This window comes from Prionailurus viverrinus, chromosome D2 (assembly GCF_022837055.1).
Source record: "Prionailurus viverrinus isolate Anna chromosome D2, UM_Priviv_1.0, whole genome shotgun sequence".
Lineage (NCBI taxonomy): Eukaryota > Metazoa > Chordata > Mammalia > Carnivora > Felidae > Prionailurus > Prionailurus viverrinus.
Window position 1 is genome coordinate 20,112,264 of NC_062571.1, and position 63,864 is coordinate 20,176,127.

Below are 63,864 nucleotides of genomic sequence, written 5' to 3' on the forward strand. Positions count from 1 at the left end.
GGTGTGTTTGGCCCCAGGAGCGGTGCTCCCTGGTGAGACAGGGACGCAGGCAGGGAGTGGGGGATGGACGACGGGCTCCAAAGGAGACATGAAGGAGGCCAAAGGCTTAAAAGGCAAAAGCCTACAGCACCCGGTATTCCCAGGCTGTCTCCCATCCAAGTGCTAACCAGGCCCGAGCCTGCTTAGCTTCGCAGATAATATGGGGTCAGGCGCCTTTTGGCTGCTATGGCCATACAAGCCAGTGGTTGCCGCTGGGCGCTCCAAGAGCCTGCTCCACACGTCCCAAGCCAAGCGGGTGCCGCGCTTCACCCATACACGCGCCTGCCTGCTTGCCTGTCTGTCAGCCTGCCTGCTTGCCTGCCTGCCAGCCTGCCTGCTTGCCTACCTGCCAGCCTGCCTGCTTGCCTCCCGCCGCCCTCCGACGCGGGCCAAGGCCCCGGGCCCAGGGCGGGTGGCAGAGGCCCCGCGAAAGGACCCTGGCAACGCGCTGTGGCGCCAGCCTCGGCGTTCTCCAATCCCGGTACTCTTGCAGGCTGCTCCCGGCTTGCCCGCACGCCCGACTCCGCTTCCATCCTGAACCGCACCGCAAGGCACCTCGCAGCCCCGCACCACACCGCGCTGGGCTGCTCACTGGGAAGTGGGTGGAGCGAGCTTGGGGCATCAGGCCTCTCGTGCCTTCCAGGCCCGCCTCGCTGGGTTCTCAGAGCCTCTTCCCCAGCGCTAGGGCGAGCGCCGCCGGCCACCGGGCCGGTCCTTCCCATCCTCCCCACCTGGTGCAAACCCACCCCGGAGCCCCCCGCGCCCCCAGACAACATCACCAGCCCGAGTCCGCTGCCCTAGCTGGGCCTCCTGAACTGCCAGGGGCCCTGGGGATGAGGGCTCGAGGGAGGGAAGAGGTCCGGGACCCAGGGAGCCCAGGCCTGTGGCACATGCGGAGTCTGGGGTCGCGCTGCCCCTCCAGCCCGCTGCTGGGTTCTTGTATCCACCCACACAGCCCCAACCCTCCAGCCCCTAGGCCCCAGCCTAAGGTTCCGCCCACACCGAAACACCCCCCCTCCCCCCCCCCCGCCGTCAGAGCGCATGCGGGTTTGGGTGGTGTGTAAGGAAAGGTGTAAAGCTGGGCTTTGGCTTCCCGTGGCTGCAGTGGGTTTTGGCCTGGTTCTGAGAGTGGGGAGCGTCCCCTTTGAAGTGCCCTGGGGTGTGCGGGGACGGGAGGGTGGGCGAGGCGGGGAGGGCCGACGAGGCATGGCCGCCTTGCTGGCCCAGGAAGGGCTGAGGGGGCAGTGGTTGGGGCGTGTTTGGCCCCAGCAGCGGTGCTCCCTGGGGAGACAGGGACGCAGGCAGGGAAGGGGTGGATAGGCAGCGGGCTCCAAAGGAGACGTGAAGGAGGCCAATGGCTTAAAAGGTAAAAGCCTACAGCACCCGGTATTCCCAGGCTGTCTCCCATCCAAGTGCTAACCAGGCCCGAGCCTGCTTAGCATCCCAGATAATATGGGGTCAGGCGCCTTTTGGCCGGTATGGCCATACAAGCCAGTGGCTGCCGCTGGGCCCTCCAAGAGCCTGCTCCACACGTCCCAAGCCAAGCGGGTGCCGCGCTTCACCCATGCACGAGCCTGCCTGCTTGCCTGCCTGCCAGCCTGCCTGCATGCCTACCTGCCAGCCTGCCTGCTTGCCTGCCGCCGGCCTCCGACGGGGGCCAAGGCCCCGGGCCCCGGGCGGGTGGCAGAGGCCCCGCGAAAGGACCCTGGCAACGCGCTGTGGCACCAGCCCCGGCGTTCTCCAATCCCGGGACTCTTACAGACTGCTCCCTGCTTGGCCGCACGCTCGCTTCCGCTTCCATCCTGAACCGCACCTCAAGGCACCTCGCAGCCCCGCACCACACCGCGCTGGGCTGCTCACTGGGAAGTGGGTGGAGCGAGCTTGGTGCATCCGGCACTCGTGCCCTCCCTGCCCGTCCCGCTGGGTTCTCAGCGCCTCTTCCCAGCGCTAGGGCGAGCGCCGCCAGCCACCGGGCCGGTCCTTCCCATCCTCCCCACCTGGTGCAAACCCACCCCGGAGCCCCCGCGCCCCCAGACAACATCACCAGCCCGAGTCCCCTGCCCTAGCTGGGCCTCCTGAAATGCCAGCGGCCCTGGGGATGAGGGCTCGAGGGAGGGAAGAGGTCCGGGACCCAGGGAGCCCAGGCCTGTGGCACATGCGGAGTCTGGGGTCGCGATGCCCCTCCAGCCCGCTGCTGGGTTCTTGTATCCACCCACACAGCCCCAACCCTCCAGTCCCTAGGCGCCAGCCTAAGGTTCCGCCCGCACCGCACACCCCCCCCCTCCGCCCTCAGAGCGCTTGCAGGTTTGGGTGGTGTGTAAGGAAAGGTGTAAAGCTGGGCTTTGGCTTCCCGTGGCTGTAGTGGGTTTTGTCCTGGTTCGAGAGTGGGGTGCGTCCCCTTTGAAGTGCCTGGGGTGTGCGGGGCCGGGGGGGGGGGGCGGGGTGGGCCGGAAAGGCACGGACGCCTTGCTGGCCCGGGAGGGGCTGATGGGGAAGTGGCTGAGGTGTGTTTGGCCCCAGGAGCGGTGCTCCCTGGGAAGACAGGGACGCAGGCAGGGAGTGGGGGATGGACGACGGGCTCCAAAGGAGACATGAAGGAGGCCAAAGGCTTAAAAGGCAAAAGCCTACAGCACCCGGTATTCCCAGGCTGTCTCCCATCCAAGTGCTAACCAGGCCCGAGCCTGCTTAGCTTCCCAGATAATATGGGGTCAGGCGCCTTTTGGCCGGTATGGCCATACAAGCCAGCAGCTGCCGCTGGGCGCTCCAAGAGCCTGCTCCACACGTCCCAAGCCAAGCGGGTGCCGCGCTTCACCCATGCACGAGCCTGCCTGCTTGCCTGCCTGCCAGGCTGCCTGCATGCCTACCTGCCAGCCTGCCTGCTTGCCTACCTGCCAGCCTGCCTCCTTGCCTCCCGCCGGCCTCCGACGCGGGCCAAGGCCCCGGGCCCCGGGCGGGTGGCAGAGGCCCCGCGAAAGGACCCTGGCAACGCGCTGTGGCGCCAGCCTCGGCGTTCTCCAATCCCGGAACTCTTGCAGGCTGCTCCCGGCTTGGCCGCACGCCCGCCTCCGCTTCCATCCTGAACCGCACCGCAAGGCACCTCGCAGCCCCGCACCAAACCGCGCTGGGCTGCTCACTGGGAAGAGGGTGGAGCGAGCTTGGTGCATCAGGCGCTCTTGCCTTCCTGGCCCGTCCCGCTGGGTTCTCAGCGCCTCTTGCCCAGCGCTAGGGCGATCGCCGCCAGCCACCGGACCGGTCCTTCCCATCCTCCCCACCTGGTGCAAACCCACCCCGGAGCCCCTGCGCCCCCAGACAACATCACCAGCCCGAGTCCCCTGCCCTAGCTGGGCCTCCTGAAATGCCAGCGGCCCTGGGGATGAGGGCTCGAGGGAGGGAAGAGGTCCGGGACCCAGGGAGCCCAGGCCTGTGGCACATGCGGAGTCAGGGGTCGCGCTGCCCCTCCAGCCCGCTGCTGGGTTCTTGTATCCACGCACTCAGCCCCCACCCTCCAGCCCGTAGGCGCCAGCCTAAGATTCCGCCCACACCGCACACCCCCCCTCTCCGCCCTCAGAGCGCTTGCAGGTTTGGGTGGTGTGTAAGGAAAGGTGTAAAGCTGGGCTTTTGCTTCCCGTGGCTGCAGTGGGTTTTGTCCTGGTTCGAGAGTGGGGAGCGTCCCCTTTGAAGTGCCTGGGGTGTGCGGGGACGGGGGGGGGGGGGGGGGGGGCGGGGTGGGCCGGAAAGGCACGGACGCCTTGCTGGCCCGGGAGGGGCTGAGGGGGAAGTGGCTGAGGTGTGTTTGGCCCCAGGAGCGGTGCTCCCTGGGAAGACAGGGACGCAGGCAGGGAGTGGGGGATGGACGACGGGCTCCAAAGGAGACATGAAGGAGGCCAAAGGCTTAAAAGGCAAAAGCCTACAGCACCCGGTATTCCCAGGCTGTTCCCATCCAAGTGCTAACCAGGCCCGAGCCTGCTTAGCTTCGCAGATAATATGGGGTCAGGCGCCTTTTGGCCGGTATGGCCATACAAGCCAGCGGCTGCCGCTGGGCGCTCCAAGAGCCTGCTCCACACGTCCCAAGCCAAGCGGGTGCCGCGCTTCACCCATGCACGAGCCTGCCTGCTTGCCTGCCTGCCAGCCTGCCTGCATGCCTACCTGCCAGCCTGCCTGCTTGCCTACCTGCCAGCCTGCCTCCTTGCCTCCCGCCGCCCTCCGACGCGGGCCAAGGCCCCGGGCCCAGGGCGGGTGGCAGAGGCCCCGCGAAAGGACCCTGGCAACGCGCTGTGGCGCCAGCCTCGGCGTTCTCCAATCCCGGTACTCTTGCAGGCTGCTCCCGGCTTGCCCGCACGCCCGACTCCGCTTCCATCCTGAACCGCACCGCAAGGCACCTCGCAGCCCCGCACCACACCGCGCTGGGCTGCTCACTGGGAAGTGGGTGGAGCGAGCTTGGGGCATCAGGCCTCTCGTGCCTTCCAGGCCCGCCTCGCTGGGTTCTCAGAGCCTCTTCCCCAGCGCTAGGGCGAGCGCCGCCGGCCACCGGGCCGGTCCTTCCCATCCTCCCCACCTGGTGCAAACCCACCCCGGAGCCCCCCGCGCCCCCAGACAACATCACCAGCCCGAGTCCGCTGCCCTAGCTGGGCCTCCTGAACTGCCAGGGGCCCTGGGGATGAGGGCTCGAGGGAGGGAAGAGGTCCGGGACCCAGGGAGCCCAGGCCTGTGGCACATGCGGAGTCTGGGGTCGCGCTGCCCCTCCAGCCCGCTGCTGGGTTCTTGTATCCACCCACACAGCCCCAACCCTCCAGCCCCTAGGCCCCAGCCTAAGGTTCCGCCCACACCGAAACACCCCCCCTCCCCCCCCCCCGCCGTCAGAGCGCATGCGGGTTTGGGTGGTGTGTAAGGAAAGGTGTAAAGCTGGGCTTTGGCTTCCCGTGGCTGCAGTGGGTTTTGGCCTGGTTCTGAGAGTGGGGAGCGTCCCCTTTGAAGTGCCCTGGGATGTGCGGGGACGGGGGGGGGGGGGGGGGTGGGCCAGGAGGGGCGGGCCCCCCAGCAGGGCCGCCTTGCTGGCCCGGGAGGGGCTGAGGGGGCAGTGCCTAGAGTGTGTTTGGCCCCAGCAGCGGCGCTCCCTGGGGAGACAGGGACGCAGGCGGAGAGCGGTGAAGGGCGGCGGGCGCCAAAGGAGAGGTGAAATAGGCCAAAGGCTTAAAAGGCAAAAGCCTACAGCACCCGGTATTCCAAGGCCTTCTCCCATCTAAGTGCTAACCAGGTCCGACCCTGCTTAGGTTCCCAGGAAAGAAGGTGTAGGGCGCGTTTGGCTGCTATGGCCAAACGGGCCAGCGGCTGCCGCTGTTCCCGTCAATAGTCTGCCCCCCACGTTCCAAGCCAAGCGGGTGCCGCGCTTCACCCATGCACGGGCCTGCCTGCCTGCCTGCCTGCCAGCCTGCCTGCTTGTCTGCTTCTCAGCCTGCTTACCTGCCGTCTGCACCTCCGCCGCCTCCGCCCTCCGCCGCGGGCCCCAGGGCGGGTGGTGGACCCGCGCAAGAGGACCCTGGCAACCCGCTGTGGCGCCAGCCCCGGCCTTCTCCAATCCCGGGACTCTTGCCGGCTGCTCCCGGCTTGGCCGCAAGCCTGCTTCCGCTTCCATCCTGAACCGCACCGCAAGTCACCTTGCAGTCCACCCCACACCACCCTGGGCTGCTCAGTGGGAAGTCGATGGAGCCAGCTTGGGGCATCGGGTCGCTAGTGCCTCCCGGGCCCACTTCTCCGGGTTCTCAGAGCCTCCTCCCCAGCACTAGAGCAAGCGCAACCAGCTTCCCGGCCTTTCCCTCCTGTCTGCCCACCTGGTTCAAACCCAACCCGGAGCCCCAACGTCCCCAGAGAACATCACCAGGGATTATGTGGGTGCTGTGTCAGGAAGGTTCAAAGTTGGGGTGTGGATTCTAGTGGGTGCAGTTGAATTTGGCCTGGTCTTGGGAGTTGGGAGCTGGGAGTCGACGCCTTGAGAGGTGCCCCGGTGAGTGCAAGGCTGTCCAGGCAGCTGGGCTGAACTTGGAGGGGCTGAGTGTGCCCTGGCTGGGTTGATTATGGCCCCAGAAGCGCCTCTTTCTGGTCAGGGAGGGAGGGGGTGTGGGCTAGCACCAGGAAGTGTTCAAGGAGGTCAAAGGCAAAATGGAAAAGCCTACATTACCCTGTATTTCCATAAGGACTCCCATCCAAGTACCCACCAGGCCCGACCCTTCATAACTTCCAACACAAGAGGAGATCTGGATTGTTCAGGTTAGTTTATTCCCAAAAGCTACCCGCTGCCGCTGGGCGCCTATGGAGGCTGGTCCTCCCCTCCCAAATCCAGCGCGTGCCTCCTTCAACCATGAACCTGCCTTCCAGCCTGCCTGCCTTCTTGACTGCCTGCCTCCCGCTGCCGTCCTCCAAGGGCCCCGGGTCGGTGGCGAGGGTCGCGCAACAGGCCACTGACACCCCGGAGTGGCGCAAGCCCTGGTGCTCTCTGATCCCGGTACTCTTGCAGGCTGCTCTGGTTTGCTCCCACGCCAACCTCCCCCTCCATCCCACAGGTCTCCGCACCGCACGGCACCTCACTCCGCAGCATCTCTGCACATCACCCCTCACCATCCCTCACCACACCACACCGCACCACACCACATCACACCACACCCCACCAAACCACACCAAAGCACAGCAAACCACACCACGTCCCGCTGCTCACTGAGAAATGGGTGGGAGCGAAAAGCAGCATCTGCCACGCCAGGCCTTAGGGACCCCCTGGATTCTCAGCACCTCCTCCCCACCCTTGGGCAACCCCCCACCTGGCCATTCCCTCCCTTCTGCCTCAACTGACTCAAACGCCAACCGGAGCCCCAGCGTCCCCAGACAACATCACCAGACAAAGCCCGCTCCCCTAGCTGAGTCTTGTGAATTGCCAGGGGCTCAGGGGTTGAGGGCTCTGAGGGAGGGAAGAGGCCCAGCACTCAGGCAGCCCAGGCCTGTGGCATAGACGGAGTGTGGTGTCTCTGTGTCCCTCCTGCCCCATTTTTGTCCTCGTGTCTACGCACCCCAGCCCCCACCCTCCAACCCAGGCCCCAGCCCCCACGCTCCAGCGCCCATCCCCAGGACCCCGCACCCCGGACCCCCAACTCCGGAAACCGGTCCTGCATGCGCTGTGCACTCCGTGCGGGTGTAGGTGGTGTGTCAGGGAAGGTGCAAAGCTGGGGAGTGTTTTCAGGCCCGTGCAGTGGGATTTGGCCTGGTGCGGGGAGTGGGGAAAAGGGAGCGGGCCCCCTGTGACGTGGGGTGGGGTGTGTAAGGCAGGCCAGGCCGCTGAGCTGAACTGGGAGGGGCTGAGGGAGCCCTGGCTGGGTTGAGTTTGGCCCCAGGAGCGCCTTTTTCTGGTCAGGAAGGGAGGGGGGGTGGGCTGGCGCCAATGAAGAGGTCAAGGAGGTCAAAGGCAAAAGGGAAAAGCCTACAGTTACAGGCATACCCAGATGGTCTCCCATCCTAGTACTAACCAGGCCCGACCCTGCATAGCTTCCAACCCAAGAGGAGATGTGGTGTGTTCAGGTTAGTTTGTCCCCAAAGGCTACACGCTGCCTCTGTGTGCCGAAAGAGGCTGGTCCTCGCCTCCCAAGCCCAGCGCGTGCCCCCTTCACCGTGAACAGGCCTGCCAGCCTGCCTGCCTTCTTGACTGCCTGCCTCCCGCTGCCGTCCTCGAAGGGGAGGGCCCCGGATCAGTGGCGAGGGCTGCGCAACAGGCCCCTGGCACCCCGGAGTGCCGCAAGCCCTGGCGCTCTCTGATCCCGGTACTCGTGCAGGCTGCTCCGGCTTGCTCCCACGCCAACCTCCCCCTCCATCCCACAGGTCAACGCACTGCACGGCACGGCACCCCACAGCACCTCTGCACACCACACCACACCACTCCTTATCACACCACACCACACCACACCACACTCCACCAAACCACACCAAAGCACAGCACACCACACCACGTCCCGCTGCTCACTGCGAAATGGGTGGGAGCGAGCAGCAGCATCCGCCAGGCCAGGCCAGGCCTTAGGGGCCCCCTGGATTCTCAGCACCTCTTCCCTACCCTCGGGCAGCCCCCCACCTGGCCATTCCCTCCCATCTGCGCCTATTGGCTCAAACACAATCCATAGCCCACAGCATCCCCCGACAACATCACCAGCCACAGCCTGCTGCCCTAGCTGGGCCTTGTGAATTCCAGGGGCTCTGGGGATGAGGGCTCTGAGGGAGGGAAGAGGCCCAGGACCCAGGCAGCCCAGGCCTGTGGCATAGTCGGAGTGTGGTGTCTGTGTGTCCCTCCCGCCCCTTCTTTGTCCTCGCATCCACGCACCCCAGCCCCCACCCTCCAGCCCCAGGCCCCAGCCCCACTCTCCAGCCCCCAGCCCCCAGCCCCCAGGTCCTAGCCCCCGGACCCCAGACCTCGGAACCAGGTCCCACCTGCCCTCAGTGCATGTGTAGGTGGTATGGCAGGGAGGGTGCAAAGCTGGGGTGTGGCTTCAAGCCCATGCAGTGGGATTTGGCCTGGTGCGGGGAGTGGGGATCGGGGAGCGGGACCCTTGTGACATGCGGTGTGGGGTGTGCAAGGCAGGTCAGGCCACTGGGCTGAACTGGGAGGGGCTGAGGGAACCCTGGCTGGGTTGAGTTTGGCCCCAAGAGTGCCCCTCACTGGTCAGGGAGGGTGGGCGGGTGGGCTGTCGCCAAAGAAAGGGTCAAGGACGTCAAAGGCAAAAAGGAAAAGCCTACAGCACCCGGTATTCCCAGAAGGTCTCCCATCCAAGTACTAACCAGGCCGGACCCTGCATATCTTCCGAGACACGAGGAGGTCCGGTGCGTTCAGGGCAGTATGTCCCTAAAGGCTACCTGCTTCCTTTGGGCGCCTAAAGAGGCTGGTGCTCGCCTCCCAAGCCCAGCATGTGCCCCCCTTCACCCATGAACCTGCCTGCCAGCCTGCCTGCCTGCTGGACTGCCTGCCTCCTGCCGCCGCCATCCTCCGCGGGCTCCGGGTCAGTGGCGGGGGCCAAGCATCCGGCCCCTGGCACCCCGGAGTGCCACAAGCCCTGGCGCCCTCTGATCCCGGTACTCTTACAGGATGCTCCGGCTTGGTCCCACGCCCACCACCGCCTCCATCCCACACCTTCCCACACCGCACATCACAGCATCTCGCAGCACCTCAGCAGACCACACCACCCCACACCACACCATACCACACCACACCGCACACACCGCACCGCACCACACCACACCACACCAAAACACAAAACACCACACCACGTCCCGCTGCTCACTGGGAAATGGGTGGGAGGGAGCAGCAGCGCCCGCGCGGCCAGGCCTTAGGGGCCCCCCAGATTATCAGCACCTCCTCCCCACCCTCGGGCATCCTCCCACCTGGCCTTTCCCTCATTTCTGCCCCATGTGGCTCAAACGCCAACCGGAGCCCCAGCGTCCCCAGACAACATCACCAGACAAAGCCCGCTGTCCTAGCTGGGCCTTGTGAATTGCCAGGGGCTCTGGGGATGAGGGCTCTGAGGGAGGGAAGAGGCCCAGACCCAGGCAGCCCAGGCCTGTGGCATAGTCGGAGTGTGGTGTCTCTGTGTCCCTCCCGCCCCTTCTTTGTCCTCGCATCCATGCACCCCAACCCCCACCCTCCAGCCCCAGGCCCCAGCCCCCACCCACCAGCCCCAGGCCCAAGCCCCCACCCTCCATCCCTAGCTCCCAGCCCCCTGCCCCTGCACCCTGGAACCCAGTCCCGCCTGCACTCTGTGTGGGTGTGGGTGTTGTGTAAGGGAAGGTGCAAAGCTGGGGTGTGGCTTCAAGCCCGTGCAGTGGGATTTGGCCTGGTGCGGGGAGGGAGGAGCGGGGAGCGGGTCCCTTGTGATGTTCGGTGGGCTGTGCAAGGTAGGCCAGGCTGCTGGGCTGACCGGTCAGGGGCTGACAGAACCGTGTCTGGGGTGTGTTCGGCCCCAGTAGCGCTGCTTTCGGGTCAGGGAGGGTGGCGGTGTGGGCAGGTGCCAAAGGAGAGGTCAAGGAGTTAAAGGCAAAAGGCAAAAGCCAACAGCAGCCGGTGTTCCCAGTTGGTCTCCCATCCAAATACTCACTAGGCCCGACCCTGCTTACCTTCGGAGATCAGAATAGATCTGGAGCGTTTAGGGTATTATGTTCGTATACACTACCGGTTGTTGCTGGGCGCCTCAAGAGCCTGGTCCTCACCTCCCAAGCCCAGCTCGTGCCCCACTTCACCCGTGCACCTGCGTGCCCGCCTGCCTGCCTGCTCCCCTGCCTGCCTGCCACCACAGTCCTCCGTGGGGCCCGTATGGGTGGCTGAGGCCGCGCAACAGGCCCCTGGCACCCCAAAGTGGCGCAAGCTGAGGCGCTCTCTGATCCCGGGACTCTGGCAGGCTGCTCCAGGCTCGGTTCCACGCCCACCTCCGCCTCCATCCCACACCTCACCGCACCTCATGGCACGGCGCCTCGCACCACCGCACCACACCACACCACAGCACAGCACGCCAAAGCACAGTACACCACACCATGTCCAGCTGCTCTCTGGGAAATGGGTGGGAGCGAGCAGCAGCGTCCGCCCGGTCAGGCCTTAGGGGCCCGTCGGATTCTCAGCGCCTCTTCCCCCTCTTACGGCACCCCCCCACCTGGCCTTTCCTTCCTGTCTGACCCACCTGGCACAAATGCAAGTCAGAGCCCCGAGCGTCCCCAGAGAACATCACCAGCCCAAGCCCGCTGCCCTAGCTGGGCTTTGTGAATTGCCAGGGGCTCTAGGGATGAGGGCTCCGAGGGAGGGAAGAGGCCCAGACCCAGGCAGCCCTGGCCTGTGGCATAGTTGGAGGGTGGGGTCTCTCTGTCCCTACCGCCCCTTCTTTGTCCTCGTATCCAGGCACTCCAGCCCACACCCTCCACCGCCGCCCCTAGCCACCACTCTCCAGCCCCAAGCTCCCAACCCCCAGCCTCCAGCCCTAGTCCCCAGCCCCCGGTCCCGGCCGCACTTTCCCTCTGTGCAGGTGTGGGTGGAGTGTTTCTGTGACTGACTGATTTCTCTCAGCTTACCACCTTCCTGTTCCATCCACATTGCTGCCAATGACATGATTTCATTCTTTCTCATTGCACATAGGGCCGATTAACTCCCAGTGAGCATACGTGAAGGTTGTTTTCAACCCCCCGAACAACTAATTTCTGATATCAACGAAAACATGTTGTCCTCCTCAAACCGTTGGGCGTTGAAGTCTCTTGTTTGTGCAGTGACTATAACTGTGCTCTTTGCCCCCGCCACAGACTGCCTCAGCATCCTGCTTTCGGAGACTCTCAGGGATATTGCATGCCCAGTCGTTTGGCCAGCAGGTGAACGTCAAAGAAGCGACTCAAAAAAACTAAACAGAATCAGAACCCAGTCCTACACACTTGGGCATCAGCTCGTATTGGGACTCTGCCCTCCAGATCAACAATGTTTTTACCTACGGACAGGAAAAGCTGCAAAGATGGCATGTGCTCCCACCCCCCTACAGTGTGTGTTGACAGATGTAGGGTTTCTTTTGGTACATTCAGGCTCCTAGGTGTAGCTAAAATATGTTCCATTTCTCTATAACCCACGGATTTTCCATAGTCATAGGACCAAGCTTCCCTGGGGAATCGTGCTCCCACTCTCCTCCCACGCTACCTGAAAGCAATCATTTGCTGATTTACAAAAGGATCCATTGACCTCCTGTCACTTATCACTTGGGGCTCAAAAGGCTGCAGTTGGCATGGTGAGAATTTTGACGGGGGAGCATGAGCCAGGCTGAGGGTAAAGTGCAAGTTAGAACCCCCCTTGCCACCCCACAGTGGATCTGAGGGATATCCCCTGGGCACCACAGCTACTCAAGAACAAAGGAAAGGGGCTTAAGCCCTTGCCGTGCTGATGTGGGAAACTAAGGCACAGGAAAAATTAAATTCCCTTAATGCCTATAGGCCATTGACAACTCCTTGAAACCAGCACAATGACCTCCCTCTAAAAGCTCAGCTGCCTAGATGATGGCTCTTTGCTGGGGGCAAAAGAGAACTGTAGCTTAACATTACCCCAACCTCCAGGACCCTGTAAGTCCACTTCCTTTGTCTCAGTTTCGTCAAGATATATGCAGGCAATCATCCTCCAAGCTTATGGCCCCTGATCTACATTTAAAGGATCTCATGCCTCATGTTTTTTTAAGGAGTCATAAATAGTGTTTTCCTAGTAACAGATAGCCCCTGAAGGTGCTGGAAACCTTGCTTCCAAAATTCCTTAGAGACTTATTCCATCCCTGACCTCCTGCCAACCTGAGGGAATATAATGATGAGTTAGTTGTAGGACCCCAGCACAGCTCTTCCAGGCATTAAGAAAACCACCTTTTTGCACCAAAGACGTCTTCCAGAATTCTGTGTTGGTCATCAGCTGTGGACCAGTCCACCATCATCCTCAAACATCATCATTTTGGCGTCCGAATGTGGGGCTTCGAATCTTCTCATCTTGACTCTGTGCTTCAGTGTCAATTTGGTGAGTATGTTTTCTCTTTCATTTACTCTCATTTCAGGGGATTTTTGAGAAGTAGGGTCTTATGGGAACACTTTTCTGAGGATTGCTCTGGCTGCAATCCTCTAGCCTGTGGCGACTCTACGGGGAGGAGAAAGCCTGACTTTTGGTTGGAAGTTAGGACCTTGGCCAGAATGGTAGTGAGATGCAGAAACTTGATGCCCTCTCTTTATTCCTTTCCGTGTCTAAAGGTGTCTGTCTCGGGCAGTGGACAGCCACCTAAGTGACAACCATGTCTGCCAATCTTAAGACTCCCGTGTGTGAGGATTCCTCCTCATTGGTCTAATGTGACCCCCTCCGTATCTCTGGGCTAGCCTCTTGGGCATGCCAGATCTCCACTGAGAGCTGACCAAAACCAGTTCCTGACTGAATTCAAACCCAACAGGGCGCCATTTCCTAGGGAGGTTCGCTGTGAAGACTATGCGGGTTGGAATGTCACTTATATCATGATGGATTTCTCTCTTTTCTGTTTTCCCTCAATGTCCTCTACTAACTACTACTTAAAATTGGGTCATTTCCCCTTGTGAAACTCTTCTAGTATTTTCCATGGGTTGAAAATGGCAGTTTCGGGGCGCCTGGGTGGCGCAGTCGGTTAAGCGTCCGACTTCAGCCAGGTCACGATCTCGCGGTCTGTGAGTTCGAGCCCCGCGTCAGGCTCTGGGCTGATGGCTAAGAGCCTGAAGCCTGTTTCAGATTCTGTGTCTCCCTCTTTCTCTGCCCCTCCCCCGTTCATGCTCTGTCTCTCTCTGTCCCAAAAATAAATAAAAAACGTTGAAAAAAATTAAAAAAAAAAAGAAAATGGCAGTTTCTTCTCTGCCTTCTCAGCAAGGGAGACGCAGGTCTGTAAGTCAGGCACCCATCTGTTGTCTAGAATGCAATGGGGAAGCCGGTGGGGGTGGGGAGGCTAGCATCCCTCCTTCAGGAGCCCTTCGCCACCTGGTTGGCAGTCATAGTGATTTTGTTCAAGGGATGCCTCGGGTCACTTTGACACCTCGGGAACCCCTCACATATCCTGTGTGGGGGATGCTACTGGGGAGTCGGGATGGATTCTAGGGGTAATGGACCTTCTCTCTCTCTCTCTCCTTTTCTCTCTAGGTGGAACGTGGGAGTTCCTCTTTGGTCTGCAAGGATTCTCCCTTAGGATGCCATTCGAACCCACTGGAAACAGTTGGGTTTGCAAAATGTGGAAAGGACTGATCCTGTAACACTGCATGGCCTTACTAAACAGGGCAAATGGACAGCCGTTAGCCTAGGTTCAACCCTTCAGGGCTACCCGGGCCCAGGGGCCTCGTGCAGGATGCGTTTGGTCAGTAACCAGGCCGGTGAGCTCCCCGCGGATATGTTGGATGACAAATGTCTAAACAGGCCTCCTCCTGAGAAAACTCAGTCACTGAAGGAAACACAGGCCATCCCTGAAAAGGGGACGCTGACTCTTCCTCTCTGTTCCTCTGCCTGATAGATGTGATGGCCTCTCCCTCATTCCTTTCGTGGGTTAAGGGCTATAACTGGAGCTAACTGTGCTCAGTCTACCTCAGGATGGAGACTTTAAGGAAAATTCCCAAGCAGCTGCCGAAAGTCCACTTGTTTCGGGGAAATTCCCTGTCTTCTCCGACCTGACCTGAACTGCCTAATTCCACTTTGGTGGGACAAAAGACATGGCGTCTGCTCCTCTGTCCCAGCTGACAAGATTCGACCCGGGAAATTTTCCTTCTCTGCCTTCTGCTGGCACCTCACCTCTTCTGCCTTCCCCTCCCCCTCCACCTGTTTCTGCACCACCTTGGGTGGGGCCTATAGAACCGGTTCCCTTACCACCCTCAGCGGCTCAGGCACCATCGGCCCATCTTCCCACCCTAAATGTCAAGGAACAAAGAGCACCCCCTTGGAGCACCCACTTCAGATTTCTGGGGCCCACTGGCATCTCAGGTAAAAACTGATAATGGTGGAACAAATGGATGTAAGTCTTTTAAGTGCGTGTAGGTGAAACAATTCCGTGTTTAAACTAAATTCATGGCACAAACACAGACACACAGACCAATGGAATAGAATAGAAACCCCAGAACTAGACCCACAAACGTATGGCCAACTCATCTTTGACAAAGCAGGAAAGAACATCCAATGGAAAACAGACAGCCTCTTTAACAAATGGTGCTGGGAGAACTGGACAGCAACATGCAGAAGGTTGAAACTAGACCACTTTCTCACACCATTCACAAAAATAAACTCAAAATGGATAAAGGACCTAAATGTGAGACAGGAAACCATCAAAACCTTAGAGGAGAAAGCAGGAAAAGACCTCTCTGACCTCAGCCGTAGCAATCTCTTACTTGACACATCCCCAAAGGCAAGGGAATTAAAAGCAAAAGTGAATTACTGGGACCTTATGAAGATAAAAAGCTTCTGCACAGCAAAGGAAACAACCAACAGAACTAAAAGGCAACCAACGGAATGGGAAAAGATATTTGCAAATGACATATCGGACAAAGGGCTAGTATCTAAAATCTATAAAGCGCTCACCAAACTCCACACCCGAAAAACAAATAACCCAGTGAAGAAATGGGCAGAAAACATGAATAGACACTTCTCTAAAGAAGACATTCAGATGGCCAACAGGCACATGAAAAGATGTTCAGCGTCGCTCCTTATCAGGGAAATACAAATCAAAACCACACTCAGGTATCACCTCACGCCAGTCAGAGTGGCCAAAATGAACAAATCAGGAGACTATAGATGCTGGAGAGGATGTGGAGAAACGGGAACCCTCTTGCACTGTTGGTGGGAATGCAAATTGGTGCAGCCGCTCTGGAAAGCAGTGTGGAGGTTCCTCAGAAAATTAAAAATACACCTACCCTATGACCCAGCAATAGCACTGCTGGGAATTTATCCAAGGGATACAGGAGTACTGATGCATAGGGGCACTTGTACCCCAATGTTCATAGCAGCACTCTCAACAATAGCCAAATGATGGAAAGAGCCTACATGTCCATCAACTGATGAATGGATAAAGAAATTGTGGTTTATGTACACAATGGAATATTACGTGACAATGAGAAAAAATGAAATATGGCCTTTTGTAGCAACGTGGATGGAACTGGAGAGTGTGATGCTAAGTGAAATAAGCCATACAGAGAAAGACAGATACCATATGGTTTCACTCTTATGTGGATCCTGAGAAACTTAACAGGAATCCATGGGGGAGGGGAAGGAAAAAAAAAAAAAAGAGGTTAGAGTAGGAGAGAGCCAAAGCATAAGAGACTGTTAAAAACTGAGAACAAACTGAAGGTTGATGGGGGGTGGGAGGGAGGGGAGGGTGGGTGATGGGTATTGAGGTGGGCACCTTTTGGGATGAGCACTGGGTGTTGTATGGAAACCAATTGGTCGATAAATTTCATATATATATAAAAAAAATAAACTAAATTCAGTTTGCTTGTTTAATAAAGATAGACGTGTCTTTAGAGTTATCAGCATTCAGTGTGAAACTTTTCTTCTACCAAGTTTATTAAAGGTCAAAAAAGCTCATTTGATCTCAGTTGCAGTTTGTTAGCATAACGAGGACTTGAAATAATGGTTAATTTCGACTGTCTCCAAGTGTTCTTGGGTAATTGTGAAGATAGCTTTCAAAGCCTTTGGAAACCTGAGACTTGAAAGATATGCTTTCAAGTTTGCACCGCGAGTGAGATGACATTCATGGGACCTCTAGGACTTTTCCAAACAGAATGCAGGGCAAAGCTTTGGCTTCTGAGCATAGATGTGTGGTTTTAACTTCTTAATGCAGACAAACTAAGGCTATTTGGGCCTATCGGAAACCCTGCTTGGTGCTTCACTGGTTCATTAATTTGCCATCTAACGAATTCTAGTGTGAACAGTTCGCAACTGGTTACTAAGTTTTCATTGGAGACTAAGGTTCTAAACGTTGAAATTCTGCTAAGTGTACTTAAGATGGATGGAAATAAGGAAAGCAGCTTTGTATGTTGGAAAATAGGAGGTATGTAAGAAAGATACAAAGAACGGAAATATATATTTCGTGGAGGGTAAACTTTGTGCTGTCTTAGATGAGTTGTTTGGAGAGAAATGACTTGGGACCAAATCCGAAGGAAAGGAAAGTTGTAGTAGTTTCACGAAGGGAAATTGCTGGAAAGGAATTTTATGGGTGGTAAGGAGGGACTAAGGTTGCCATGGATGGAGTTTACATCTACAGTGGTATAAGATAATAATCCTGCTTTCCTCTCTTTTGGAAAGACCATGTTTTCTTGGATTGTTGATCTGGTCTTGATAAGATATGTACACAACATTTTGTTCTTTTGTTGGTTTTTTCCTTTCTCTTTTGTCTGCCAGGAAAACCAAAGCTTTAGGTATGGTCTTTGTCAAGACTTTGATGACTTAAAGTGAAAACTTCTCAACGGTAAAGGAGCTAGGTCTTGCTAACAACTATGTAATTTTCCATACTTGCCTTTGGACTCTCTTCTTGCCATCTGGGTTAAATAAGTAATTTAAAGTTTAACATTTGTAATGATCTGGAATCCTATTTACAGTGTGCTCCATCACTTCCTAAAGCTTGAACAAACTTTCCCAAGATTTCCATTGTCAATGAAGTCTTTTGGCCAAGTAGGCCTTTTTATGTGGCATGTATGCTAAGTTACTTGGAGAAGCATTGTCAAGCAATGGTAAACCTTAGATACTGTTGCTTGGGTTAATGCTGTAACTGCTCAAAGGTATATGCAGTTCCTAAAGTTTGAATTTGTTCTGCTCTAAGGTCCTCCCTTGATATTCTTTGTATCAAAGTGTTATGTGCCACAGAAATAACCCAATTCGCTTGTCAATCGTGTCAACCTGAAGTCTCATCAGATCTTTAACAATGTCCATTTCTGAGATTTTATCACTTGGAATTGTTCTGATTCTCTCACAGAACATATTTCATCTTCTAGGAGATTCACAAAAAGGACTTTTAGGACAAATGCATGTATTTGAGATCTTTCAAGTTCCTACTAAAAAAGGTAAGAAGTCAAATACTTGTCAATTAGCTACCGGTTACAAAATATTCAAATTTAATGTTTTGAATGTTTATTTATTTTGGACAGAGAGAGAGAGAGAGAGAGGAGAGAATCAGTCTGGAAGGGGCAGAGAGAAAGGGAGAGAGAATGTGAAGCAGGCGCTAGGCTCTGAGCTTTCAGCACAGAACGCGACATGGGGCTGGAACTCAGGAACCCTGATATGGTGACCTGAGCCAAAGTTGGAAGCTTAACTCACTGAGCCACCCAGGCACCCCAGGAAATTCTATATTATCTGCCATCTCCTTCTCGACTTTGTTCCCCACATCACTATGGAGACGAGGGTGACGTTGGGGCACCAGGAAACTGAGTAGATAAGTTTCTGGAGATTAGGCTGTTGATACATTGCCTTTTCCTTGTAATTTACTAAGATATTGAGTGGGGTAGGATTAGGAAGGTTCAGCCCCCAAAGCGGGGGGGGGGGGGCAAAACCTCCTTAGCCAAAGAACAACGTGCCTGCTGCAAGGAGAAAGGACATTAAAGTAGGAATATATTCAGATTGAGGGGAACCAGGCTCGCTTCTTCTTGGCCCCAAAGAGCCCACGGTCAAAATAAAAGTAGGAGGCCAAACTATGACTTCTATGTGAATTCAGGAGCCACAGTACACCATGAAGCGGCCTTCTGGAATTCAGGACTGCCTTCCCCAGTGTATGGGCTGAGGACAATCCCCCACCCCAGACTTGCCCACAGCCGGGCCCCCGTCATTGTAGCCAGGAAATCAGGCATTCTGGTTGAATGCCAATCACCCTGGCAAACCCCACTCTTGCCAGTCAGGAAGCCGAGAGGAGGGTACTGACGAGTTCAAGTCTTGCATTCGGTGGTCCCTAACCCGTACACACTCCTCAGCCTGATCCCTGTCTCTGCCAGCTGGTTTACCTGCCTAGACTGAAGGGATGCCTTCTTCTGCTGGGGCAGGTCAGCATGTCACGGACCGACGACCAGCTGCATCTTCTTTGGCTGCATAGAGGACAGAGAGGAAGTGACCCAGCAGGCTGCAGGGAGAGTCTCTGCTGACCCAGCAGCTAAGTCACAAATGTCCTTTGGTCTACATTGTTTTCTCCAAGAAGGTGCCTTCCTAAAGTTTTGTCATCATCCAGAAATCCAGACTGATTGGAAATTAAAAACCAAAAGTGTATACTAAAGTTACCAGCCCTTTAAAATGACCTCGCTCTGCAATTTTGTTTACAGGTATTTACCCCCATTCCTGACAGCCATTGGGCCCCCTGCCCAGAAGGCAGCCCCAGGGGGTAACGGGAGACAGGGCCACACTTGTGCCAGGACCCTGACCGGGCACAAGTCAGCAGAGTCCTGGGCTGCCTGGGCCTGCTCCACTGTCTATGTGAAATCACCTCCCTGCCATAGAAGATACTACCTTTCCGTTTTCCAAATAGTCTTTAAGCTGCAGACAGTGCCACACGCTGGGACAGTCCCACAGCACCCTTGCCCTTGCCCTGTTCTCCTCACAAGCATGTGTTCGTTCTTATGGCAATGACGACAGTTTTAAGTAGTGGTGTGGGAGGAAATCAGTCCTGGTTTTGTAGGAGAATGCAACGTTTTGTGTCTTTTCAAATAAATAACTGAAACTTTCCCCCAGAGCACAGGGCCCTGGATTGCAGTGAGATATCTGGCTACCCCCAAAACACAACTTACAGGCTCTATTCCCAGGCTGCAGCCAGCGTGTTATGATGTCAAAAATATTTCTGAAGACCATCAGTGTCAAATAGCAAAAATGAAAGAAACCAAACTCCTCACCTCTGTGAAGCTATTGGTTCCTCAATAGCTAATTGGTTTATTTATTTATTTTTTATAGTTTTTTCATTTTTGAAAAAGACAGAAACAGCAAGAGAGGAGCAGGGGCAGAGAGTTCGGGGGAGAGAGAATCCTAAGCAAACTCCCCATTGTCAGCTCTGCGCCCAATGCAAGGCTCACATTCACCAAGTGTGAGAACATGACCTGTGCCGAAACCAAGACTCAGATGCTTCACTGACTGAGCCACCCAGTCGCCCCTGTTTTTAGAGTTGAGAGAGAGAGAGAGAGAGAGAGAGAGAGAATGAGTGTGTGTGAGGAGAAAGGGGCAGAGAGAAAGGAGGAAGAGGACCCAAAGCAGGCTCCACGCAGAAAGCAGCCAACCCACACTTTTTGTTACCTCTCAACTTACAAAAATACACATTTCGGGGAGCAGTGGGGTGGGAGAACCAGAAGGCACTACCACGAATCTTACTGTTTTCGTTACAGAAAGTATAAGGATGTGAAAGAAAACACATCAGCAACATCTAAGGGACAGAATTTTCCCAGCATGGTTCCAGGAGCAAAAGGTCTACTTTCAGTATCAAATTGCACATGGCCAGGTGGCAACTATCCAAGTTATTGTAAAACACTTTTATACACTTCAAACATAGGAACATTCAAATCAGACCACTGTTGAACAGTTTCTACAAATTTCCATGCCCAGGGAACCAAAAGCCTGAGGGTTCCTACGGAATTGTGAGCAGTAACAGAAATAACGGCATTTCAACTGAAGTACAACTGAGTGTGCCAGTCATGATCCTTATTATGAGTTCTGAGAAGGAGACTAGATTGAGGCAGACGGAAAGAGAAACCAACGGACAAGTCCGGGGACTGAAGGGGAAACAGCCTCTAGCGGGAAGGGGCCCTGTGGGCCCAGTGTGGACGTGAGGCACCCCACTCCAGACCTCGTAGGCACTCGGGGCACTGAAGAGTGGCCACATGCCTTGCTTGCTCTCCAGTGTATCACAGAGCCCACTGAGTTCTTCCCCGGCTCAAGGCCCCATCCTGTCACCCCACCATCTCCAATGTCCCCTCTTGGCCCACCTCCTGCTCCACCCCGCTAGACTACAAACCACTTCTTCTGTTGAAGAGGGCTCACTTTTATTTTTCAGTTGTCCGATCACTGGGATGTGGTCTCAGCTCTGGGACACGCTCAACCCACATGTGACCTGCTCTGCAGTGGAAAGTCCCAGAGAGATATGCCCGCACCACTCCTCTGGGCCCCCATCCCGGGCATCACAGTGCCTCAGCTATTTGGTAGGAAACGAAACCCACTGCTGTTACTCCTTGTCAGAATCAAGACCAGTTAAAAAAAGTGGTACTGAATAGATTGCAAAGGTCAGAGTCTATTTAAGAGAAACTCAAAAACTACAGGGGAAGGAAAAAGGAGGGCAGCCTAGTGAATACGCCAGAGAGACCACCAGATGAATGACAGTTTCTGAATGCTGGTGACCATGTCCTCACAGGGGCTGCAGTTACACATAATGTGATGGAGCTTCTGTGATCAAAGTATCTCGTGGATATTTAGATGCAGGCACTCCTAAAAGCCATGTGACGGAAGTGCTCCCACTGTTCCTATTAACAGGTGATTAAACGGAAGCACAGGAATGCTAATATGTAGCTTCCCAGAGCCCAAACTCATCTGTGCAGGAGCCAGGCTCAGAGTCAAGTGCTGTGGGGTCACGCCCTCCCTGCACAACTTCTCAAGGTGGACTGGGAATCCACGTGAGTCCTTTCCAGATTTCATACGTGCTCTACGTCCTCCAGGAACCATACTTTAATACGGGCCTCGGGTTCACTGTGGAGGAGATATAACCTATTTGCAGCTATATAGAACATTGAACAAACAACCACTGCTTCAAAACCAGGTACAGCTGAGAACTGCTCAGCAACATGACAAATACCACAATGCTTATTTTTTAAAGTTTATTGTGTTTATCAGCTTGTTCGCCCAATTTGCTGAGTCCCAGCGCACCCTGGGAAGAGTTTTTCACCTCTAATTCAGCGGCTGTGGGGAAGCAGAGTGATGAAATGGGAGGTGGGGGGTGTCAACAGCCACGTGAAGGTCTCCCGACAGGGGGAGGGGTCTGCAGGTAGAGTGATTGCGGATCTAGAGGAACGATGCCAGTAAGACCTCCCGCATGCGGGAGTCACACAAGGGACACCAACCTGTTCAGGCGGGCTTGTCACTAGCGTGGCCGGGGTGGACCTTTTGTTTCTTGCCTAGCAAGCAGCGCACAGAAGACTGATGACCTTCTTTTTGGGGGCGTTGTGCAACGAGTCCTGGCTACTGCTACTGCTGCTGAGATTGCTCAAGGGGCCATCCTGAGAGCCTGTCGATCTGGGGGACGCACGGAAGAGCATCTTCCACATGTGCTCGGCACACGACACACCACACCACCCCACGCGAGTGAGAAGCACAGGCCGGCAGCTGCCGGGGAGGGCTGCCCCCAGGGAGCTGACACTCTCTCCCTCCCAAGCAGATCTGGACTCTAAGCGCCGTGGGTCGAGAACGCTCGGCAGCCCTTCCAGGCCGTGACCCGGGAGCACAGAGCACACACACAACCAGAGCCAGCCCAGGACACGGTGCCACTGCACCGCAGTGGTTCGTACGTGCTGAGCGTGTTACCAGAACGGACCGTGAGCACGGCGTGGGACAAGCTCAGATGGCACACACTCCACACCTGAGAGCACAACGCCGCTTACCCACCAGGCCTTGGTAGGGGAGAGCCCAGGGAGGACAGATTCCATCATACAGATGGGGAGGCAGCCGCCAGGCCCTGGAATAACGTTCCGTTCTGCAGCTACTTCTACCAAACTCCAAACGTTCAAAAAATGTAGGAGAGGAAGGACACAGTGGGCAAAGACCGAATCAAACACCACACGTTTGACTTGAAGACAAGGAGGCCTTTTGAACTGCCTCTCACTTCATGCACGTCTCGTCGTAATATGGTGTTCATTACTTCTGCAAGGATGACATCCTTCCGCGCGTTGTCTAGATCTTCCTCCACCTTGGCCACGAGAGTAGAGAGGGCAGCTAGGCACTCGTTCATCTGGCTCTGCACCTTTGAAAGCCAGAAAGGGAAGCAACATGTGATGGCCCCCACTGCTGGTCTTCATATGTTTTATTTAAAAAACAAGGGGTAAAAAGGAAACCCCCTCCAATCAAATCCTGGGATGATGTCTGGAGCTAAACTCTGCATGTGGCTCCTAATTCTTCTTCTACGAAACTACACCCCTCCAGTGCCACACGTAACTGCTCTCTCACCTGGAACCAAAGGGACTGAGTTTGTACGAGAGGTGTTTCATTAATCCTCACTGTAAAGCCACCCTAAGGTCTCCTTCGCTTCAAATAACATGACAGAATGCTGGTAAGGTCTTTCATGGATGCTCATGTTCACAAACTTGCTTGTTAACTGCTTTCAATTTTACACTGGAGACAAATCTTCCCCGAAATAAATTACATTATGCAATTTGTACCAGCAAATCGATACACACAACATTTCCACCAACCACTGCTTTTTCACCAAACAGACCCGTCTTCTTACAAGAATTCAAGAAGCTTAAAAGGAAATTCCAGTCACACAAACACACAATGTATGCCTGATAACACACGGCATGTGCACAAGTCGAGAACCGCCGTGGCTAGGCACACCGTCTCATCCTCCGTTTTGTCGTTCTCCATAATGGAGTTCAAGACCTTAAGCACCTCCCCCTCACTGGACACGCCGGTCTGAGTCTTCGCCTGTCGTCTCACCACTGTTTTCTGAAGAGATCTCTAGTGCCTGAAGACGAGGAACTCCAAATGTTCCAGCAGCAGCTGGCGGGAGAGGCAAAAGGAAAACCGTGTTTCAAGAACACCTTCAATTCCGGGCCTCAAGTTCACCAAATGCAAAACCAAGTCTGAAGCCCTTCAATTCAGTTCCCAGGTAGGGAGCCGTCCCCTCGAATGTGTTAAAATGGCCTTACTTCTCCTCAGAGATCAAACGAGGTCTGAGAACAATGGGTCCCAGCCAACTCCACGGGGACACGTGGACAAGAGGAGTGAATGCTGTCGTGTGTTTAAAGACACTGGCAGTGCGTCTACTGACCCTGGTGTTGTTTCCCTCTGCCTTCAGTTCGACGACCTCTTCCTCTCTCTGCATGAGCTGTTCCCTGCAGTTGTTGAGCTCCGCAGTGAGTGCTGTACACTCCAGGGGTCGGAGAGGGGACAAAAGTGGAGAGTCACAGGGGGTCACTACCCAGAGCGCACCAGGCCTCCGTGGCTCTCCAGAGTCCACTCACCCTGGTCCACTCAGCCACCAACCTCAAGTAGCAACACACACAAGTCCCCTCCTCATCACCCACAGGAGTCCCGGGGATTTTCGGAGGGACCGACACTCAAGGGGACAGACATTTTCAGGTGCCTGACAGGTCTAGGACTCAGGAACTCTGCTGACTCGGGAGCAACAGGCCGAGAAGCCTCCTGCCCATCCCCAGCCTCTGGCCTCGTCTGGCAAACAGGCTTGTGGAGCGGCAGTGGGGAAAGGCTGACGGTCCTCAAAAGCTGCTGTCTTAGCCTGAACCCCTGGCTCAATCAGACTCAACCCTACCCGATGGACTTTTCAAAAATGATGGTAGGACTCTTGATGAAAGGGCGAGTTTACGACTTCTTTCCTTAGTCAAGCAGGAAATATTATGGATGAAAGGTCTCTGACGAGAGTGATGCCAGGGCCGACCACCCCGCGTGGGGCTTCTCTCCCGCCAATACTGAGTGCCCGCCCAGGACATGGCGTACAGGTGGGCTCCAAGGAGGTGGACGCACATTCTCCAGTCAGTCGAGCGCACAGCCTGGTGCAGGGCTCAATCCATGAACCATGACATCATGACCTGAGCTGAAACCAAGAGTCAGACGCTTAATGCCCTGAGACACCCAGGCGCCCCAGAGCTTTTGTCTCCGTAGGACAAATGAGGGGATAAACGTTCACTTAACAACTGACATTCCAAATAGCGAGAGTGGTTGATTTCATCAATTCTAGAAAATCAATGTACAAACGGGTGACATTCTTCACGTTTCTTCATGAATTAAACCTTTCCTAATCAACGGGAACTTTACCACAGAACTGACCACGTTCCTTGCAATCTGCCTTGACAAGGTGAACCCACAGACGCATATATGATCCTTGATGTAGGACTGTGCAGACCCATTTCTATGTGGGGATTTTTTTTTCCAATAAATACACTGGAAATTTTTCTGTAGATGTGTGACATTTGGAAAGACTGGCAGATGAGCTGAGCAGCTTCAAAATACCAAAATAGTAAGTAAAAGGTAGGGTACGAGGGCATGAAATATATGCAGATACTAGGCTATTAGAGCATTTCCTACCCGAAAGCATACACAAACCTACTCTAACAAGGTAATAGTCACAAAAACGTGCGCATGTAAACAGACCATACCTATATGGTGCCATTTGCAGTCAAGAGAAAGGCAAACCAATGTGGAGATGCAGAATTAAGTCCTAACCGCATAACACGAGCTGTAGCAGATGCTGCCCTCTGGGGAAAGGGTGCACCACCTCCTGTTGCTATTGAGGTCTCCTCATGTGTTGCACAAGTCCGCGAATCTGCTAATCAGCTCTTGGTAAGCACTTCCTTTCTCCAGTAAATCAAGCACCACAGGAGAAGTGATTTCTCAGGCTTCCTGCGTCATTTTCACCGTGATAAGGGCAATACCATGAACCTTAACTACACCCCGGGACCTGTCTGAAGTGTCCCCAGGGATGCTGGACGTGCTCCTGTGATGCAGAGAAGACTCATGGTATGACAAGAAAAGGCTGAATGGCCTGACATGTCCTGAGGTCCACAGCTGCAGCTGCCAGCCGGCCAGCGTGAGGACCATGGAGGCACAAGGAAAGGGAAATTCTCGAAGCTCTCCCTGTGGCTATCCCAGCACACGCAAAAACCTGGTGCTATTTGTGAGACATCTTTGTGTCTCGTGTGGAAGATGTGGCATCTCTGTGGATGTAGGACTGCTGTGAGACGGGCACACCTGCAGACTCAACTCAAACTGCAAGACAAGTGAAGACCTGACATCACGACGTAAGGCAGAAGGAAGGGAAGGATCGAAAACTGGCACATTTCAATGCAGGCACAGGATACCTTGGTGATTTTAGAAAGGGGTTTGGCTTTGAAAATGGTCCAGACGATAGGAGAAGCAGCTTCCACCACGAAGAAGAAGGACACAGTTTCCCAGATGCCCGAGAGAAGATTGCAGAGAAGCAGGAACTACCATCCACCGCATGTCAACCACTCCAACACAAAAAGTGAAAACCCAAGAAAATCAGTTGAGGAGACCATGGTTGCCTGCACAGGTTTTTCATGCAGAAGGAGGTGCCCTGTCGGGGGGAAAATGCCACAAATGACATTTATTCACGAGAAAGACAAGTGAGCACCAAGATGTTGAGTAGGAAGGGGTGAAGCAGCTCCCGAATGAGCGGATACAGGCGGGGGTGTGAGCAGGGCGGCTGGCCCTGTGTAGGAAGCTCACCCCAGGGTCCTGAAGGCAACAAGTCCCAGTGGCCAGTGGTCTGGCTGCACAACCAGAGCCCTTTCCCTGGACCAGTTCCATCCCGGCTCTGTCCCTCAACTCAGGAAGTACGCTGAGAGCAAGGGACTGTCCTCCAAAGTTCTTCTGACATTGGACAATGTCCTGGACACCCAGAACCCCACGGGTCACCACCAAACGTGTCTTGGTGGCTCACTCGCTCCGGAGCGCAGCGGGTCTAAGTCAGCCTGCGGACCAGGGGCCACGAGGACCTGTGAGGCTCATGACACAGGCACGTTACAAGAAGGACAGTCAATGCTACCAAAGAGAACCGCCACAGAGGGAACATTATGAAAGTCAGGAAGATGCCAAGGGACGTTACAAAAAACTCTGGGGAAACCATCAAGCCCAACACAATCAAGAAATCCCTGCTAGAGATGACTGTCCATACGATGTGCGTGATTTCCAGGACCTATGACACAGCCAATAGGGAAACTCATGACTGAGACTGTGCATATGGCAAAAAGAAAAAAAAGAAAAAGAAAAAGAGTTGGGGGATGCAGGGATTCAAAATGCGTATCCTACAGAAGTTCACGAGCACAGAGAAAAGCCCAGAGGAGGTCACAGAAGAAGACAGCAGAGAGAGGAGATCTGGCGAAGCAGACGGAGGGCGAGGAAGGTGGCATGGAAGCGTCATCGCTGGAAAGCACGCTGCCACCAGGAGTGATCCGGCAGAGTCTCGGCTCCTTTCCCACATGGACCCTTCCATGACAAGGGCGCTGGGACTAAAGCCAGCCAGCCGTCTACGGAAACATTGGCAGGAACAGAAAGGCCCTTGTGGAAAGCTGCACAGACAGTGCCCGCCTCCACCCCCATACCGCTAGCCCCCAAGGCCCAAGACTGCCCCATCTGGCAGGTCCCCCCCCCATGCAGGTCTGCACATCAGGACATTTGTGAGGACCCACCCCCACCTTCCAGACAGCAAATCCTCACCAAGGTGCTCAGTGAATCACTTAACCTGCCATGCACACGTTTGTGTGTGAAAATCGAGGGAGCATGCAGCCAGGCCACCCGGGACACATGTGTGTCACCACCACCTAAGCGTTCATCAGGAGGAACATCGTGTGCGAGACTTGTATGCACTTGGACAGCCTATCCTCACACGGGCATAAGGGGATAAGATCTGACATAAAACGAATAACGTGTCATTCCATAACATGGGTTTCAAAAAGTGACATTACCTTGTAGCATGCCTCTCTCTGTCCCTGCCCGGAGAAAATGCCTCTCAGCCTACTATCACAGGCTGTTTTTTGTAATGTAACAATGTGTCCAGACTGTATTAAGAATATGGCTGTAAAACTGCAGGCTAGAAAAGCTTTATAACCATTCATTCTCCCGTGTATCTCCTAGGCTATGACGAAGCAATCGTACTGATTACACCAGGCCATCATGAAGCATTCACCCTTCATTGGTAACGCATGAATTGTGACATCCGTAAATACACAGGAATCTTTCCAATTCCTCCCATTTCTGATGCATAGTGCTAATGATACACGTAACAACAGCGTAGTGTGTCACCTAAGACAGCACTGATGTGGGTTCTGATAGACAATTCATTCTAGAAACAAACGGAGAATAAACTTAGGGATCAATACAGCGCAGAGCTGTGCACCTATTTCCCTGTCACGTAAATAAGGGCACTCTTGACAAACTTGGCCTCATTATTTCCATAAGCTCTGCAAGAAGAGTCATTGATCCTAAGTATCTTTGAAAGTGTGCTTTACTTTACTGGAATCCCTTCTAAGGAATCTCCAGACTGAACTTTGGTAGCCTCTCCAGGCCGGAAGCCAAACCAAGTACTTCCTGTTCAGATGGGCCTGTAATACCAGTGGAATTGGGCGAATTCCTCTTCACAAGGTCCCCAAGATATCCTAGGGTTCCTGTGCCTGCCAGGAAGGGACATTCTTTACTCGCCTGGTGAGGCTGCTGGGAACTCTGGGAACCAGGTATCCGGAAAACATTTCCAAGGGGCTTTAATGGCTCCATGTTACATCACGTCAACCTTAGTTCCTCGAAGCTGTAGTGTCATTTCTGAGTCTATGCATGTCTCTCAAATAGGACATTCCAGTCAAAGCCATAGGAAAGTAACCAGTATTTCCAATGGTGTCCTGTTACAAGCAAGAGATTCTTATTGCACGTAGGCAAATACCTTTAATGGCCATGAAAGGAAGAATACTCACAGAGAGTGTTTGAATTTCAGAAGATTTAGGTACAGTGGGAAGGTCAAGGCTTCAGTTGACAAGTGAATAGTTGGTGACATCTCTGCATATTAGAGATACCTGAAGAGCAGAGAACGTTTCCTTCATCTGGAACAGCAAACATTAGAGAAGCAGCAAGATTTCCAGCAAGACTCACAAAACTATAATCTTCCTCAATTCCTTTAGGCCCCTCTTCCTAATTCTGGTTCAGTTTGAATATAGCTTTTGAGTTCTCAAAATACTTACCCTTTTTAGTAGGAATCGGAAAGATTGCAAATCCCTGTATTTGTCCTAAAAGTATTTATTTTGTGAATCTCCTACGATATGAAACAGGTTTCGTGAGAGAAGATTTTGTTATGTTTATCCTTTATGGAGAGAGAGAGAGAGAGAGAGAGAGAGAGAGAGAGAGAGAAGGAGTGGGGGAGGGGCACAGGAACCTCAGGATATCTTGGGGACCTCGTGAAGAGGAATTCACCCAATTCCACAGGTATTGCAGGCCCATCTGACAGGAAGTACTTGGTTTGGCTTCCGGCCTGGAGAGGCTACAAAGCTTCAGTCTGGAGATTCCTTAGAAGGGATTCCAGTAAAGTAAAGCACGCTTTCAAAGATCCTTAGGATCAATGACTCTTCTTGCAGAGCTTATGGAAATAATGAGGCCAAGTTTGTCAAGAGTGGCCTCGTTTGCAGATGAATTAGTCTGGATTTGGCTGTCTCAGGCAAAGAGGGTTTTTACAGAGAAAAACTACACTTCAGCAATGCACATTATCGATGTTAAATCCTAGTTGTCTTCAAATGTTTGCCTAAACTAGACAACGTGAGGTAACCTTGAGAGATCCTGTCACAATAGCACAGGTATGGACAACCTTGTTGTTCTCCTGTGGGCATAGTAATAGGACCCCCTGGGTATAATCTTTAAACAGCTTGAAAACGGGATGGGTTTCCCCAACAACTGTACACAAGATCTTTTCTCACTCTAGACCTATCAATAGACAGTGCTGTAGTATCCACTTGAAGCTGAGTTAATTTATAAATCTCTAAGTATGCAAACCATGTCCTCCCTACATCTGATCTGACAGTTACTCGAAACTCACCCCATATAAACCCCCAAGACCTAGTTTATTCAAAGGATGGAAAGTCTCATGCAACAGGGGATTTAACCCTGAAATAAATGGCCCTTACCGCATCGTATTATGTCTTCCTACTGCAGTCATTTAGAGGGGCAATCTTCATGGGTTCCCGTATCGAAACAAAACCTCTACCCCCTTTACAGGAAGTCAGTGGGCAAACTAATGTGCCTTTTATTCCGGGGAAGCTGTACGAGACCTCAAGCCTCTCTTAGGATGGTCACACCTTTCTTTTTCACTTTCCTTTCTCAATTCATGCTAACAGGTCCTTCCTACGATGGGCCATTCAAAGGATCACTGCAGACATTCAAGTTCCCAACTGGAAAGACCAATCGGATTCCTGGTGCCTGTTCCCACTTCCATCTGAGGATACTCAAGCCTCACATCTGAAATGTTCACTGGCAGCACTGGTAGACACTGGGTTTGGAATGTGCTCTGACAAAATGCTGTGTATACATTCCAGATTACCACCGAGGGATTTCTGGATTTCTGAGCGACATGCATACTTCAATCGGCGCTTTCAACGATGCCTCCCTTTCCTCTAGTGACTGGCTACACTCCTGGACTGGAGCATGTCTGTCAACTACCAAAGCACTTCTCTCTTGTTTTCCCAACTCTGTTGTGCTCGTTTCTCCCATGCCTCTCTGCCTGGTGCCGACTCCATCACTACACTTGCTTGAAGCCAAACGATGAGCCTTTCTACTCAAGAAGGCCCACCTTGGATCCAGCTGCCACCGCCTTTGTAACTCCTCTGTAATTCCCCAAGAGACCAATAAAGACCCATATAGGTAGGGACGACTCTATGCCCCTACTCAGCACAAAGAAGCTACAGAAGATGAGACCTTCCACCTTCATCCATCTTCAAGGTTTCAGGGTTGACATTATTCAGGGAGGATACGATGAGGGAGCATAAGGCAGGCTGAGGGGTAAAGCACAAGCTAGCCCCTCCTCCCACCCTGGGTGGAATATGATTGTTATTCCTTGGACAGTCTTGACCACCCAAGTACAGAGAAAAGGGCCTTAAGCACTTGTCATGGTAATGTGTGATGCTACGGCAAATGAAAATTAAATTCCCTTACTGCTTATAGCCCACTGACAATCCCTGAAATGGATAGAGTGACATCCCTCTAGGAGCTTAGCTGCTCGGTGATGGTGATGACCCTTTGCTAGGGGCAAAACACAACCTAAGCCTAACATCATCCCAACCTTGAAGACCCTGCAAGTCAAGTTCTTTTATTTCAACTGCCCAAGGTATATCCTGGCAGTATTCCTCCAAGCTTATGCACCCGCCCCATACACATTGAATGGGTCTCATGACTTGGGTTTTATTATGTGGTAATGAAAGCCATTTCCTTAGCCACACCTAGTCCCTCAAGGTGCTGAAAACTTGCTTCCAACACTGCTTAGAGACTTACCCTATCCATGACACCCTGCCAACCTGATGGTGTGAAATAATAAGTTACCTGTCAGGACCCCACTGCAGATTTTCTTGCATGTGGGTTCTGTCCCCATCGTTTAATAAAATCACCTTTTTTGTATGAAAGCTATCTTCAGGAGATCTTTCTTGGTCTTGGGCTCTGGACCACCCCCACCATCGCCCCCAATCTTCATCAGTTCGTCAGCAGAACTCCAACCACTGGAGGATACAGATGCCTTCACCATGCAGAGCAAACACTTCATCCATTGGCAATATTCTTCAGGATCTGCTACGTACTGGACCGAGCCCACTCAAGGACTGGTGCAGCAAAGCCATTCTCCAAATGTCTGAGGGTTAGCCGCAAGTCAGAATCTGGTAACTAGGTGTCACTACTGGCTTCAAAGGACAGGGCAACAAAAGCCAGTGCCAGGAACTTTTCACCCCTTTCTGGAGAAACACTGCAGGAGGTTTCCCTTGGTCCTAGCCCACACATGGTTCTTACTCTGAGGCAACCATCCTATCAGGAGATTGTGCTCGTCGCATCATTGTTTGATTTATCACATTCTCTCGTGTTCAGAAAGAACTTTGGCCTTCTCTGTATCATTCTCCATCCTGTGGCTCTTTTCCAGCAAAGTTCTCCCCGTTGTCCACTCAGGGACAGTATCTCAGAGCGATTTTTTCTACTTTTAACTGGGGTGTCAGACCATATTCTTGTCACCGCGGGATCCCTTGGGCCACAGGGTCCCTCAACAATTGCCTTTCAGCACTATGTGGACAAAGGTAAGCCCAGGGGATTTCAAAGTGCCCGGCAGCAATGCTCAGGTGGAGTCAGGGTCACTGATATTGGAAGGGAGCTATCCTCCCTTCTGGGATAAGAGGAATGTGGAGGTAGACATTTCTGTCCCAGCTTGATTCCATAATTTGCTGAACTGAAACACTTTGGCCCTGTTTCTAGCCATTCTGATTTCCCTGGCCGTAATGATAACCATGTCTCTGGTCTCAGGCAAGGACAATGAGACTGTCCCCTGCATAGTGAGTGCTGGCCACTCCTAACCAGCTCTGAATCTGGTCTGTGCTAACCAAGAGCAATCAGTTTCTGAGATCCCAAAGGAAGGATTGCCTTCCTGAGAGTACTTGGTGTTTGGGTGGCTGGTAGAAGAAATGATGGCTAGCCAACTTGTTTCCCTCCCTGGCCATTAAAGATGCTTTTACTCTGAGGAACACTTGGTTCACCATGGGCAGTATTCTCGAGGACCTGCTTAGCACAGAAAGAGACCATTCATGACCTACTGTATCCAAGCCCTGTTCCAAACATTTGAGCTTAGCCTGCAGCACAAGCCTGTTACCTTGGAATCACTGTCTTCTCTATCCACTGATAGGATGGCAGGGGAAAACAGTGAACTCCAGAAGCTTTCCCTCTGTTTCTGAAGTAAGAACACAGGCATCTTGCCTTTGGGTTCCCATGGTTATCGACAGAGGCTTCCCTTTGCCCTACTCATATATGTTCATATCTATCCATATCTTATTCCTGAGACCATCAGCTTGCCAAGGAGTTGTCCAAGTCATTGCATCCTAAGATTTATCTCATTTTCTGGACCACATGCTTCTCTGGGGAATTCCATCAGACATCTAAAGCAGTTAATATCTATGCTTCTCAAGCTGTTCCACAGAATAGAAATGGAAGGAAAACTTCCAGACTCCTTCTACGAAGTCAGCTTTACTTTGATTCCCAAACCAGACAGAGACCCAGCAAAAAAAAAAAAAAAGACGACTATAGGACAATATGCCTGATGAATGAGAATACAAATATTCTCAACAAGATACTGGCAAATCAAATGCAGAACATATGAAAAGAATTTTTCACCATGATCAAGTAGGATTCCTATCTGGGCTATAGGGCTGCTTCAATATTTGCAAATCAACCAATAGGATACATCACATTAAGAAAATCACAGGCAAGAACCACATGATCCTGTCAATACAGGCAGAGAAAGCATTTGAAAAAACACAGCATCCTTTCTTAATAAAAACCCTCAAGAAAGTCAGAATAGAAGGAACATATGAAAACATCATAAAGGCACGTATGATACAAGCCCACAGCTAATATAATTCTCGTGGGGATAAACTGAAAACCTTCCCCCTGAGATCAGGAACATGACAGGCATGTCCACTGTCACCACTGTTGTTGAACATAGTTTTGCAATTCCCAGAACCAGCAATCAGACAACAAAATGAAATAAATGGCATCACAATGGCAAAGATGAAGTCAAACGTTCACTCTTCACAGACCACATGACACTCTACCTGGAAAACCTGACAGAATCCACCAAAAGTCTCCTTGAACTGATACATCAATCAGGAAACTCACAGGGTACAAAAGCAATGTACAGAAACCCATCGCATTTTAATATACCAATAACAATGAAACAGAAAGACAACTAAAGAAACTGATCACGTTCATAGTTGCACCAGGACCATAAAATACCTATCAGTAACCTTAAAAATACGAATGAACCAATCCAAAGATATAAAAGTTCTGTATGCTGAAAGGGTTATGAAGGAAATTGAAGAAGACACAAAGAAATGGGAAAACATTCCATGTTCATGGATTCGAAGAATGAATATTGTTAAAATGTCAATACCACCCAAAGCAATCTACACCTTCAATGCAATCCCCATCAAAATTGTGCCACGATTCTTTTCAAAGCTAGAACAAATAATGTAACATGTGTATGGAACCACAAAAGACCCCGAATATACAAAGTAATATTCAAGAAGAACACCAAAGCAGGAGGCATCACAGTCCCAGAATGTAGCCTCTGCTACAAACCTGTAATCATCAAGACAGTATGGAATGGGCACACAAACAGACACATAGGCCAATGGAACAGAATAGAGAAGCCAGATTCAGACCCACAAATGTATGGCCCGGCCACTAATCTTCCACCAAGCACGAAAGAGTATCCAATGGAAAAAAACCAGACTCTTTAACCACTGGTGCTGGGAGAAGTGGACAGCAACATGCAGAAGAATGAAACTAGATCACTTTCTTACAGCATACACAAAAATAAACTCAAAATGGATAAAGGACCTGAATGTGAGACACGAAACCTTTAAAACCCGAGAGGAGAAAGCAGGAAAAAACCTCTCCAACCTCAGCTGTGGCAATTTCTTACATGACACGTCTCCAACGGCAAGGGAATTAAAAGCAAAAATGAGCTGTAGGGACCTCATCAAGATAAAAACCTTCTGCACTGCAAAGGAAACAATCAACAAAACAAAAAGACAACAGATGAAATGGGAAAAGATATTTGCAAATGACGTATCAGACACAGGGCTAGTATCCAAACACCTATAAAGAACTCACCAAACGCCACACCTGAAAACAAATAATCGGGTGATGAAATGGGCACAAGACATGAATAGGTACTTTTCGAAAGAAGACATCCAGATGGCCAACAGACATATGACAAGATACTCAGCATCACTCCTCATCAGAGAAATACAAATCAAAACCACACTGAGATTCCACTTCACATCGGTCAGAGTGGCGGAAATGAACAAATCAGGACACTATGGATGCTGAAGAGGATGGGGAGAAACAGGAACCCTCTTGCATTGTTGGTGGGAAGAAAAACTGGTGCAGCCACTCTGGAAACACTGTGGAGGTTCCTCACCACATTAAAAATAGATCTACCCTATGACGCAGCCATAGCACTACTAGAATTCAGGGGATTCAGGAGTGCTGATGCACAGGGGACTCGTACCCCATAGTTTATAGCAGCATTTTCAACAATAACCACATGATGGAAAGAGCCTAAATGCCTGTCAATGGACAAATGGATAAAGATGAGGTTTCTATATACAATGGAATACTACTTGGCAATGAGAAAAGATGAAATCTGGCCATTTGTGGCAACGAGGAAGGAACTGCAGGGTGTTCTGCCAAGTGAAATAAGTCAGGCAGAGAAAGACAGATACCATATGTTTTCATTCATATGTGGATCCTGAGAAACTTCACAGGAGACCAGAGGGGAGGGGAAAGGGGGAAACGAGTTGCAGAGAGGGAAGGAGGCATACCCTAAGGGACCCTTAAATACTGAGAACAAACTGAGGGTTGATGGGGGGTGGGGGAGAGGGGAAAGTGGGTGATGGCCATGGAGGAGGGCACCTGTGGGGATGAGCACTGGGTGTTGAATGGAAACCAATTTGACAATAAATTATATTGAATACAAGAAAAAAGAAAAGATGCTCAAAGTCACTCCTCATCAGGGGACTACAAAGCAAAACCACACTGACATGCCACCTCACACGGATCAGAGCGTGCCTGTGGGTGGGCGGTCAGCACTGCTGCTTTGCTGGGACACAGTGTGTCCTCCAAAAGCGACAAGGGGTGGGGGGTCTCGCGCTTTGGGAAACATGGACAATCAGGAGCAGCGAGGCTGCAACGTAGCTCAGGGTGTCCCGAAGCTGGTCCAAACGTGGCCCATCAGCGTCACTGGGGCTCTTACAGGCTCTCGAGCCCCTGTTGGTAGACGAGGAGGGGGGTTGGTGAGGGGGTTGGAAAGAGCACAGACTTGGGTTATGATTGCACGGAGGCCCGCCCATGCATATTTTTGGGGGTGGTTTTGGCTTCTTGGCTACTTTTCTAGAGCAGTTTTAGCAAAGGTGAGAGGATCCTCCAGAGATTTCACACACATACTGCCCTTACTGACGCACAGCCCTTCCCCTGAGCAGGTATCAGAACCCCCCACCAGGGCGAGGCCTTTGTCACAGCCCCAAACCTGTGCTGATGTGTGTCCATCGCCCAAGGTCAGCAGCTGAGATCGGATTCGCCTCTGACGTTGTACCCCAATGCGTCCGGGCGGGTGTGTGTTGAGAAGTCTCTGCCGGTGCAGCGTCCCACCCGGTAGTCTTTCCGCCCTGACGCAGTAGGTTCCGTTGGTGCTGGCGCCACAGCGCATTTGCCAGGCGGAGAGGTGGGCGGGAGGCCGGTGGCTCTTGCCGGCGGTAGGAGCCCGCATGCGCTGTGGAGGACGAGGGAGGTGCTCTTCTGAGCATCCGGCTTCTCCCTTGCTGGAAGTCTTCCACCTAGGAGGATGTCGCCCTGGGGCCCCTGTTTCTCGGAAGACTGTCCCGATCGAGGCACGTGAGTTCTGGTGGACCCACCGCCGCTCGGACACCCGCAGAGGCCACAGTGCCTGCCGTGAGAGGCCGGGTGGCTCGGGGCGCCCTGGTTCTGCTCACTTGGGGGACAGCATTAGTCACCATCGGGCGGAAGGCCGGCCTGCCCGTGTGGACGCCCGCAGGCTCCTGTGAGTTGTGGTGGCCGCTCTGTGGCGGCAGGGTGTGTGTGGGGGCGCCTCCCGTGGCAGTACTGGCTTAACCGCTCGGCAGGCGGTAAGGGCCCTTCTCCCTGCAGGTAGTGGCTTCTGGGAGGTTCTCCGGGTGCCCGACTCAGCCGCGGCTGTCGTGTAAGCAGTGTGCCGCCTGCCCTTGCAGAGGCTGTCGGAGACCTTCCCGCCTTGTCCGTCCCCTGACCCCGCACAGGCTGCACACGTTCTGTCCCCCGAGGCGGCTGCCACGAACAAAGGCCACCTTAGGCCCTTGCGTCCTCTGGGCCAGGCCCTAGAGAGTTTGGTGAGCTGGGGAAACCCTATAGAAATTGGGAAGTTGATGAGAAGAAGGGGAGAGTGTCCTTTGTTCCCTGGGTCAGTGTTTCTGAGACTCGGTGGTGTCGGGACACTTGGACATCAGGGGAATATTGAGGGCCCCAGAGAGCCTTCGAGTGTGGGGGTTGTGTCTCTTGATCTCTACTGTGGTGAGGTTAAACTGAGAATTGAAGCGGGCGCCTGGGTGGCTCTCTGTGTTACGGGTACAACTCTGGCTTAGGTGGTGATCTCACAGTTGATAGTTTAGAGCCCCATGTGGGGCTCTGTGTTCCCAGCTGCCAGCCTGGACTTGTCTCAGATTCTCTGTGTCCCTCTCCCTCTGTCCCTCCCCTCACGTGCCGTGTGTTTCTCTCTCTAAAACAAACATTAAGGAAACCAAACCAAATCTGAGCATCTCAGATGTGATGAATTCACTTAAAGAAAATAAATTAGTACAGATTAACGTACTCATACCTTTCATGCACAAAATACGTACATTTTCAGAACAACGCTGTGTAGAAGCATGGCATTGGCATTGGCATTGGCTTAGTGCAAGATCTTTATTCTTCCAGCTGCTTCTGCATTCAGTGTCTTGTGGCCAATTATGTTTAGGAAGGTGATGTGGACTCCCCCAGATGAACAGCTGGAGGCGAGGAGGGTGTGGCGGTAGCTCCTGGGGTGTCTGGATGCACTTTCCTGATTCCGCATTCAGATGGGTGGGGCTTCCTTGCTTCTCTTGCGGGTTAGCAGCCCGCACAGAGCTGCATTTTTGTGTGGCATGCGGTGGACGTTTGGAACATCCTAGACCACTACTTTCAGCTGATCTTCCATATCTTCCACTCAGCAAACACAGTCTTGGAACCACCACCTGGATGAAGAAATGGAACCTTACCGTGCTTCCTACCTCCTACTGACTCCCACCGAACGTCCCCCAAAGGTAACCACGGTCTTGACTTTCACCAGCGATTGCTTTGGCTTGTTCTTCGCTTCATGTTGAGCTAACCCTTGAGCGCTGTGTGTGCGCAATGCACCTGCTTTCCTTGTGTGGCTGTGCTGGTCCTCCCCTGCTGTCGAAGGCCCAGTGTGTGAGGACAGCACGGTTTTTTCTTTCTCCTGTGTGTGCTCCGGTTTGTGCAGAGGCTGCCTGCAGATCCACATGCACCGTATTGGTTTGCCATGGAGGAGCAGGGTGTGAGTGGTGGCATGTGTCTGTTCCCCATGAGCAACAGCGTGTGGGAGCTCAGGGCTGGCTGATGCCTGGTATTTCGTCTTCTCGTGTGTTAGCTGCTTGCTGGGGCTCAGGTGCTGGGAGGTATGGTGTATTCGTGGGACCCGCCGCTGTGTGTGTGTCTTGGCCACTTACGTGTTTCTTTTGTGAAATAATTGCCTTTTGGAAGCCACTTTGTGATTAGGTTGTGTGTTTTGGTTTTTGTTGATTTGAATGAGTTCTTTCTATGTGTGTGGAATCCATCTGTGAATGGCGGAGGTTTTCGCATTCTTGTGTATGTCTGCCTTACATTCTCTGTGTTGCCTTATCGTAAGTTTCTTTTGTTTCTATCCAATAGTATAACCATTTGTATGTTTCTTGCCTTGGATTGGCTAGGGCCTCCAGTACTGTGTTGAATGGAAGTGGTGAGAGTAGGTGTCCTTGTCTCCTTCCAGATACTAGAGAGAAGGGTTTCATAATTTTTTGTAAACTTAATATATTTTTTTAAATTTTTTTTTCAACATTTATTTATTTTTGGGACAGAGAGAGACAGAGCATGAACGGGGGAGGAACAGAGAGAGAGGGAGACACAGAATGGGAAACAGGCTCCAGGCTCCGAGCCATCAGCCCAGAGCCCGACGCGGGGCTCGAACTCACGGATGGCGAGATCGTGACCTGGCTGAAGTCGGACGCTTAACCGACTGCGCCACCCAGGCGCCCCGTAAACTTAATATATTTTAAAGTTTCTTTCTTTCTTTCTTTCTTCTTTAGAGAGCATGCATGGGAAGGGGAGTGAGAGGGGGGAAAGCGAGTGGATCCCAAGCAGACTCCGCACTGTCAGCACAGAGTCTGATGCGAGGCTTGAACTCATGAACCATGAGATCATGGCCTGAGCTGAAATCAAGAGTCAGACGCTTCACTGACTAGAAGCCACTCAGGTGCCCCAAAGAGTTCAGTATTTTACCACTACATATGACACTTTCCGTGGCATTACTGGTAGATAGTTGGATCAAATCATGAAAATTCTCCTCTGTTTTTAGTTTGCTCTGATTTTTTAACAATCATCAAAAAATAATAATACTAAATTTTCTGAAATGTGTTTTGTGCATCTTTGGGGACAAGTGATTTGTTTCAATGTTGTGGTTTAACTTAAAACAAGTTTTGCCCGTCTAGAATAAATCAAACCTCATGTCTATGCATTCTCTTTTCACTGGATTGCATTTGTAAATAGTGTGCTTTGGATCCTTGCATGTGTATTCAAAAGAGAGGTGGGTGTTCCCTTGCACCCTGTTGTGCTGTCCTTGCTGGGGTTTGGGTTACAGGTCGTGCTGGCATCCTAAAACAACGTAGGAAGAAGCACTCCTTGTGCTTTCCCAGAAGAGTTTTTGTGTGTGTTCTTTTCTTTTGGGAAGAAGTGCTAGGCCAACAGCTGGTGTAGGGTTTTCCTTGTGAGAAGGGTTTTCATTGCAGATTCCTTTCTTAAGTGGAAATAGGATTTTTCTGATTTCCCATATCTTCTTGTGTCTATTTAGATGAGGCATTTTGTTTTCTAGGAATTTGCTCAGACCTCCCAAACTTTCCAAGGAGTAAGTGTCAACTGGTTTCTAATATCCCTCCTATCTGCAGCATCTGGTGTGATATTTGCTTTAGAACTTCTTATTATTGGTACTTTGTGCTTTGTTTCTTCTTCATAGAACCAACTTGGGCTTTTTTTTTTATTTCTGTCATTTACTATTTGTTTCCTGCAGCACTGATTTCTGCCCTTTTGTTTTCCATCTACTTGGTGATTGTTTGCTGTCCCATCTTGTAGTTCTTGAACTAAATCCTTCATTTGATTTTTAGCCTTTGTTCCTTTCCAGTATGTGTATTGTATTTATTTGCTTATTAGTTTGTTAATTCATTTTAGAATGAGAGCATGAGCACGGCAGAGGGTCAGAGGGAGAGGAGAGGGAGAGGGAGAGAGAGAGAGAGAGAGAGAGAGAGAGGAGAGAAATCTCAAGCAGGCTCCTCACTCAGTGTGGAGCCTGGCTGGGGATCAATCTTGTGGCCATGAGATCATACCCTGAGCCAAAATCAAGAGTGGGTCACCAAGCAACTGAGGTATCCTATGATATTTGTATTCTAAAGCTATGAGTCTCCCTTTAGCACACCTTTACTGATCTCACAAGTTTTGATAAGCCAAATGTTTATTATCTTTTATGTGAAACTATTTCCTAACTTTCATTGTGGCATCTTTTTCTTAATTCATCACAATGATTGGGAGCATAACACATCTTGATGTTTCAGGGGATTTTCTCATTCTCTTTGTGCGGATTTCTAGCTTAATTCCATGAAGGTATCTGTCTCAGTGTTTTGGGGTGGTTGTAACAAAATACCATAGACTGGCTGCCTAATAAGAAACAGAAACTTCTTTCCTACAGTTGAGGAGACTGGGAAGTTCTCAAGATCAAGGCATCTGCAGATTCAGGGTCAGGTGAGAGTCAGCTTCCTGGTTCTTCAACAGCCTGCTTCTCCCTGTCCTCCTGTGGTGGCAGGGGTGACAGTGCTCTCTCAGCCGCCCAGGACTGGTCATCACCGGAAGTCTCCCTGTCTTCATCCCATCACTGTGGGCGTGATGAATTGTTGGGGGAATTGAACTGTGAATCTAATGCAATCCGTCAATATGCCCTGTAGTATTTCAGTCCTTTGAGATGAGCTGACTTTCCTAATGGCCTGGCATATATTGGTTTTCATGAACTGTTCCTCGGGCACGTGAAAATAATGTGTATTGGGGGAATGCAGTAGTCTCTATTTATAGGTAAGATGAAGTTTGTTAATGACAGAAATCAGATTTTAGTAACCACTTGAAACCAAGTAAGGAATAGGCGAGAATGTGTTTACTAATATAACTTACAGGCATATCCAAAATATCATCTCAGTGTATAGCCGGCGTGAGAAAAAATTATGAATGATTTTGAATTCTCTTTTATCACGTCTTGAAAATGTGTTGTACATTTTATACTTTCCACACGTCGCACTTTGAGGAGCCACGTTTCAAGTACTTGCAATAGAGCACGTGACCGCATATTGAACAGCCCCGTCCCACTGCCTTGAGTTTTCTGTTGTCGTCAGTTCTGTCAGATACTGAGAGATGTATCGTCAAGTCTCCCATCGTGCTTATGGATGTGGCTCTTTTTCCTTTTCTATGTTTGTCAATTTTTCCGTAATTTGAGATTGCGTTATTAGGTATATGCAAGTTTAGAAGTCTTGTTCTCTTGGTAGATGGAACTTCCATCACGAAATGTTCCTCTTGGTCTCTAGTAGAGCTTTTTGCAATAGAGGTTACTTTCTTGGAGGGTCCCAGTGGCCACCTCAGTTTTCTGTTCGGTAGGGTTTGCCTGGGGATCTTTTCCTTCCACCTGTCTGTGATCTTACATTTTAAGGTGTACCTTCGTGAACAGCGTATGCTTGGTTTCCTTCTAATGAATTTGAGAGTCAACCTTTTGCTTGCAGCATCTGTGCACATGTCATGACTGATAGGTTAGTTTACACGTACCGTATTATTAGTTTCTTCTTTGTCCCCGCTGTTCTGTGTTCTTTTGGTCTCTAGCCTTCCTTTAGAAGTAGGAGGGAGTTTTTAATTGTACACTGATCTGTTAGGTAATTGGAATATATCTATTTCTAGAGGCAGGTGCATTTTGAACGGACCCCTGCCTGATTCAGGACTTGTATTGCTTCCCTGACACTGCTCTCTCCATTTATCTTTTCTTTGTTTTAAGATTTATTTGTTTTTTGAGAGAGATTTATATCTCTCTCAATCGGATGAGGGGCAGAGCAGAAAGGGAGACACAGAATCTGAAGCAGGCTCCAGGCTCTGAGTCATCAGCACAGAGTCTGACGCGGGTCTCCAACTCAAAAACCGTGAGATCGTGACCTGAGCCAAAGTCAGACACTCAACTGACTGAGCTACCCAGGTGCCCCTGCTCTTTTCTTTGACACTTGAACCACACTGAACTCCTCCTCACCTTTTGCTGGCTAATATTTTTAAGTTTTAGATGGATTTTGGCGTTGTTGTCATTGTTTCGTGCACTTAATGCTTGTGAAGGTTTGTTCTCATAGTTACCCTTTCTGTTGTGACATTGTTCTGCAAGCCTTGTTTTTTCATATGTCTGTCAGAGACTACATTTCTTTTCTGCAACAAGCTGCTTTAATATTGATTTTATTTTGTGTCTGTAGTTGATGTGTAGTCATGGTTTGTGTCTGTGTGTGTGTGTGTGTGTTGTTTTTGTTTCTTGTTTCTGTTTTTATTTTTGTTTTTGCTTGTTTTGCCTGAAAAACATCTTTACTTTGCCTTCACTGTGAAGAATGTTTCTGTTAGGTAAAGACTTCCAGGTTGGTGGCTATTTTAGTTCACCTTTCATACATGCCAATCCATCATCTGGCTTCATTTGCTCTTCTTGAAGAGTCAGCTGGTAGTGTTGTTGTTGTCCCATGGAAGGCGGTATCTTTGTCCTCTCATGACTGTTAACATCTTTTTGCCTCGGGTGTTCTTTGTGGAGTCACTCTCATGGTTCTTTTATCAGTTTTGATTCTTATCTTTGTAGCGAAGTGGTACTACCCATTCTGTGTTTCCTCTACTTTGTGGGTTCCTATTGGACCTTTGTACCATATCTTCTGTGTCTTTTGGGCTTCTGTATTTTCTGGACGTTTTCTCTGTGTATGGTCTAGATATATTTTTACCTAACTATCTTTCAGTTCACTGAGTCCATTCACCTGTGTCTAGTCTGATGTGAAACCCACAGACTGAGTTCTTAATGCCATTAACAAGATTTTTTAGTCTTTTAATTATGTTAGAGAGCTAGACAGACTGGGAGCAAGGGAAGAACAGAGAGAGAGGGAGACACAGATGCCGAAGCAGGCTCTAGGCTCTGCACTGTCAGCACAGAGCCCAACGCGGGGCTCAAACTCCCGAATCACGAGATCATGACCTGAGCTGAAGTCAGATGCTTAACCAACTGAGCCACTCAGGCACCTGGAGATCTTAATTTTAGCTCCGATAATTTGCAGTTTGGGAATCTGTTTTGAGTCTCTGAAAATTTCCCATTTGTCAAGAATGGTTTTTGGACAGTTGACTTTTGCATCCAATAACTCCAGTCTATGTGTCTCCTCTTGGTCTGTTTCTCTTCTTTCTTCTTTGGGTCGATATGATGTAAAACCTGTTTTTTTTATGTTTATCTATTTTGAGGGAGAAAGAAAGTGAGAGCAGGGGTGGGGGTAGAGGACAAGGGAGAGAGAGACACTGTTGAGGAGAGGCTGTTTTCTGTCAGTAGAGAGCCCAACACAGGGCTCAAACTAACAAACGTGGGCCGAAACCAAGTGTTGGTCACTGAAACGAGTAGACTGAGCTATCCAGGTGCCTCTCTTTTTTTTGTTTGCTTGTTTGTTTCTTCCCTTTTCTGATTAAAAGAATTTTTTAAAATATTATTTACTTCAGAGAGAGAGAGAGGGAGAGACAAAACTTGAAGAGGGGAGGGGGAGACAAAGTGGGAGACACAGAATCCAAAGCAGGCTCCAGGCTCTTCACTGTCACCACAGAGCCCGACGCGGGACTCAAACCATAAAGCGTCAGATCATGACATGAACCAAAGTGGGATGCTTCCCCGACTGAGCTACCGAGGCATTCCTTTCATTTCCTTGCCTTGCTTTGCCTTGCCTTGCCTTGCCTTGCCTTTCCCTTCCTTTCCTTTCCTTTCCTTTCCTTTCCTTTCCTTTCCTTTCCATTCCTTTCCTTTCCTTTCGTTTCCTTGCCTTTCCTTTCCCTCCATTTCCTTTCCTTTTCATTTTTTTCTTTTCTTTTCTTTTCTTTTCTTTCTTCTTCTTTTTTCTTTTCTTTTCTTTTTTTTGTCTTGTCTTATCTTGTCTTTTCATTTCTTCTTTGTTTTCATTTTTGTGCTGGACTGTATGGAGAAGCATAGAGGCTCTTCGTGTGCTTGTATTCCTTCAGCATTTCATCCCACACCCCAAGTGTGGCGGTTATTGGGCCCACTCAGGCGTGAGTGAGTTGAGACTGGGGCTCAGTCTTTGTAAGGTGCAGTGTGAGCTGGGCTCATGCTGTCCCCCACCCCCGTGTAGACCTCCAGGGTCTCCATTTGGAGGCCTGGAGTATTTCCGAGGACCCGTCCTTGATGCTAGGTCCCAAAGCCCAGTTATTTTCTCCACAGCACAATGAGACGATGGAAGGGTCAGCTTCTCAGGCAGTGCTTGCCGAGTGCCGGGCTCATTTTCTGTGCCTCCCTGTGCTGTCCAGAGCTCGGTTAGCTGCGACTTTGTGCTTGCCTTTCTGTTAGGTTTCCTTTGTAGCTCGTTGGTATCTTGCCTCCATTCCCTGAGGAAATTCAGAATCCTCACATGTCTTGAGGGAGAGAGAGGACTCTGAACATTAGAGTTGGCTCAGCGGGCTTCTGTGTTGGTGCACCCAGATCCTCTGCAGAGACACAACCACCCACCCTTGTTGAGCCCTTTTGTGACTCTGCACCATTGTGGTCGCCAGGCTCTGGCTGCTGTGCTCCTCGGAGACGGGGGTGGAGGCACAGCTGAGAAGAGTGTATCTGGACGAGTGAAGGGGTTAGAAGGAAATGTCGCTTACTTGTGCACCGTGGTTCCGGAAAGGCCTTTTCCGGAGAGGTCACTCGGGGGCTGAGGCTGACCGAGCACTCTCCCAGCAGTGTGACTCCGAGGCCAAAGGCTGGGGTCAAGGAGGAGCTTGGCTTTGTTGTGAGCGATGGAAGCGGAAGCAGAGCCAGGTGAGGCACCAGGCAGCTGGTGTTGGGACAGAACCTACCCCGTAAGGAGTTGGGTTTTCAGATAAGGGCCTGGGGTCATTGTGTCCTCAGGGGGAAGGACTGGCATGATGTTGTTGAATTTTTTATGTTTATTTATTTTTTTTCAATATATGAAATTTATTGTCAAATTGGTTTCCATACAACACCCAGTGCTCATCCCAAAAGGTGCCCTCCTCAATACCCATCACCCACCCTCCCCTCCCTCCCACCCCCCATCAACCCCGTTTGTTCTCAGTTTTTAAGAGTCTCTTATGCTTTGGCTCTCTCCCACTCTAACCTCCTTTGTTTTCTTCCTGTCCCCCATGGGTTTCTGTTAAGTTTCTCAGGATCCACCTAAGAGTGAAACCATATGGTATCTTTTTTTTCTCTGTATGGCTTATTTCACTTAGCATCACGCTCTCCCGTTCCATCCGTGTTGCTACAAAGGGCCATATTGCAGTCTTTCTCATTGCCACGTAGTACTCCATTGTGTATATAAACCACAATTTCTTTATCCATTCATCAGTTGATGGACATGTAGGCTCTTTCCATCATTTGGCTATTGTTGAGAGTGCTGCTATAAACATTGGGGTACAAGTGCCCCTATGCATCAGTACTCCTGTATCCCTTGGGTAAATTCCTAGCAGTGCTATTGCTGGGTCATAGGGTAGGTGTATTTTTAATTTTCTGAGGAACCTCCACACTGTTTTCCAGAGTGGCTGCACCAATTTGCATTCCCACCAACAGTGCAAGAGAGTTCCCGTTTCTCCACATCCTCTCCAGCATCTATAGTCTCTTGATTTGTTCATTTTGGCCACTCTGACTGGCGTGAGGTGATATCTGAGTGTGGTTTTGATTTGTATTTCCCTGATGAGGAGCGACGTTGAGCATCTTTACATGTGCCTGTTGGCCATCCGGATGTCTTCTTTAGAGAAGTGTCTATTCATGTTTTCTGCCCGTTTGTTCACTGGGTTATTTGTTTTTTGGGTGTGGAGTTTGGTGAGCGCTTTATAGATTTTGGATACTAGCCCTTTGTCCGATATGTCATTTGCAAATATCTTTTCCCATTCTGTTGGTTGCCTTTTAGTTTTGTTGGTTGTTTCCTTTGCTGTGCAGAAGCTTTTTATCTTCATAAGGTCCCAGTAATTCATTTTTGCTTTTAATTCCCTTGCCTTTGGGGATGTGTCGAGTAAGAGATAGCTACGGCTGAGGTCAGAGAGGTCTTTTCCTGCTTTCCTCTCTAGGGTTTTGATGGTTTCCTGTCTCACATTCAGGTCCTTTATCCATTTTGGGTTTATTTTTGTGAATGGTGTGAGAAAGTGGTCTAGTTTTAACCTTCTGCATGTTCCTGTCCAGTTCTCCCAGCACCATTTGTTAAAGAGGCTGTCTTTTTTCCATTGGATGTTTTTCCCTGCTTTGTCAAAGATGAGTTGGCCATACGTTTGTGGGGCTAGTTCTGGGGTTTCTATTCTATTCCATTGGTCTATGTGTCTGTGTTTGTGCCAATACCATGCTGTCTTCATGATGACAGCTTTGTAGTTGAGGCTAAAGTCTGGGATTGTGATGCCTCCTGCTTTGGTCTTGTTCTTCAAAATTACTTTGGCCATTTGGGGCCTTTTGTGGTTCCATATGAATTTTACGATTGCTTGTTCTAGTTTCGAGAGGAATGCTGGTGCAATTTTGATTGGGATTGCATTGAATGTGTAGATAGCTTTGGGCAGTATTGACATTTTGACAATATTTATTCTTCCAATCCATGAGCACGGAATGTCTTTCCATTTCTTCATATCTCCTTCAATTACCTTCATAAGCTTTCTATACTTTTCAGCATACAGATCTTTTACATCTTTGGTTAGAGTTATTCCTAGGTATTTTATGCTTCTTGGTGCAATTGTGAATGAGATCAGTTCTTTATTTGTCTTTCTGTTGCTTCATTGGTAGTGTATAAGAATGCAACTGATTTCTGTCCTTTGATTTTGTATCCTGCAACTTTGCTGAATTCATGTATCAGGCCTAGCAGACTTTTGGGGGAGTCTATCAGATTTTCCATGTATAGTATCACGTCATCTGCAAAAAGGGAAAGCTTGACTTCATCTTTGCCAATTTGGATGCCTTTGATTTCCTTTTGTTGTCTGATTGCTGATGCTAGAACTTCCAACACTATGTTAAACAACAGCGGTGAGAGTGGGCATCCCCGTCGCGTTCCTGATCTCAGGGAAAAAGCTCTCAGTTTTTCCCCATTGAGGATGATGTTAGCTGTGGGCTTTTCATAAATGGCTTTTATGATGTTTAAGTATGTTCCTTCTATCCCGACTTTCTCAAGGGTTTTTATTAAGAAAGGGTGCTGAATTTTGTCAAAGGCCTTTTCTGCATCGATTGACAGGCTCATATGGTTCTTATCTTTCCTTTTCTTACTCTGATGTATCACATTGTTTGATTTGCGAATGTGGAACCAGCCCTGCATCCCAGGAATGAATCCCACTTGATCATGTTGGGTTATTCTTTTTATATGAGGTTGAATTCGATTTGCTCGTATCTCATTGAGAATTTTTGCATCTATATTCATCAGGGATATTGGCCTGTAGTTCTCTTTTTTTACTGGGTCTCTGTCTGGTTTAGGAATCAAAGTAATACTGGCTTCATAGAATGAGTCTGGAAGTTTTCCTTCCCTTTCTATTTCTTGGAATAGCTTGAGAAGGATAGGTATTATCTCTGCTTTAAACGTCTGGTAGAACTCCCGTGGGAAGCCATCTGGTCCTGGACTCTTATTTTTGGGAGATTTTTGATAACCGATTCAATTTCTTCGCTGGTGATGGGTCTGTTCAAGCTTTCTCTTTCCTCCTGATTGAGTTTTGGAAGAGTGTGCGTGTTTAGGAATTTGTCCATTTCTTCCAGGTTGTCCAATTTGTTGGCATATAATTTTTCATAGTATTCCCTGAGAATTGTTTGTATCTCTGAGGGATTGGTTGTAATAATTCATTTTCATTCATGATTTTATCTATTTGGGTCATCTCCCTTTTCTTTTTGAGAAGCCTGGCTAGAGGTTTGTCAATTTTGTGTATCTTTTCAAAACACCAACTCTTGGTTTCATTGATCTGCTCTACAGTTTTTTTTAGATCCTATATTGTTTATTTCTGCTCTGATCTTTCTTATTTCTCCTCTTCTGCTGGGTTTAGGCTGCCTTTGCTGTTCTGCTTCTATTTCCTTTAGGTGTGCTGTTAGATTTTGTATTTGGGATTGCTCTTGTTTCTGGAGATAGGCCTGGATTGCAATGTATTTTCCTCTCAGGACTGCCTTCGCTGCATCCCAAAGCGTTTGGATTGTTGTATTTTCATTTTCGTTGGTTTCCATATATTTTTAAATTTCTTCTCTAATTGCCTGGTTGACCCACTCATTCTTTAGTAGGGTGTTCTTTAACCTCCATGCTTTGGGAGGTTTTCCAGACTTTTTCCTGTGGTTCATTTCAAGCTTCATAGCCTTGTGGTCTGAAAGTATGTATGGTACAATTTCAATTCTTGTATACTTATGAAGGGCTGTTTTGTGACCCAGTATATGACCTATCTTGGAGAAAGTTCTATGTGCACTCGAGAAGAAAGTATATTCTGTTGCTTTGGGATGCAGAGTTCTAAATATATGTGTCAAGTCCATCTGATCCAATGTATCCTTCAGGGCCCTTGTTTCTTTATTGACCGTGTGTCTAGATGATCTATCCATTTCTGTAAGTGGAGTGTTAAAGTCCCCTGCAATGACCACATTCTTATCAATAAGGTTGTTCATGTTTATGAGGAATTGTTTTCTACGTTTGGGGGCTCCTGTATTCGGTGCATAGACATTTATAATTGTTAGCTCTTCCTGATGGATAGGCCCTGTAATTATTATCAAATGTCCTTCTTCATCTCTTGTTACAGCCTTTGATTGAAAGTCTAGTCTGTCTGATATAAGTATGGCTACTCCAGCTTTCTTTTGGCTTCCAGTAGCATGATAAATAGTTCTCCATCCTCTCACTCTCAATCTAAAGGTGCCTGTGTGGCTCAGCTGGTTAAGTGACTTTCGCTCAGGTCATGATCACACTGCTTGTGAGTCTGAGGCCAGCATTGGGCTGGCTGCTGTCTGCGTGGAGCCTGCTTTGGGTCCCCTGTCACCCTTTCTATCTGCCCCTATCTCACTCACACACAATCGTTCTCTCTCTCTCTCTCTCTCCCTCTCTCTCTGAAAATCTAACAAACAGGGGTGCCTGGTAGTTCAATCATTTAAGCATCTGAGTCTTGCTTTCAGCGCAGGTCATGATCTCACACTTCGTGAGTTTGGGCCTCCCGTTGGGCTCAGCGGTGACAATGGGGATTCTGCTTGGGATTCTCTCTCTCCCTAGCCCTCTGCCCTTCCACAACTCATACTGTTTGTGTCTCTTTCAAAAATAAATAAATGTACCTGCAAAAACGTAAAAAACACCCAAACCAACGAGCTATTGAGAAACCAATATTTTAACAGAGGTGAGGAGTTTGGTTTCTTTCCTTTTGGTATTTGACTTTTGATAGTCTTGAGAAATATTTTTCACATCATAACACATTGACGGCAGCCTGGCAATAGAGCCTGTAAGTTGCCTTTGGGGGTGGCTGGAGGTCTCTCTGCAGTCCAGGGCCCTGTGCTCTGGGGGAAGGTTACAGTCGTTTATTTAAAAAGACACGAAGTGTTGATTTCTCCTTATACAACACCAGGACTGATTTACTCCCACACCACTACTTAAGACTGTCTTCGTTGCCATAAGAACACTCGAGTGTGACGAGAATAGGACACGTGAAAGGGTGCGGTGGGACTGTCCTAGCGTGTAGCACTGTCCGCAGCTTAAAGACTGTTTTGAAAACAAAAAGGTAGTATCTTCTATAGCAGGAAGGTGATTTCACAAAGACAGTGCGGCAGGTCCAGTCAGCCCAGGACTGTCCTGACTTGTGCCCGGTCAGGGTCCTGGCACAAATATGGCCCTGCCTCCTTTACCGCCTGGGGCAGCCGTCTGGGCAGGGGGCCCCCAATGGCTCTCAGGAATGGGGGTAAACAGCTGTAAACAAACTTGCAGAGTGAGGTCATTTTAAAGGGCTGGTAACCTTACTATATATTTTTGGTTTTCATTTCACAATGTGTCCTGTAATTTCCCAGGATGATGATAGAAGCTTCAGGAGGGCACCTTCTTAGAGATAGCAATGTAGATCAAGACACTGTTGACTTACCTGCTGGGTCAGCAGAGACTCTCCCTGCAGGCTTCTGGGTCACTTCCTCTCTGTCCTCTATGCAGCCAGAGAAGATGCTGCTGGTCTGTATGTGACGTGCTGCTCTGCCCCAGCCTCTTGGCGGAGGTATGGGAGGCTCTTGGGTTGGAATGTGAACACTGATGGAGAATGGCCGACTTAATATGTAACAAGGCGTTCAGATGCTGCGGCATGCTCAGGCTCAAATGATCTAAGGTTACTCCTCACTTCTGCTTATCAAAGTTTCACAGTGAAAGAGATTTTTTTAACTTTTCTATCTGATGGAATATTAGCGTATTCTCTCAACTACTACAACTAGGCATCGTGGGTGTCCTCAGAGCGTTGGACCAGCCTCAGAGCGACACTTGCAGAGCTACGTATGTGATCGGCAGCCCTGGCCCCTCTTTCACAAGATGGCAGATGGACACGGCGAAAGTGTTTTCATGGCCTCTACTGCCCCATTGCTATTTGAGAGTGAACTCCCGGGGACTCCCCCGGCTGCTTGCGGGTGGAGAGAAACCCACTCAGAAGTGCCCCGGGAGCCCTCAGTGGTTGCTGCTGTGGTTTAGAATGTGTGTGGCTGTATTTGTGCCCTCATGTGCTATTTTAAGACTAACCACATGCTGCATTTGCACGCTGTCCCTTGTGTTGCTTGGAGCAGGCATAGTATCTGCACCACAGAGGCTGGATTCAGCCAGTCATGTCTTAATCCTGCCGACGCCTCCTGTTGGTGAGTAGAGGGCACCGTCCATGCAGGCCACAGTCGGACACCCCGTGTCCTGTCTGCACAATGTCCATGTGAGCCAGGACAGCCGCAGCAGGCTCACTTAGGGACTTTCAGAAATACACAGACACGCAGACGCACATAGACAGACACACACACATACACACACATGCACACACACACACATGCACACACACACACACACACACACAAACACATGAGCTTCTCTACACCTGCTAAGAGGATTCTGGTGTTTGTGTGCTTACACTTAAGAGGTTGGTGTGTTCTCAGTTTTTCCGGAGAAAACTGTATTTCCACTCTTTTCGTAAAAAAAGAAGTTTGGCTTCAGTGTCTGCTAATGTCTTTTGTGGTAGGGAGGCAGGATTGCTGTCAGAGCAGTAGGAGATTTTCCAGGTCTGAGCTGACCTTCCCGGTCGTTCGGGAGCAAGTGGCACTGGCCTTTGCCTGGTCCGGTGGAGCTCCTAGGTCAGCAGGCCCTGGCTGGCTTGTTTTACGCACACCTTCGTGAATGAACCAGGCCCAAGAGGATTCTAGTCCTCACGTGAGTGACGCTGGTGGCCTCTCAGTTGAGAGATTAGCTTTTAAAAGCGGAAGCACATTGCCCTCTGAGGGGTGAGTTTGAACTTGGAGATTTTGGGTGTGGGCCCCGGAGTCCAGCCCTCTTCTCCCTGATCTGAGGGCCTCGGGGGGTGGGCTTTGTTCTCCTCTCATTCTGTTTTCCTCTCTCAGCCACAGTGTTTGATTGTTGGGAGCTCCTGGCTGAAGGCCAGGTGGAGCCTATGACACTTGAACTTAGGGTAGTGAGTTTGAGCCCCATTTTGGAGTGGAGATTACTTAAAATCCTGAAAAAAAAAGAATAGTTGATTGATTCCTTCATCTTGTTTTTTTTTTTTTTAATTTGGTAACTTTCAGTCTTAAGCCAGTATGAACTCAATCGAATAATTCTCATTGGTAATGCAAAATGCTTCATATGTTCTCTAGATTCTCAAATCTCTTCAGCCAGGAAGGTCTTTGGGGAGGGGGGGCACGTGCTAGGCCCCACCTGGGGCCCTGGAAGGTGCTTTTCGGGCTGATGTCTTAAGACTGATTGTTTCCTTTATCTTGCAGTTTACCCACACTGCTTCTACCGATGGTCTTGCAGCACGCAGAGCCCAGCAGTGACTACATTTGAAACTTCAACCAGATCTTTCATCTGTTAATCCTTGTTATATGGACCCTGAGATATTTTATTACAGTATTTAATTACTGAAAAATTCGTGAATAGGATCGAGAAACTCATTTAGCATTTAATGTTTCGTACATTTCTGTAAATTTGTCACTCCCTATAGATAGTTCCTTACTTTCATATATATCCGGGCTATAAATATCCTTTGGAATCAATTGATGTTCTTATATCTCAGTTTAGTCTTTCAAGTGTATGTACTATCATGGTTGTATGTATAAATGCTACGACAAATACAGGGCTTTTATAACCTGTGCACGTATTGTAATTATCATTGTTTAATTGTTTGTTAAGAAACTCTGACAGAGAAAAGGATTTTACCACGTTTGCAAAATCACCGTGACACAGCCTGCATTATCCTTTACGAATGTCCCTTAGCTCTACACCCATGGTTTTGATATAATCAGACTTAATTTGCAGCAATTGTCATTGTATTTTAATGACTCACCTTGACTACACTTTTTCTAGCAAGAAATGCTTTCTTCTGCAGTGTGAACAGATTAAAAATATCTGGTGTTAACTATCAGCTAAAGAAACTTGGAGTGGAAAGCTGATGGAAACACTGTGAAAATCTCCCAGGCCGGTATGCTGTTTCTGAGCCTGGTCCCTGGGGGCCTGGGCAGTTTGCCTGGAGTGACCCGCACAACCTGGGAGCTGAGGCCCCAGAAAGCCTGGGTGGGGCAACCTGGCCACCTCTTCCCCAAAACCCTGTCTGCCCCCTTCTCCCCCCCAACCCGAACCTTAGACCCCTGGCAGCAGAACTCTCAGAGGACCAATCAGGGTGCACTTGTCTCCCACCTCGGGCCAGGGTGCTGGGTGCTCAGCACAGAGCAAGATGCAAGATCCTGGAAACAATGTAGTGCAACTCTAATAAAGGCCTTATTGTTCTTACGGAAATCAGCTGTTTAGATTTGTTTGTAAACAAGTTTAAGGAGTGGACCTCATTTTCCATTTGTGGATTTTATTTAATTTTTTTATGTTGCTTTATTATTGAAAGACAGAGAGACAGAGCATGAGCATGGATGCTGCAGAGAAAGGAGAAGACAGAGAATCCGAAGCAGGCTCCAGGCTCCAAGCTGTCTGTCAGCACGGGGCCCGACGTGGGGCTCGAACTCACAAACTGTGAGATCATGACCTGAGCTGAAGTCGGACGCTTAAGTGACTGAGCCACCCAGGCGCCCCATCTCCATGTGTAGATTTTGAGGAGACAGCCATTTCAGATTATACAAGTAGCCAACGTAACTTATAATTTTGAGGTGGCATATAAAAAAGCCACCCAGGAATGTGCTCAGATCATGGTGCCTTATTTCTTATGCAGCTGGTACAGAGATAGAAACGACATGTCTCTTTACATGTCGTTTCTGCTTTTCATTGGACGTTTGACAGTTTCCCTGTGTCTTTCTATTAATCTTTTGTGAACTTCCTGATTGTATGACAGAGTAGGTACCGTCTACTTTGAACTATTTTTTTCACGGAATTATTTGCTGGCTTTCAAGGCAGTAGTGGAGCGTTTCCCACTGCCAATAAAGACTAGTGAGAATAAGCTGCCATTGACTTGAGAAGTGGCAGCCGTGGTTTTCTCTGGTGCTCGGGGCCATGAAGGCACTTGTGCCACGTGGAAGTAGTAGTGTGGAAACCAGCTGATAGAATACCACAGCTGGAAGTGGAAGTTCAGGACAGGGGTGTCCTCCACAGGAGGGCCAAGTGCCCAGACCCTAGGGTGGCGGCCCCGGAATCAGTGCAGCCGGGGGCCCAGGCAATAGGCCAACAGGGCAGGGCGACTCTTCCACGGTCAGGGCCAGCTGAGGCTGCTCTTCCTCCAGGACCCCAGGAGACTGGAGTGTGTGCGTGTGCGCATGTGTGTACAGGCGCGTGCTTTCCACCCAGTCTCCACTCCTCTTCCATCCCGTATGTGGGCTTTCCTGTCCTGCTGCTGTCCTCTCAAGGTCCCAAGAAGTGCCCAGGGCTGCATCCTTCCCCATCGTCTCAGCCCCTGGCACCCACTAGGCTCCTTCTCCCGAAGCTCAGACCCAGTGCTGAGTCTTACACCAGCCGGTGTGGCAGGCGGGAGGGTCTGCCCGCACCGGGGGCTGGCAGCCACCACCAGGCCAACTCATGAGGCTCTGGCACAAGATCCCTGTCGCTCAGGCGACTCTGGGACGGTTCCTTCCCTCCCCGCCACAGAGAGGCTGCACACAGGGTTTGGGGGACACGCACCGGGGCACCTCCAGCAGTTAGAGGGTACGTTGGCCTGTCCTGTGCAACCGGTGGCCACCGTCCCACAGGCTTGGAGTGTCTTTGGTGTGTCCGGCCAGCCATCCTCAGAGGAGGCGAACAGAACCTTTCTCCACTGGCGCTGAGGGGTGCCCCACAGCCCAGCCTCCAGGCCTTAGCGCCATGCGTCTGGTTTCCAGGCCAGGATGCTCTCGGAAAATTAGGTAAAAGCTATTTTTAAACTTATAATGTGAACAAAATAATGGAAATTGCTTTAAAAATCATTAACTAGGGGTGCCTGTGTGGCTCAGTTGGTTGAGCGTCTGCCTCTTGATCTCGGCTCAGGTCATAATCTCACGGTTTGTGCGGTTTGAGCATGGCATCGGTCTCTGCGCTGACAGCACGGACCCTGCTTGGCATTCTCTCTCTCCCTCCCCCGCTCACGCAAGTGCTTGCTCTCAAAATGAACGTAAAGGAAAATAAAAAATAAAAAAATTTAACTTGTAATTAAAGCAGTGACTAAGGGATTGTCACGTTGCACAAATAGAGGGTTGAGGATGTCTTCATCTCCAACACCTTATTTTCTTTTTTACGTTACCTTTTAAATTTTGTGAAAGTTGTGTTCATTTCGACAGGGACAGAGAGAGAGAGACGAGGAGGAGGGGCAGAGACAGAGGGAGAGAGAATCCAAAGCAGGTTCCTCACTGTCAGCACAAACCCGACATGGGACACAACTCTCACCAACAAAAAGGTCATGATGTGAGCTGAAATCAAGAGTCAGAAGCTACACAGACTGAGCCACCCAGGTGCCCCTAATTTCGATTTATTTTTTAAGATTTTAAGCAACGTCTGCACAGACCCATGACCCTCCTACAAGAGTTGTATACTCCCCTGAGTGGCAGCTGAGTGACCCTGTTTTTTTTACTTTTTCAAATGTTTTAATGTTGGTTTATTTTTGAGAGGGAGAGAGAGACACACACACAGAATGTGACTGGGGGAGGGGCAGAGATAGAGGGAGATACAGAATCCAAAAAAGGCTCCATGCTCTTGGCTTTCAGTACAGAGCCTGACGCAGGGCTTGAACTCACCAGTGGTAAGATTATGACCTGAACGGAAGTTGGACACTCAACTAGCTGAGCCACCCAGGGGCCCCTGTTTTTAACGTTTTGCCCAAAGTGCCACCACACTCATTATTTCAAGAGAAACTGTGGTTGCCCCCACCTTGGTTTTTACTCCCCTCCCTACCCCATGTGATACTATTCTAACCATTTCCTCCCCTTGCTTCCCTACAAACTCATTTGTGGCCAGTGTGAGCCCTGGCAAATCCATTTCAGATCTACCCGGTGGCATCTAGGTAATAAAGCGATATGTATTGCTCAGCCACGTGGATTGCAAGGAGGACAACACAAAGGGCTCACGGTGCCACCGTATGTCCCAGTATTTACACGTGGACTCACCCACCGTCTGGGAATTCGACGCCCTGGGTTAGGTCAGGGTATGCATCAATGATTAAGTGACCATGTGGTTTGATACTGGTGGAAGACGGGTGATGCATTCATGAGGGTTTACTGTACATCTTCCTTTGGCATTTGTGCAGAAGTTTCTAGAATAGAAAACGTTAGTGGTTGTTTAGGGATCCCCTCCGTGCGATAGATGGTCTCAGCCTGGAATGAGTGCTCCCTGGCCCTCACTTTGGAACGTAAAGTAGCCCGGGTTCAAACTTTGAGCTGCACCCGCAGCGGAGACACGTCTCCCATCACAAACCAGCGTGCAAGTGCCGATTCCATCTTGGCCCTGCTTTCACATTTTGATTCCTGTGACATCAGGATGCGTCCTACAAGTGGTGACATCGTAGACTTGCTGAAAAGTGTCCTATGATGACATCAACGTCATGATGGGAGGTAGGTGCTTCGCTACGACTCCCTTTGAGAGGTGGAATCTAAGGCCTCCCCTTGAGCCTGGGCCGGGCTCAGTGATGTGCTTGTCGAAATGGATGTGTAGATGGGATGCCGGGGACCCTGTGGTTCTTGTGTGTGACAGAGTGGCTCATGGATGTAAGTGGCATATGCTTGAGACTGGCTTGTTTCTAGGGAAAGAGGGCACTTTATTTCTCTGCTCTGTAATGTCTAACCGTGGGGTGCCTGTCGAGGCTGCTGTATCATTTCTGGGAGTTGGTGGAGAGTCAGTGGCTTGACGGATTGGTGTCTTGATCTCTGGGCCGTAACCATTACTGTTCACTAGAATTGCAGCCGGCTTCTCTCTTTGCTCCCAGAAGCTCCTTGCTTTTCATGCAGACAGCATTCCCTGTGCTTTGTCTCCCAGCTGCAACACGGTCCCTTCAGAGAGCTTTCCTTGGGTTATGTAATGATCGATTGATTGATTTATTAATGTTTGTTCCTTTTTGAGAGAGGAAGACAGGGTGAGCAGGGGAGGAGCAGAGAGACAGGGAGACACAGAATCAGAAGCAGGCTCCAGGCCCTAGCTTACAACACAGAGCTGGACGAAGGGCTCGAATCCACAAACCTCGAGATCATGACCTGAGTCGAAGCCAGACGCTTAACCTACTGCGCCACCCTGGTGGCCATTTTGTGTGTGTGTTCGTGTGTGTGCATGTGTGTGTTTGCGTGTGTATGTGTTTAACTCACAGTAATATAATTTTATCACTTGTAGCAAAGTCTTCATTTGCAAGGAACAAAGACTGGAGGCTATGAGGAGATGTATGCTGGCAGGTTGCAGCAATGATTTCTGTTGGCACGAAGAGAAAACTTTATGCAGCTACAAATCTATGGAAACTTGTCATTTTCTGTATTTTCTCAATGTGTTTGAAAACCGGTTGAGCTATTTGGTTAGTCAAATGCACTTCCTCCTTCCCTCCTTCGGATTTCTTCACAAAGCCATGTGAAGTGTGGGAGGATGTCCTGGAGTCCTGAAAAGGTCTGCACGCCTGACGACTTGCCCTGGCGGCAGACGTCCTCTTGAGGTTTTTACTCTTCATCGTGTTACACACGGATCCCTCCAGATGCCTGGGATTTCCTCAGTGGATCGCTGGGTTTCAGAGAGAGACCTGTGAGCAGCCTCTCACCTTGATCCAGGAAGAAAGGTCTGTGCCTTATCAAAATGAATGAAATCTCGCCATTTGCAGTCACATGCATGGAACTGGAGGATATTATGCTAAGTGAAATTGGTCAGAGACAGACAAAAATCATATGACTTCACTCATATGAGGACTTCAAGAGACAAAAGGGATGAACATAAGGTAAGGGAAACAAAAATAATATAAAAACAGGGAGGGGGACAAAACAGAAGAGACTCATAAATATGGAGAACAAACTGAGGGATACTGGAGGGGTTGTGAGAGGGGGGGATGGGCTAAATGGGTAACGGGCACTAAGGAATGTACTCCTGAAATCATTGTTGCAGTATACGCTAACCAATTTGGAGGTAAATTTTCAAAAATAAAAAAAATAAAATTACAACAAAAAAGAAAAAAGAAAGGTATGTCCCTTGTCACCATTGTGTTCCCTCCACTCAGAACACAGGAGTGAGTCCCTGAGCAAGGAAAGGGAGGCAATTCTCCCTTTGGGTGTGCAAAGATCAGATCAGGACAGAAATTTTCTGAGAGGATATTTTGTTGTTTGAAAGGTATAATCAAGAGGGCGCCTGGCTGGCTCTGCTGGAATAGCCTTGACTCTTGATCTCGGGGTCATACGGTTGTGAGTTTGGGCCCCACGTGAGGTGTAGAGATTACGTATACATTTAATAAATAAATAAATAAAACAAGTAATTAATTAATTGAATAACATTTAAAAAATCCAGCCCGGTTTCCAGTGATGCCTGTAGTTTCCAAGGAGAACTCTGGAGCTGGGGAGCAGGAAGCATGTGGACGGTGGGCAGGGCTGCCAGGCAGGATGTGAGGAAGGAGGCACAGGTGCTCCCCCTGTCCATTCGTGTGACCGTTTCCTCTGGCCCGAACTGCAGGTGGCTGAATTCCTGCAGTTGGGTGGCCTCTGTCCAGCTCACGGCCGTGGGACCCACTTGACTGGAGAGGCAGAGACTGTGGGCAAATCACACAACTTTGGGTTAGCCGTTCTTTCATTTGTGAATGGGCTCCCTGGGACGACACTCTCTGGGTTCCCCTCCCAGGGCTGAGAGTTGAGTCTGCTGTCTAAAAGGCGGCAAGGGCAGATTACATCTGGGAAATTCTTGCTGGTCTTGGGGCACCTAGACAGAGTGGAACTTTGAAGTGGTGGCTTTGAAGGGACAGTGTGGATCCTGCCTTACCTGCTGGCAAACTGTTGCCCGTTCAGGGGACAGTGACAGAGGTCCCACCTGGACACTTGAGAGCTGAGCCCTGATTTGCCCCTCGCTGCCATCCCGGATTTGGACTTGAAACCCAGTGGAGCTGGAGGGGGTGGGTGCAGACGGGCTATTGTTCTGGCTGAATTCAAACTACAAGAGCACAGGTGTGGCACCCCAGAATGCACCTACTGGTGTCCCCGGTTCAGACACGTGGGTGGAGCTTCAGCCTGATCGACTTCAAATAGACTTTCAGTTGCTTCCTTGCCCCGGTGAAATTTTACCAGCACTGGTGTGGAAGACGAGTCGGTTCTCATACATAGACTTCTCTTGAAACACTTAGAAGTTCGAGATTGCATTTGCACGTGGGAAAAGTCTTGTCCTGTTTAGGTGTGAGGCAGCTGTCCCTTGTCTCTGTGCCAGATGGACCCTTCCAGCTCTGATGTGCTGGAGGAAGAGCGGACAGACCAGCCTCTGAGCTACCCAGTAGGAGAAAAGTCCGCATTGTGCGAGCCAGATATTTCCCCGGAGAGGTGTTGAAGCAGCCCTCTAATAAATCACTTGAAACAATGGAGGTGTCAGAGCCCGAGTTATGGACGTCACTATTACCCTTCCAGGAAGTACTTGAAATCAAAACGGGTCCTGTTGTTTCTCTGAAGTGAGAAAGGCCATGTAATTTGACATTCCCTCATGTTGTTGGGCTCCTTCCTGTTTGGGTAACACTGTTGTTAGGACATAGTGAAGGCGTGAATTCTTTCTTGCTAGCTTGCCTTCTTGCTTTCTTGCTTTCTTGCTTGCTTTCTTCCCTGCTGATTTCTTGCTTTCCTTTCTTCTTGAATATTTATTTTTGAAAGAGAGACAGAGAAAGAGAGAGAGAGAGAGCGCGCACCACACAGTGGAGGGGCAGAGAGAGAGGGAGACAGAGGCTCTGAAGTGGGTTCTGCACTGATAGCACAGAGCCCGATGGGGACCTAGGACTCACGAATGGCGAGATAATGACCTGAGCCCAAGTTGGACACTTAACAGACCAAGCCTCACAGGTTCCTGCGGAGGGACGTATTCTTAATGGATGACTGAAATGCATGGGTGACTCTTTGTTTTCCAGAACATTTTCCCACTCGAATTGAAGCCGGAATGTTTCTGATGGTCTAAGATGCCCTTTGAGAGCAGTATTAGAAATCCCACATGATGTTGCTTTTGTGTCTGATGTAGTCATTCCCGCACGGGGTTGTGGGGGGGCATTTGCTGGCCCGGCTGCCCAGCCCCCCCAAGCTGAGAGCTGTCACACTGTGGCCAGAGAGCTTGTTGGGTGGCCTCTGAGAGCCGTTCTCCCAGGCGTCCCTGACCCCGGGCCCTGCTCTTTCACATGTGGAATCTTAGGAATGCCACACCATGTCCATTCCCCAGGATGAGGGGGTGCTGATGAGACCCATGGGAGACTGACCCTTTTTTGTGGTATGAGTCACCAGTGTCCTTCTGTCTCCCTTTTCCCAAAGGTGATTTTCCTCTTGTTTTCATTTGGGTTCTCTGTGTTTCTTACAGTCCCCTGTGTGGGCTTCACTCCTCATTGACTACACTTTTCAGAATGATGTAAGTGGCAAAGAGCAGAGATGGGGGCCAAGACCGTGAAAGTTTCTGAGCACCAGGAGCACACCAAGGAAGAGACTATCTTCATGCTGGTGTGAAATTGGTCTTTTGAAGGGCAGAGACACAGACCAGGGGGGACACAGTTTTCCTGTGAACCCACACGGGCACGACTTGGTCTGTCTTGTGAGCTCACGTTCCCACAACACGCGACTCCGTGCTTCTATGCGTGTGTTTGCATAGGTACGTGCAGGCTTAGAATCTCCCATCACAAACAGTTCCTGTATTGATGATTCTAGCATCTTGTCTTTAATGGTGGAGATTGCGTCGAGGGACGTGGTCACCTACGCTCTCTGCAATGGGGGCTCCTGCCACACACGATGTCTCTGAATATCTTCAAAGTTAAACTCCCCTCCACGACTCTAATTTTCCTGCTTTGTCACTGAGCATGGGGTATACTGGAGAGCTGGGTTCTACGTACTGTGTTCTCATGAAAAGCCCCAAATAGGAGAGCCGAGGGATTGTCCCCTGGGAGAGCGGGCCCTGCTCCTGACTCGGCATGGCCTTACGCTGCCACCTCTCCTGGTGGTGTTTCCTAGTCAAGAAGTGTAGGTAAAAGGAACCCTGAAGGTGTGCTCAGAATTTTATTTAGGCCGCACCAGCTCCCGTTTTTACCCTCCCGTCCCTACTGTGAAGGACTATCCCTCTGACCTGTTTGGGTCACCTGCGGTGCTTGACTTCCTCGGCCCCAATATCTTTCAGGAAAATGAAGCTGTTCTTGGGTGAGGCAGAGCCAGGAAATCATCCCCAAAAGAGGGTGAAGTCTGTAGTGTGGGTATTTTAGACACAAGTGTAGGCTCCTCCCTGACTTGCTGAGCCCACAGCTTCCACAGAAGCCACGTGAGGATGTCGAGGCCCTGGGAGCCGACTCCCGAGCCGGTGAAGTCACCATTGCTCTCATCGTCATTTCTGTTCCCGTGGGTTTGAAACATGCTGGATGTGGGGAGAACCCCTGGGACAGTTTTGGGCACCCTGTGGCCGTTCCAGGTGTTGGAGCCGGTTCTACTCCCGTCACCATTCCCAAGGACACTGGGCAGTGGCCAGGGCTGGTTTGCAGGCTGGTTTGCAGGGCAGGCTGCACCCCAGGTGGTGCAGAAACAGGAGGAGGGGGAAAGAGAAGGCAGAAAAGCTGAGGTGTCTGCCTGAAGGCCAACAGAGGCACAGAGGGCAGAGAAAAGGCTTCACGTGGTTCTAAAGCGTGTCAGCTCAGTTAGATGAGCAGACGCCATGTTTTGTTTTTTTGTTTGGCTTGGTTTGGTTTTCCAAAAGGGAAATTAGGCAGTCCATGTCAGGCAAGAGAAGACAGGGAAGATCCCTGAAACAAAAGGGGTTTCGGCAGCTGCTTGGGAAGTTTCCTTCAAATCTTCATCCGGAGGTAGACTAGCCAGAGACCATTTGCTCTCATCATCCTAGTTCTTAATCCAGGGAATGAATGAGAGAGAAGCCCACACATATAGGTAGAGTAAGCAGAGTGTATAGGGAGAAACAGTGAGAGAGAGAGTCAGAGTCCCTATATTGTGGATGGCCTGTGGAAAATACACCCGCCCAATTTCAGTGCAGGGATTTATTGACAATGACTGGAAGCTGGCCTTGCTGCCTTGGTTGGCAATACTGCCCTGTAGCCGACGGTCATTCCAAAGACACCACAATAGCAGTGTCAAAGCCCTATGTGCCTTAGAAGGTATTGTCACTTCCTCCAAGTTAGTCTTAGCCCACGGCAGGCATGGCAAGAGTGCCATAACTAAGTTCTCATGTAATTCACCTAGTCAATGAGTGGATAGGTCCTCATTTAATTGTCTTGCTTTTTCACAGTGTCTTTTCTGTTTTTGTTTCTTTAATGCCAGTTAGGTAATATGAAGAGTTATGTTACTTTCAGGTCTACTATTCCATAGATCACTCTGTGTTCATCATGACAAGGACACCGTTCAAACACCATCACCGATTTCACCACCCCCCAGTGCATCCCACCACCCCTATGGTACTATCAGATTGTTCTCTAATCGGAAGAGTCTGTTTCTTGATTGTCTGTTCTCTCTCTCTCTGTCTCACTCTGTCTCTCAGTGTTTCCATTTGCTTGTCTGTTACTTCAAGTAAACATATGAGTAAAATGACTGGATGGTACTTTTTCTGATTGACTTATTTCACATACCATCATATTCTCTACCTCCATCTGTGTCCTATAGATGGATGTATACCTATATCTATATCTATAGAATAGATATATATTGATATATGAATAAATATATGTTTATATATATCTATATACCTATAGATTCATATAAACATATAGAGATGTAGATACATTCATGGATATATTCATGGATATATATGTATAGGTATGTAATTATGCATATAAATATGTATAGACATATATGGGTATATGTGGATATATAAATATATATACACACATATGTTTGGATATAAATGAATACACATATGGATATATATTTTGATATATATATATATAAGTACATGTATATGGATATATACAGACATATATATGAATATATATATCAAACATATATATCCATATATATCCATATATCCATATCCATGTGTATATATACATATATATCAGTGATACAGATATATATACATATACATCAGTGATATATATATATATATGTATATATATATCAGCAAAAACAAGGAATGAATACTTCCCATTTGCAGGGACATGTTTGAAGTAGTTAGCATTCTCCTAAGCGAAATAAGTCGTGAGAAAAAGACAAATACCATGGAATAATTTCACTCATATATGGAATTGAAGAAACAAAAAGCAAAGGAAAAAAGTTAAGGGATAAAGTGAAACTCTATTAGGATTCGCTGCCACAGACTTTTAAGAAATTCATTATGGAAACTGTCTCTCCCCACAACAGAAACCATTCATTGTATTTTACAGACATTGGAAAATGTGGCCAACACTATCCCCAATCAGAAAGCAATCCTGAAATCATTAATGATTCCGCAGCAATACTGCCCTTGGTTCCCCACACAAGGAAATTATGGTCTTAACAATTGGGAACAAGTAAGGAAAACATTTAAAGCTGGGCATTCTGAGGGGGTAACATTCCCCCTGAGGTCGTCCTCACTTGGTCCACTGTTGACACTGCCCCTCTCCCCTTGAGTTCACAGGATGTCTATACAGATGTCAAATTACCACGAATAGAGGAAAGACCTGAGCTTTTTGACAGTCAGCCTGTGCCTTTGGTGCCTTTGCAGACAAGAGATACTCTCCCTCCCTCCAAAGTGTGGGAGGATGTGGAGCCTCTAAAAACCTCACCGACCAGTTCTGACAAAGTCCTCGCCCCCATGCAAAAGAGAACACACGAAGGAACCCCATAAGGCTGGTCAATTCCAGCTGTTTCCGTTGTCAAGCAACATGGGCAATAGGTCCATGAAGGCCTGCTCTTTCCAATAGGAAGAGAATTGCAACAATCGGTTCAGCTGCATGTCCATCACAGCCCTTTTACCACGGGCACTTTTAAAAAACACTTGTGGTACTTACTCCACGTGGGCCTGGACGGGGGCTCTCTTATGAGCCCCATTTTGACTCCAGCCCAGTGTGCCGTCTGTGCCCAAGAGGTTCAGGCAGCTTGTGTGGTTCCTGCCCTACAGACCTTTGATATGGCTGTTGCCGTGTCTTTCGAATGACCGTCTGCTACAGAACAGCATAGCCAACCAAGGCAGCAAGCCCAGCTTCCACTCATTGTCAGAAGCAATGCAGTGAAATAGTGTGGTGTATTTTACACAGGCGGTTTCTACTCCTACATGCCACGTTGGGGAGAGAGTCTGAACAGCACTGAAGAAGATCCAAGAGAAGGCCCTGATCAGCAGGGTGCACGGCGGGCAGAGGGGCATGGGTAGCAGGCAGGGGATGCGCACTCCAGGCCCAAGTCCACCGACTCACGACAGACGGGCAGGCCAGTGACAGGAAGTGTCCCGCGGGAGCACCAGCAGCTTCCCTGGGGAAATGCCGAGCTGGTGGTGTTTCCAGTCGTGGGGTTTAATTCACCTTTTAAAGATCTCTGGGTTTTTAATTAATACATGAGCTCTCTATTGTTAACGGTTGGCAACGAT

The 63,864-nt window shown here is 50.1% G+C and overlaps 1 long non-coding RNA gene across 1 annotated transcript; it reads left to right on the forward strand.

Annotated features, from left to right (window-relative positions):
- Nucleotides 1-19,725: 19,725 nt before the first annotated feature.
- Nucleotides 19,726-51,686, forward strand: LOC125147850 (uncharacterized). Its single transcript, XR_007145318.1, has 3 exons — nucleotides 19,726-20,700; nucleotides 21,029-21,168; nucleotides 51,516-51,686. It is a non-coding gene; the product is annotated as an uncharacterized LOC125147850 (long non-coding RNA).
- Nucleotides 51,687-63,864: the final 12,178 nt, after the last annotated feature.